Source organism: Crinia signifera, unplaced genomic scaffold (genome assembly GCF_055691185.1).
Source record: "Crinia signifera unplaced genomic scaffold, ASM5569118v1 HAP2_SCAFFOLD_611, whole genome shotgun sequence".
Classification (NCBI taxonomy): domain Eukaryota; kingdom Metazoa; phylum Chordata; class Amphibia; order Anura; family Myobatrachidae; genus Crinia; species Crinia signifera.
Window position 1 is genome coordinate 1 of NW_028142505.1, and position 57095 is coordinate 57095.

Genomic DNA, 57095 nt, shown 5'->3' on the forward strand with positions numbered 1-57095 from the left:
TGTAGATATTATTGTGGAGGATACATTCTAGGGATATCTTTGCAGGGTTTAGAGAACCTGTAATTCATGGTCATATCAGCTAGCTGCTGTATAACTAGTCATTGTTGTATTATCTTTTTGGAGCTGTACTGAACCTTTAGAAATGCACCACTGTGCTAAAGTAACTCTTACCTGCAGAGCGCAGGTAAGAGTTACTTTAGCACAGTGGTGCAGGACTGTTTATGGTTTTATCTGCAACAATTAGTAACAATATAACCCTGCAAATTATATGCTAGAGTTTGTTTCTCTGTAACAATTAATGTGGTAATTAACCACAGGAATCTCAATGCAATTCTATTAAAAAGTTGTTGCTCGAAGTGTGCAGATTCAGCTAAAATAAAAGAAACAAAGCTCTACAATTATGTATAAACGATGGGTTTCCGTGTGCACTAACATTAAATAAATCTTTTTATTTAATAAGCTTGTCAGACTATAAACCTTTGATGATTCATTATGCGGCAGTATTCATATCGTTTTTGTAAGCTGGTTGTGGCAAAAACTGATGAAGATAAAGGATGCCAAGGAACAATTTGAATAAAGTTCTGGGTCGACAAAGCACAAACCCAGTGCAATAAAACTGTAATGAATAAGATCCAGGTGGTACTAGCTGAAAGTAAATGTTTTCAGAACTACCATAGACAAACCTACACACCATCAGCAAACATATGCGGACAAAAAAAACCCATAATAATGAAATAGTCCATGTTATTGTTGAATGTCTAATTCCTGAATCATGCTGGGCAAGAATTCCTAGCTCTCAAATCATTACAATTCATCATAAAAGGTGTTCAGTGGCATTGAGGTCATCAGGACACAATGCAGCCAGTCAAATTCTTTAACAATAAACTCTGCAAACCATTTTCTGATGCATCTAGCTTAGCACATGGGTCATTGTTATGCTAAAACAGGAAAACTTTACATTACTTCAATCGACTCTTCGCTGTACCAGTGGTGAGCTGAGGTTTGGGGGATCATTCTGGTTGACCCACAAAGCTTTGCTGGTCATCTAAATGCTGCCTGCCGCCCGCATGTACACAAATTGCAGATCTGCACCCATGCTGATGGATGTTTTGCAGCAGCTTGCGCGCGAGAAATCATTCGATGGTTGCTGACCATTGAATGATTACTACAACACTCACATATTGATAACCCCTCTCTGGTGTCTTAGATCTGCAGGCTCCCTGTACGGGAAGAGGGCATGCAGCTCAAATCCGCTGAAGTTCGTCGCACGCACCCAGTTCAGGGGCGAATTTCCATAGGAACGCACAGCGTTTGGGTGCTACCCCACCCGCACTGCTGTGTGCATTTCGCCAGCGAATAATCATTTCACCGTGGCCACATGCACAATGTGGCAGCACATGCATGTAAATTATGCACATGCGCAGTCGCAAAACATCGCTCCCCTGTGCCAACTCGCAGGGGAGCGAGGGAACCTGAATGAGGGCCTTGGCTGCAGCTACTCAATCATGGAAATCCAATCTGTGAAACACCTGACTAACCGTTCTTGTGGTAAAGCTGTTTCCAAAGGCCATTAGCAATTCCATATCGAGTGTTGCAATTGCAAAATAATGATTTTATTTTTGTGAGCTATGTGCTTCAGCAGATGCAGGTCCCATTCCGTGGTCTTGTGTGGCTTTGTGGTTGCGCAGTTGTTGCTCCATTTAACAAAACTAGTAAGGAAAACATTTTACAATTGTATTTGATTAAAAGGTTGGCATCCTAGGACAGCTAATTTCACTACGGTGATTGCATGACTGTATGATTTTATGGAAAGGGTGTAGCCAAAACAACCAAACAAGCTTATAAGAAAGCAAGTTCTTGTATTTTCTTCACTGGTTTAATAAATAAGTCATCTAACCCAGATCATCGCTTTGCCACCTTCAACTTGTTTGGTTCATCCTCTACTCCACACCCACTATCTGTTGGTGTCCCACAAGGCCATGTACTCTGCAGCCTATTCTTCTTCCCAGTATACATATTACATAGCTTCTCTTTGGGGAATCAATTCACTTATTCTCCTACAGAATCAATCCTACACTGGAGACACCCAGAATTCTTGTCAACAGTGTCTCAAAGTATTCTCCCGCTTTATCACAAGCAATGCCAGTCTCACACATTGCTTTTCAATCTCTGAAAATCCATTTCTTTATTACGGCTTACCCTACTTCCACCACATTACTGTCCCCTCACAAGGGTCCCATTGTCAACTTGGAGCCAAACTTCTTGCTTCAGCTGTGCCCGCTTTCATATTGAATGCAAGCTTTCTCATAAGCAAGGCCCCCATGTATGTAACCCCACCTTTTCACTGTCGACCTAATGCATGTGTTGACCTTCAGACATGTTGACCTTCCTTTTGTCCACCCAGTGACCGTATACCGGGCAGATATCCCCTCCCTGGTATGGTAACATTATTGGGGAGCTCAAATCAATAAGAAGTGAGTAGGGCTGCAGAACTGCCTCCAACAGCAATCTAGAGTCCGGCGGTTCCATAAACGTGGCATATAGCTACACTACTGAATATGTAAATGAAGCAAGTCCTGGGCATAAGAAGAATGGATTAAGAGAATAAAGCAATACTTTTTACTTATGTTTGCATTTACTGCCTTACTTTAACAACGGTCTATGTTCGTCAACATAATAAAACTATTAAAGATTATATGTTGCCAGCAAGACTTGTAAAATTACATCTCCTCTTAAAAAAGGGTAGCCCTTGGATGTGTAGTTTCAGGAGTACTTAATAGTAACCACAATGAAGAAGCATAGCTTTGTATGCATCTGGATAGGAATGAGCAGTTAGCCAGGGATCCAAACCAAAATAGAAGGAAATGGATTGCACAGAAGTCATAAGTATATTTTTCTACATAACACCAGGCTGAGAAGACCTGCCAGACAGAAAATACTAAAAGTGCTATACAATATCCTACATACATAATGTCAAAATCGTTGTTTATTTGGAAACTTAGAAAGTCTTGAATAAGATCATATTTACCTTTGGGGTCAGCAATAATGTGAGTGACACCTAATCTCTGGCACACAACATGGAAAGCCTGGTTCCCTGGATTACACCACTGATCAACGTAATCATTAGAGCAGGTCCAGATCATGTTATTCATAGTATCATAACAAGCACCTAACCAAAGGAGAACAAAGTAACATTGTTACATATAGTATCTAAAACATACACAAACATATATACACACACACACACAGATACAAATGAATACATACATACTCACTGTAAGAGCCTGAGGGAGCACCGCCAGCCTGCCCCCTAACTCTGTTACCCCAAACCGTGGTCCGTGAACATGTGCAAATGCTAGGCTTCGCCTATAACAGCCGCGTCCGAAGGAGCTGGTTATGCCGGCTCCAACCCCGATGCTGCCAGGTCTTAATGGGAGACAACGTGTCTATGGGGGCGATCCGATCGCAAAAGGGGAACTAACTACAGAGAATGAGGTTGGCTGGGATATCCCCTAGAAGTGCTAAACAGCAGAATGGCAGGCTGTGAATGCAACAATGCACAATGGTGGTATATACAAAAATACAAACGCAACAATGTGCAGATATTGACCAATAAACAACACTGGCACAACAATGCACAGGGGTGGTATCAGAATATAAACACACTGGTGCAACAATGCACAGGGGTGGTAGCAGAATATAAACACACTGGTGCAACAATGCACAGGGGTGGTATCAGAATATAAACACAGTGGCGCAACAATGCACAGGGATGGAATAAAATATACAGAGCTAATATATAAGGGAGACCACAGAGGGAGTCCCTGACTTATCTATGTGAATGTTCAAATATACGCTCTAAAGCGCTGTGGAATATGTGTGAGCTATTTAAATAACAATAAATAATAAAAACAAAATCAACAACAACAACACACTTATTTAAAAATACTAAAGAAAGAAAAGCTACAGTGTCCACAACTCACCAAGTCCTGTCACTATTGCCCCTCGTCCAAGGGAGCTGCCAGCAGCATCAATAAGGTCAGCTCGGTTTGTGAACTGACCATCAGAAATGTTAAACACAAGGCTGGAAGCAAGAACTGAAAGAGTAAAAACATTCAATAGATTAACACTTGTGCAGCAATTAGGCTTTATACTCGAGCTGCTGAAACTAGGAAAAGTGTTCTGATGAAAGTGGGTGAACAAAAGTAAAACCATTTACGTTAACAATCTAGTTCCAAAATCAGACCTGCATTTATTTATGTTAGAAAATTCCCTTCTCCCCAGTGCACATCCATTTCTTGCTGTAGACATTAAAAAATTCCCAAGTAATGGGTCACTGAAACAATTGTTATGAAACCACCAAAATAGAGGTTACCGTTAGCACATGTTGAATTGCTTGGAGTAAGCATATACTGTAGGTCATGTTAGTTAATAGGACAAGTGGGGGGTCCAACTCACAGCAAGGGCCACTAATTAGATGAGGGTATTTGTTTTTGTTTTTTTTCCCCCTTTTGGGGCAAAATACAACAAGTATGTAACTTTGTAATTCATAGCATGGGATGTAATTTTTGTACTCAGGGTTATTCAGACCTGATAATAGTTGTGCGAATTGACAAGCCGATCGATAGCAGACATTTCATGTTTCCAGATCATAGCGCACATGCACAACGACAAACAGCGACATAAATAACCAAGTACTTTTTTTGCAATCCCCTAGCAACTTGACTGACAGGAAGCATTAGTCAAGAACAGAACAGGCGCTTTCACGGAGGGTGTGTGCCTCATTCACCCGGTCTCTGACGTAGGGTCAGTTATGAACACTTGCACAGACTGGGAAAATCTTTAGATGGTGATTGAGTTGCAAATGAAATTACAAAACAGCGATCTTTTCGCAAGCCATTCACTGACTTGTACGGAGTGTGATTTTTACTCTTACTGGGCGGTGGCTAACTGATCGCAGTCGTCTTCAAATTTGCACAGCAGCGATCAGGTCTGAATCAGGACATCAGTTTGTTAGGATTAGTGATCTACAGTATTAAGCATACTCTGACATGTGGCTTCAGTGCCATATTTAAAACAAGAACTGCTGATAAGGTGACCCTACAAAGAGAGGGAATGACCTAACCAGGTTTACCAGAATATTTATATATAGCACTAACAGGAATTGAGTTCATATTGCCTTACATCATTACATCGATTGCACAGAACACTTATTTAGATTTCAAATTGTACAGTATAGGTTAGAAAAGATGCATCAGTTTGACAACAACCTGAAGTTAGGGTGGGGGAAGGCACCCAGGCACATGCCACCATCATTTTTGGACATGTTTTTAATGCACATATTTTATTGTAATTGATGCCAGGCACCTAGCAGGTGCAGCAGCAGCACGGTCAGAGCTCCAATCGCACTATCCACTAGTATATGGGGATTAAAACCATCTCTCCCCCTTCTCTGAGCGAGCTTGCCACAGATTGGATCCTTATTATTGATCCGAACCACAGCGCTGCAGCCTTCGCTAGCACTAGACTACAGTCACACTGACAATTGTGGTCAGTGTCACAGTGGTGGCCAGACTCTGAATGGTCAGATGCGGACTGAGGCAGTGTAGAATGAGGCAGACAGTGCGGTAGGGTAAGAGAGCAGATCCCAGATTGTCCGGTGGAGAAAAAGAGGAGGACAGGGAGGGAGGAGGAGCAGCGGCACACCGGATATGGAGGAGAAATAGATCAGAACACCAAACACACTGTACTTGCTAGGGGCCCAGCAGCAATGACATTTGAAGTTACAGATGTGACTAATCAGCATGCAGTCTGCCAGGAAACAAGGGGCAGGAGGAAGAGAGAAGAACATGTACTATGCAGCCAGAGCCCTATGTGCTGGACACAATCAGCAATGGAATTTCCTGAAGACACTATTCTTTCATAAGTTCAGGTCGCAGCTCCATTAGATGTTCAAGTACTCAGATGTCTGACATTACTTAAAAGGCCAAGGCTTCCCCAAACATGGTGCCCCCTGTTATATTTTCCTGGATACGCTCCTGACCATACTTATCATTCATACATAAACTTCCTGCAATTCAACTTCGTTTCCATCACATGGGACAGTATAAAGTGAGAACAGAGAAACAAAACATAGGAGAAAAAACACATGGGCGAAAAGAAGGAGACATTTTACTGTACAACTAATAGTGACTAGGTCTATGAGAAAGGTGTAGAGAAGAGAGATGCATAGGCTTCTAAATAGAGCACAAGAGAAGATGACCAGAGTGACCAGAGCAAAGCGCAAAACAACAAGAGATAAATGGAGTAGACGGATATGGACACTTACTTTTTAGAGACGACAACCCACTAGTTCCACCAAACAGAGATCGTGTGGCTGAGCTTCCAGAACCTCCAGGGGGTGGTACAATAAGAACCAAGTATGTGCCACATGTATACATTGGGGTCTTCCTTAACATTTTCAGTGGCAGGCCACAGCTTGTATTTGCTGCTGTAACAAAGAAGTTTAAGAGATATTGGGTCAAATGTAATAGAATGAAAGTTTCAGAAAGTGAGAGATTTTGGGAGAGTGTTCCCATTTTTTTAAAGTGGCAATCATTGACAATGCAAACGCAGGTTGATTTTGCCATGTAATTGATTGCTGCTTTAAAAAAAAAAAAAAAATAGGAAAACTCTCCCAAAATCTCTCACTTTCTGAAACTCTCATCCTATTACATTTGGCCCATTGTATTTATTGATCACCGGTGAACCCTACCCGGTGAACAATAAGTAATGTGCAGTAAAAATCCAACTGCGCCATCGATGTATGGTATATATAGTTCTCCCCCATCAATAGAAAAGTATTCTGTTTTGACCATGAATCATCCATGATTTTGATCCGTTGTAGGCCATCCCTAGTCTTCAGTACTCTCATGTCCCCGGGGGGTATGCAGTACACTCTGCACACTCAGGCGCTCAATATTTGTATTTACATTTTTTATATGTACATATACAGCCCTTTGTAACAAATATTTTAATTTAAAAAAGTAAATAATTTAAAATGTATTAGAATACAGAATAACATATAATTATACTCCCCCAAAAAAGGGGCAGCCTTACCAGTTTGGTCCTCTTTCAGTGTGTTGGAAATAGTTGATCCAGTGAGGGCGGCTAGAGTTGCTGAAGGAGAAGCTCTGTATCTGGACAGTCTACTGAGCAGCATTTCATTTATACTTTTTGCAGACTCCCCCTCTTTTCTCATTAGTATGATGCGCTCATGAAGGGGGCTTGCCATGTGCACGCCATTTTCCACCTAAGCGAGATATGCATATAGAAAAACTGTGATTAAATTGAAATTCTAATATCTGGAAAGGCTGACGAAATGAAACTTCAGAAGTATTGTACAGAAACAAACAGTTACAGGGTTGAGAATAGACACCAGCACAAAATGGCACATATTTTTATTCCTGCAAGTCTTATAAACAAAGCGTACTGTAAGTCCATGTTATATAGGAACTAGTAAAAATAGAACTTAAATGTACAGTAGGACACATTATATAAAAGAAGTGAATATATAAAGGTGAAATAACACACACATCTATATTACACAGTATACCATATAAACATAAACCACAGAAATGCCTAATACACAAATAGTGGCTGCTCCTCTAAAAGGATCCTTTGTTAGTCAGAATTCAATACCAAACACCAAAAAATAAGCCTTTCAGTAGTTAATACACCCCTAGTAGGAAATTTTTCCAAAGATATAGGATATATCATTAAAATTTATCATCCTCCAGACATGAAAAAACGTATTTCAGATTTAACATAAGAACAAGATTCCTGTAGAACGAGTGCAGGATTTGTAATGATAAAAGTTCAGCATACATGTTTGCATTGAATGCTGAAAGATTAAGTAATGCTTATTTGGTTCTCCTTGAAGACCATAACTGCAGATAATCAAATTACCAGCTGAATATTTGAACAATGCACTTTTAAACCTCTGTGTTTCATTCCTTAGACTTCTTCAGGGATAAACTAATAGGTAAAACCAGCTTTTGCAGACTGTTCACACATCAGTTTGCGAATAGGCTGAAGTCTAATACAACCAAATAATGAACAGGCTTAAACCCAGTAAAATTAAATGGTGTGGTTTAACTTCCTATTCAATAGTATATGCATTGTAAATACCTCAGATGTAGGCAAAAATTGGAATCAAATGGTGGGGTAAGTGTAAAGCTCCCATGTCTGATTTCTTGTACAGCTTTAAAAGAAAACCACATGTGGGAGCTTCACACTTACCCCACCATTTGATTGTACTTGGCTTCAGTCTTGTTGTATTTTGGTTGTATTCGACTTCAGTCTATTTGCAAACTGATGCAGGAACAGTCTGTTAAAGCAGAAAAAGGATTTGTAAAAAAACCCAAAAAATCCTACTTTCTCTCTCATATAAACCACCAGAACCAAAGGAGATGGCATTTCCTGTGGCCTGCTAAAGGTGGTATGGAGACATTGTAACATTTTGTTAATGAATTAGCTAATTATTAAAGGATTACTGCACATCGGTAATAAATACTGAGAGCTGGTATAGAGATAATCATAATCCGGGGAAGAGCTTTGCTAGAACATTTTTCTAGAGCCATTTTCGAAATTAGTTAAATCTACAAATGAGAATATTTAGTATTAACGGAATTACTGTTACAATTAGGCAACTAGAAAAGGGGGGGGGGGGGTGGAAGCTGGTCATACATTTTGCCTATTCTGACACCTATCAAGCTGAGAAATCAAGCAAATCTCATGTGTTCTAAATCCGATCTGCAGTCCTGTGCACATTGGATCGGAGACCCTAGATCACAAGTGCTGTCTGTTGGATGGGACAGCCTCCGGCAGCACTTGCTGGGATCACATGCGATACAAGGTATGCAAAAGGACTGCATAAGACCCTGCAGCCCAGAAAGCTCCCAAGCAGTTCAAGGGGGTTCAGCTGCAACTTCAGTGTAGAGGAAGTGCACAGTTGAACTCCCTAAGCAGGAAATGTTCCTGCTTAGGGAGTTGAACTGTGCACTTCCTCTACACTGAACCCATATTTGATTGCTGTTTGCTGTTGGTCCCAGCTTCACCAATCCGAATGTGCTAATCTCCTTCTAAACCTTGAAGACGTACTGAAGGTTATTTTCTAAAACACCACATTGGACCACCACATCCTTCTGAGGAACACTATTTCCCCTAAAAAAAGTGGTTAATATCTTGGTACTAAAACTGATTGGACATCAGACACGCAGTGGAACAACCTGATTTTGTGCGTATTTATACACTATTTTTTATTAAATGAATTAGATCACCTAAGCGCCCATATACACTAACTCTCACTACTGTTTGACTTACTGAAATAAATGTTTTACAGTAAGGGGGGGGGGTCAGGGAGCAAAACATTTTCGGAAAAAAAAGAAATGCATCCACACTTGTCAATGGTCAAAAAGAAGGGTGTACAGATGTGTCCATATAAATCTTGGGTTTTTTTCCTCAATTTGTCACAACATGTAAAACATGGCTTAGCTTTTGTTCCAAATTTAGCAAGTAGATGGATTCTAAGTCCAAAGTGTGCCAAATTGTGCCATACATGGCACAATAAAACCAAGATAAATGTTGACACATCTGTATATTTTTTAAACTTTAGTAGGGAAACAATTGACATTTTCTCATTTAATTTTATGGTCATGTGTAAATGATGAGCAAACAAAGTACAATGTGGCCAATAACTCCCCTCCAATATTGAGAAATTGTAATGTGACCACACCTACATTATCCACCTGCCACCAGGAATGACTAAACCCTGTGCAAGTTTGCTGCAGCACACAGTGACTGAACACAAAAGGAACACCTTGTATAGCATTTATGCTTTGTATCAGAGACTCTGGAAGCTCCATATTGCAGACAACAAGATACACAACAGAATAGACTTCTGCAATCTAGCAGTGCCCCAATGTTTGCAGAAGGGCCTATCATGTGGCACTTAAGTTGCAGGAATGACATTAGCTTTTGCTACACAGCAAGTAATGATTCTAGATTGTCCCTAAACTTAGCCCATTACATTTCTCACATCAGATAATGAAAAATTGTTTATACACTACTTCCAACAAACAAGTGTACTGTGCATAACCAAAAGCTAGGTCAGAGTCTATATTTATGGCAGATATCCAGAACAAGAAAGGGGCATGGCACAAAATCCGAGATCTCTACTGATAAGCTTCCAGAAATTGGGCCTACATTGTTTCATTATAACTTAGAAATGGCAATTCAATTGTTTTACGCTGTTACTGCTATTTGATGGTGACTGACGAAGCAATTTCAATTGTTGCTCCATTAGGAAGTGAAGAGCCGTGTGAGGGGAGCACGAAATTTCAGCTCAGCGCCTCCCTGAGATGCAGAGTTGAAATGTGCAAATAGTGTCCAGTTTTTGGTTTCCATGAATGGGTTTCGCAACCAGTTTTACATGTACGTTCTATAATTTATAATACTAATTTAACCTCTTCCACCAGTTTAAAATTTACAAGCGAGGATAGCAATTAACTATACAAGGAATTGTACATTGAGTAAAATAAAATAGCAGGATATTATTTTATGCATTTAAAGTCACAATAGGCTATCCCAGTGGTTCCCAAACTGTGTGCTGTGGCAACCTTGTGTGCCTCATGAGCCTTGCAGGGGTGCCACGGATTGGTGGTCCAGGACCAATTCAAAGTATTTATGGTCAATGTAATAGACAAAACCAGTGATGGTGGCTGCCAATCAAAACAGAGGGGTAGATTTATCAAGTGACTATCAGGGGAATATGTGCTATCCCCATGCGTTATGGCAGGGGAGAGCTCTTCCCCCTGATATAGGACACCCGTGATGTGGGTTTTTAAGGTTTGGCAGTGCGGGGCAGGCGGCATAGCGCAGGGACGTTATTTAATAGTAGGATCCTGCCTCCTACCTTATTTATTAAACTGATTTGTGGGCACGCGCTCTCCGCTTATTTTTGCCATAAATTTCCTGCTTCCTGGTCTCAGACATCTTGAAATGAAAACAGAGCATGCGCCGGGTATACCTCAACCCAGGCGAACCTAATCCGGAGCATGCGCAGTTTTAATTTGAAAACGGCGGAGACCAACAAGCAGCGCTGAACAAAAGGAAAACTGCGCAGAACACACAGCCGGGGAGGAGCGCACACACGTTATGGGAGGATGCATATCCCTGATGGGAGGGGATAACGCACTCCCATAACGAACAATTATAAAATAATACATTCTGGCGATTTGCACTGCAGCTTCACCACGATAAAGTGGTGAAGCAAAAGGGGATTAATAAAGAATGTTATGAACCTGATAATAAATCTGCCTCATAATCTGGTCCTTCACCACAAAACTGACACAAAGGATGACAGATCAACGTAATCTACATAATTTCATTTTTTTGTTCTACATTATTTTTTGGCCTAGTTCTGACACTTTAGGATGCCATGATTCAAAAAAGTTTGGGAACCACTGGGCTATCCTATTGATTGGAATATATTGAAAGCATACTATATAAACACTCCAAACAGTTTTATGAGCAATTAACTTCCTTGAACACATGAAAGTCCCCTCCAACTAGCAGACTACTAACAATAAGTGTAAAGGACTGCTGCTAAAATCTAACGTCACAGCTCCATAATCAGACTTCAATACAAATGAAAGCAGAGCGTCAAAACCAATGGTGGTTTTAAATCATGAACTTTGATATTAGGAACAGTGATATTTGCAGAGTGATTACATCGTAAATGCAATTATCGACTTTGTATCCTCTCATTTCCAGAGCTCTTTCTGAGTTTAAACTGGTGCATGTTTTGAATGCACTATACTGTACCACATATTTTTCTCTAATATGATTGTATGATATGTAGTTACCCTAATCATTAATGTAACAAACAAAATAAAGATTTAAAAATGAAAAGGACTCACTTTTACACATTTTTTTTTTACATTCCTGCCATAAATGCACCCTATTTACAGAATACAACTAGTATAAGAAGACCATATTATCTTACACTTAGTTCAAAGATGTCCATGAAAACAGAGTGGCCTTTGGGAGTCTTCTCATTAAGGCTCGCTGGAGACCAGATCCAATAGAAGTATGTACCATCTGAGGATAGGTGCACTGTTGTCATATTGCTACCGACAGGAAAATGATTGGCTGGCATGGTGATTATCTGAGAGATCTACAAATAAAAGCATTAGTATAATATTGTCAAGTTTGTACATATACAAATAGTTATTGCAAGAAAATATAATTATATATATATATATATATATATATATATATATCGGATGGTTTGTTGGTGGTATAGGAGCGCTGACACTTGCAGAGCTAAAGCCCGAATATCTGGGCTTCTTGTGCCAAAATTAGTTTACTTTCTGGCACTAAAAGTTGGTTTTAGTCTGCACTTGTCCTTCAAGTAATTATTTGGACCGTCGCTCCCCTTCTGTTAGGTGCTTATCCCAAGCGCCAGGAAACTAAAAGAAATGGAAAGATAGAAGGGGGCGCCCAATAGTGCAATAAAGTTTTTTTTATTTAAAAAAAACAGAATAAAAAATACACTCATTAAAAAGGACTCGTACCGAGTTTGACCTCAGCAGTGGGCTGATTACCACTAGATATATACAATCCTCACTGGCAGTACTGCAATCTCAAAAGCAATAGTCACCGCTTCAGACGGCTTCCACGGGACCTCCTGGTTCTCCGGACAGCCGGCGTCTCTCAGAGTTCCAGGGTAGATGTTATACCGCTCGTGTCTGCTCTCTGCCAGGAGTATCAGGATGGAAACGTCACGATGGCCACGCCCCTACGCGTTTCGTCATGGACTTCGTCAGTGGGGTGACGAAGTCCATGACAAAACGCGTAGGGGCGTGGCCATCGTGACGTTTCCATCCTGATACTCCTGGCAGAGAGCAGACACGAGCGGTATAACATCTACCCTGGAACTCTGAGAGACGCCGGCTGTCCGGAGAACCAGGAGGTCCCGTGGAAGCCGTCTGAAGCGGTGACTATTGCTTTTGAGATTGCAGTACTGCCAGTGAGGATTGTATATATCTAGTGGTAATCAGCCCACTGCTGAGGTCAAACTCGGTACGAGTCCTTTTTAATGAGTGTATTTTTTTATTCTGTTTTTTTTTTAAATAAAAAAAACTTTATTGCACTATTGGGCGCCCCCTTCTATCTTTCCATTTCCATATATATATATATATATATATATATATATATATATATATATATATATATATATAGTGTAGATTATGTAGATTCAATAGGGAAACAAAAACAATAAATTTACATAATAAAATAATCATATAAATGTTTAATTAAAAAGTACTTCCAAATTTGAAAGCACAGCAACCATGCTTCCATTTCTTATTTCTCATAAAAGTCATTTTGTTCAATATCCAATAATAAGAGCTCGCCATACATTAACACTTTTGCTTACATGAACGATAAGTCTGATCTACTATACGGTGATGAGATTACGTATTGTAAATGCCTTGTACGGATGGCTATTATTATACTGAGCTGCCTAATCTAACTATACCTCAAGTAGCGCCTTAGCTGGCATATCACATTGCAACATGGTTCAGCAAAATGGGATTTTCATTTTAAACTGCTGACCTGACTGTAGACTCAGCACCCTTGGGTATAAAGGCAAATCCCAATTTAGATTCTATACTCTCCTAACAATATAGTAACAGAAGATCTCTATCTGGCCAACAATACACATCAAATTTTGATTGACAATATGTAAGTGAAAGACAAGTCTGGCACAGGAAAACGGAACGGAGAGTGTGACCAAGCTGCTAACTCCAGCTACCAGTCCTCCAGAAAGCTGGCAATGCGGAAGGTAACAGCAACTAGGGAAAGAGATGCAAGGTCTAAAAGCATGTCCAAACTGTGGCCCTCCAGCTGTTGTGAAACTACACATCCCAGCATACCTTGCCACAGTTTTAGCATTCCCTATTAGCAAACTGTGGCAAGGCATGGTGGGACTTTTAGTTTCACAACAGCTGGAGGGCCATAGTTTGGACATGCCTGGTCTAAATACTAACTTACAAAGCAACTTATTCACATCTCTTATATAGGCAAGTGATTCTAACACTGGAGCAGATTTATAAGGCTGGTGAAGTGATCAAGCGGCCAGTGATAAAGTACAAGCCTATCAGCTCTTACTGCCAAGTTACAGGCCAGGTTTGAAAAATATCAGTTAGGAGTGGATTGGCTGGCGCGTGATCACCGGCCACTTTATCACTTCACCAGGCTTAATGAATCTGCCCCACTGTCCCCTATGCTGAAAAGCACACACTCAACTGATAAACACAAGCTCAATACATTTCTCACCCTTCCTATTAACACATCAGACCCATTAATGCACTTAATGATACGATATTACTGCAAACGTCTCTGCAGAGCATTGAAAATAGGCATCACATCAGCGTTTACATCATTTTGTGAATATCATAACCAGCACACATACTCGCCTGAGCCAAGTTCTTCTAATTAAGTAAACAGAGAATGGGGTGCCTAAAAGAGCAGCAGTCAACAAATTATTTCGTTTTTGTGATTCCCCAACAACTACCATTCAAATTGCCCTAATAGCTTGCATTACCAGCTATAGCCCTCCTTGCTGACAACTTGGACAGTATCAGAACACCATTTGGGAGGGGGGATGAAGGACAAGTGGTCCCATGGAAGTGCATGCACAACTAGCTAGCTTTTCACAAATATGTACAATCACGACACTACACAAAGAACATTACAGAAGACACACCCTACCAGAAGGACAGTCCCTATTACTCTACTATAACAGGGCCTTATTGTGGTCCCCAAACTTGTTGCAGTAATATCCTGTTGGGAGACCATTGTCCTAACACTTACCTCACATTTCACAAATTAAAATATTTAACATGTACAGAGACTGGAAATATCCGTCTCCTAACCATATTCAGACCCAAAAGAAATGTTCAGTCAAATCTAAGGAGATAAACTAGTATTATAGGTTAACGGATTATTCCGTATTTCTGAATATTTTTTTATTTCAATAAGGAATCTTGCATTTATGTTGTATAAAAACATCTAACACATGAAATACACACAAATATGTTTTATTTGTGCATGAAACAAAGTTTCAAAAACATAAAACAAAGTTTGTGTACTATATCAGGTATTGAATTTGAATGCCGAGCAGTAATTTTCTTGCACATATTTAGTGCCAGTTATATATCCTATCCCCAGAAATGCCTTTAGCACAAAAAAATGTTAAAAAATTACATGACTATGGGCTTTCGGAATAATTTGGATAACGGATATTTGGATAAGGGATACTCAACCTGTATTAATCATTTTTTTTAAATATATATATACCGTATATATATATATATATATATATATATATATATATATATATATATACTGTATAAAATATATATTCCCTCACATGCAAACTACAAATAGAGATAACACATCTTATGCCCTTACGCATTGTGTGTGATAACTAAAAAGCTAATATGACTCACGAGGGAGAGAGAATTGAATGAATCATTTTTAAAATTACAGATTATGCAGAAATGGGGTGACATCAACTTATTTGGGAGTATAATTTTCATCCACAAAAGGCAGAGATAACCATTGCCTAGCACAGATGTGGGATGGGAAGAGAATAATGAAAATACAAAATATTAAATAAATGGGAACATAAAAAGTATTGGGGGTGTCTCTAAAGTGGGAAATGCAAGCAACTAACATTAACAATAATAGTGTTACATGTTAACCACAATAACGGGCAGAACAGCTTATTACCCACACATATGAATGACAATCAACAGAAACTTTCATCAAAATAAATGAGAACTCTCCAATAGCTAGGGTTTTACTCAACAGGTCAGACATAAAAATGATTTAAGCATAGCACAAAGTTCTGTGGGCAAGCATTAGCCAGGTGAGTAACGCCATGTCGAAGTAAACTTGGAAGCTGCGATCCACATAAGCGCTGGACGGTCAACATTGCTTTAGTTTTAATGTTGCACCAGGCATGTTAAGTACAATTATTTGCCATAGGCCTACACCGTCTTAATACATTTTTGAGAAGCAGTAATAACCCTTTTTGGGTTATCACTGTTCGATACATTTACACCATAATAATATCAAATACTGCAATTGAATACATTGTATGACTAGAAAACAAAGAAATGTGTTAACAGTACAGAAATGAATATAAACATTTAAAATTGTATCGTTCAAACTTTTGTATTGTAACCATACGCTTTAATCCAGCACTTCTATATTTTCTATACTTAGTACTATGTGTTCTGCAGCTTTCTGTGACTTCCGGTTTTACCTAAAGAGCCAGTTTACTTCAAACTGAATTTGGCAAGTTTTTCCTACTATACATTTGTTTATTTGGTGGAGAGATTATGCCCATGACGGCGACTGCATTCAGCCCCCAAAATGTACTCTGTCTAAATGAAACACTTGATAATTACCTGAAGGGTATGCTGATCGATTATCTGGAAAAGAAAATGAGGCTTGTTATCAAAAGATGCTGGTCGGTGAAGGAGTTTTCCATTTCCATAGGCAATCCAACCAGTTTCCAGCTCCTCATTTCGACAGTAAACAAAGCCTCTGAAAAGAAATAACTGCATTATAGTGCCATCTGTTTATGGAAGTCATAATATGAGCAATGTCTCTCTAGCTTTCTTCTCCCTCTACACAGCCTACCTTGGAGAACTTCTAAGGGCCTTAGATCTACATTACCATCTTTATGCTAAGAATACTCAAAAAAACTTACCTCTCCTCCCCTGACCTCTCCCCAGCGCTTCCTACATGTTCCAACGGTTTTGAAAGCTAAACATGCAGAATATTGACCTTAATGTCACCACCTTGCCATTCAGGACCCCTTTGCCTTCTCACATCTTACTGCTGCCATGCACAGTCTGGCCATAATACTTCAACATCTCTAAAATATGCCTCTTCCTCATCCATCGAGTCAACCAAATCTTTTCTTAATGACTTTGTCCTCTTTGGAATGGACTATATTTAACTTTCAAGATTCTTCCTTCCATTGAACTCTGCTTTCTTGCATAATACTACAGCATTGCTATACATACTGTATTGCAGATATTTCTACTGTCAGAGTGGACGCATCTGGTAGGCAAACACACGTACTAACTGGCCGCTCCATGTGTTTACACTGGACATGACAACTGGGCACAAATTTAAAGTTGCCCGCCCACTTTAGAGCTCAATACACACAAGCAGATGTGTCAATATATCTCAAGATATAGCTGCCGGGCCGGCGCAATAGTGCTGAACAACAGCTTTCACAGATAAATCTTATGTACACCCCGCTGTTCTGCAAAGCATATATTATCAATTCTATAGAATGGACAATATATTGCCCAGAGTGAACATGGCTTTATCCTGTAACCTCTCATGAGCAGGGGTTTTGCATGGTGTCCAAGGAATATCAGTTCTAGCTGTCACCCTAGGGCCAGAGAGAGTGATAAACAACCAGCCACTTAGCTCCTATCTGTCATTTTTCAAAACCCAGCCGAGCTGATTGGTTGGTTGTTTTTCACGCTCTATTTTCTCACTTTGTGAAGCTCAATACATCCGGCCCTTAGTGAGGTTTGAACGGAAAAATGCAAATTTACTCGGACTGGTTCAATGCTAGTTACTAATTGATTGCAAAATCAATTTGCAAAGCAAATTCAGAGAACGGCAACTTGCATTTAATTGAATTAACCCCTTTGCTATTCATGTACTGTAGTAATAAATTTGTTGACATCACAACTGTTAATTATAATGGTCATTTACCATGTTACTTCCCTCACTGCTTAAGCCTCTAATTCCCAAGTGAATTTGTCAAAAAGGTGTGAAAATTGCTAAGCAAACATTTTTATTCATCATAATTATCTTTAATGCTTACCTTATATAGGAAATATAATACAATTTTATAGAACTTTATTATTTAATTTGGTACTTGTGTAGTATCACAGCTCCCATGATGTGCATCGCATAAGAAAAAATCGCATCGCATGCGATGTGATGCGATGCCATTTTTCAAAGAAATCATTGACATGTGTTGAAATCATGTTAAATGCACCCCAAAGGGCATTTGTTACTGTACCACCCCCACTATGAACGCCAACCCGAAGCGTGGCGAGCGCAGCGAGCCCGCGAGGGGCGGCGGTACGTGTCCTGCGACCTTTTCATACCCCCACTATCCACGTCGGCGTGGAGTTGAGAATAGAAAGTGTGGCGAGCACAGTGAGCCCGAAGCGTGGTGAGCCCCGCGGATACCTTCACAGGTATCTGCGTCCCCTCGCTGGCTTCACAGGTATCCGTGTCCCCTCGCGGGCTTCACAGGTATCTGCTGCGCTCGCCATGCTTCGGGCTCGCTGCGCTCGCCACACTTTCTATTCTCAACTCCACGCCGACGTGGATAGTGGGGGTATGAAAAGGTCGTAGGACGCGTACCGCCGCCCCTCGCGGGTTCGCTGCGCTCGCCAAGCTTCGGGTTGGCGTTGATAGTGGGGGTTGTACAGTGTGAAAAAGACATTTGGGGTGCATTTAACATGTTTGCTACTAATTTAAATGCATTTGGATGCATTTGTGATCAATATCGCATGCCATCGTATCGTATCACATGGCATGCGATTTTTACAACATAGACATAAAAAACTCGGAAAAATCGCATCGCATGCCACTACATATGGCATGCGATGGGAGCCGTGAAGGTATACAAGTACCTTTAATTTTATATAACAAATGTGAGCGATGGTGGCATATTTAGTGGATGTTTTGCACATTTCTCACAGATGTTGGCACTCAAACAGTTAACAGAGTCTTATGGTGCCCACACACGCACCGATCCCGGCAGTGCGATGCTATGCGATGGAGTGCGCGCTCCCGCGGCACCTCATCGCACAGTACAAAAAGCATGTGCTGCACATACTTTTTGTACTAGCTTTTTATCGCATAGCATCACATCGCATGACCAAGGCATACGATGCGATGCTATGTGTGCTAGTTAAGCACAGAACACACGCCGGGATCGATGCGTCTGTGGGCACCTATAGGGGAGAATTCAGCTGCTGGCTAGTATCTCCCCTCTGCCAAATTCCCTGTTGATTGTTTTGACTATGTAACTAGAGCGTGCAGATCTATCATCCACCAAAAGATAGGTAGATAAGAGATAAGAGCTGTGGGCAGCCACATCTTGAAAGTATCAGTGCAAGTCTAAAACAGAGATAGCAAAAAGGAGGAGTAGTGTGTGCTTTAATGTAAAGTGTATTAGGCATTGATCAATATACAAGTGTGCAGTGTAGATTAGGATAAGGTGTTTTCAGGTAGCAGTCCAGGGCCCTCAGCAGAAAGGATCATTTATTTTATCATTCACATTTTGAGTTGCGGGTATGCCTTTATTTAAAGATACAGTGAGCTGGGGTGATGAAATTGTTTTCTTATTCCACACTATTGAGAAACACATGGAAAATAGGGTTGTTGTATAGGTAAATGCACTTGGGGTGAAAGCTTCTCAGGTTGCTATAATAAAATTGACCCATTGCATTCAATACACAATGCTCTGCTCCTGGACTTCCCTGGTAATGTAGGATTGCCAGCACCTGTGTGGAACTAGGTTATTGACGAGAAGGTTGTTTCAACACAGGTGATGACAATCATACATTACCAGGGACATCCAGTAACAGAGCATTGTGTACCGCACAGGTCTTCAACCTGTGGCCCTCCAGATGTTGTGAAACTACATGTCCCAGCATGCCCTGACAGTTTTGGCATGCTCTTGTAGGAAATAATGTGGCAATGCATATTGGAACATGTAGTTTCACAACATCTGGAGGGCCATAGGTTGAAAACCCATGCTGTACCGAATGCAATGGGTCATGTTGGGGGGTATGTGATTGCTTGAGCAGGGCCTGTTGTAGCACTGATGTACTGTGTAGAGAATGTAAACTATATAATAAAAGGCCAATGCTGTTCCTGACCTCTACTGGGGGGAATTCAAGTGTTGTGCACGATGGCGGCACTTGATGGAACAATTCAAATACTGCTCCATTCGGCCATGCACAGCCACTGACGTAGACATTACGGTTATGTTTTTAGAATTCAAACTAAACAGAAAAAAAAGTATTTGGTAAAGAACTGCAAAATGAATATGAATAACTTACAGCAAGTCTAATTTGTGCACTTAAATTATTCTATGTTTTTACTTTTTGTACTATCGAGTTCTGTATTTTCAATTTCTATGACGCATCCCTATTGCATGTCAACATAACCTTCCCACATCACATATACAGGCAAGTACTGCAAGGCACAGCCTAATCACTTCATTGGTCTACTTTTGTTGTTTTGCACATATACACTTGTTAACTTTCAGAGGAAAAAAGAAACATTTGAGCAATAATTTGATGGAAATAAACCATATTTAATGTGCCAGATAGCACATGGGGAACATTAGTCATTTAGGGCATGACCTTTAAATCTACAAAAGTAATTTCTTTACAACTTGTATGTAAACATAAATGACTGCTGCCCATTTCTCTACTACAAGGCATTCAGAGGAAAACGTAGATTTATTTTCACTTTAAGGTCTGTAACCTTGAAACAATACTTAATCATTAATTCAGTGGGAATGGTGTCTAGTTCAGAGATTGGCTATCCAAAACCTATGACATCAGATTGGCAATCTTCAAAATCCGAACTTGCGCTAATTTTGGTGACAAGAACCGACTAAATCAGAACTCCACATCTCTAGTCTAGCTAGGCTTTGTGCATATAGCAGTAGTATAGTATTTACCCAACATCCAATGTGTAATGCTTTTCAATAGGCTTTTTGGTCTTTTAGAAAGATTAACAACTTAAGCTCAGCAAGTAGTCACACAAAGTACTGATTTCAGAACAGCATATTCTTTTTGCCATTGTAGTAAAAATGAAGACTCACCGTAAAGTGCCGTGCAGTCCAGAGCCCAATTTGCTCAAGCCTCTGCCCACTGAGTTAGTTGTATAGAGGTAAAGCCCATCTGATGCCAAGCAGCGACCCAAGTCCACGTCTAAAATGTAAAAAAGTGAGCTCAGTCAGCAAGAGAAAAATACAAGGTATAAACCAGTACATCACAAACATTACTCTTAGGTTTCTGAAGGGACTGTAGGTTCCCATACCTACAGACACTTGGTATATTTACTAAGGGATTGGTACTAAATCCCGGCGGTCAAAATCCCGACGCCGGAATCCCGACAAGTGGGGGAGCTGTGCTCGGCACACAAATTTATTCTCCCTCTATGGGTGTCGTGAACACCCATAGAGGGAGAAATTGTCGGGATTTCGGTGGTCGGGATTCCGGCATCAGGATTTTGACCGCCGGGATACTAACTGCATCCCATTTACTAAAGTGCAAAATTTACAAAAGTGGAGTGGTTGCCTATAGCAACCAATAAGTTTTACTTATCTATCTAGCGTCTTCTAGAAGATAATAGCTAGAATCTGATTGGTTCATTTCCAGTTCTAGAAACCCACACTTTGGTAAGTATACCCTTAGGACAGTGGTTCGCAAAGCTCTTGAAGGGGGGGATTGCCTCGGGTTGGTGGACTGAAACAATTACAATTATTTATGGTCAAACGGATAAGCAAAAGCATTTTTAATGGATGGCAATAAACCATGTGGACAATCAGAAGCACAACACCATGTAACTGGCCACTAATTTTATATTTTTTTCCAGAGAACAAAATGCTGAAACAGGGTGCCATGATTTAATAAAGTTTGTGAACCAATGCCCTAGGAGAGAAATGTTATAATGCTCAAAGTCTTATAACTACATATACTATGTTTTAATTATTAGATCTAAAAAAGCCTCATATCACCTATATATTTTTTTTCTTATCTGTATATGTGTTAACAAAATTTTAAAGAAATCAGAAAGTAACATTAGTAGCCTGCTTATGAATCTACACGTCTGTACACACCGCAAGGGGAGAATTCAACTGCTGGCTAGTAACTCCCCTCTGCCAAATTCCCTGTTGATTGTTTTGACTATGTAACAAGTCCGTGCAGATCTATCATCCACCAAAAGATAGGTAGATAAGAGATAAGAACTATGGGCAGCCACATCTTGAAATCCCAAACATTTTACTTTTATTCTGATAACAAAACAATAAAATGAAACAGAGTGATATATACTGTACTACGCAGCAGCTAGTGAGCTATTTATAAAAAAAAAAGTGTTAACACATCACAACCTAAAGAAATGTAAAAAAAAAAAAAAAAAGACGAAAACAAAACAAACCCCAAAACACAATAACATGCAACGCCACACAACCTGCACTAAATCCGAGGAATACATAATCAGAGCCTGATTCTTGTTGGCTCTGTAAGCAGCGAAAATCACTGCTTGCCAAGCTCTGAGACTCCAGCCTGCCAAACACCAAATGCCACCCCCCCTCCCTGCCGAATCCCCTCGGTACCATGAGAGGGGATGTATTCGCTAACAAATCCACTCACATGTGGCTGGTAGCATGAGAAATCATTTGAATGATTTCTTCGGCCTTAGAGCATATAAGTCCTTCCCTTGCCCGCTGAAGAGGAGGCAGGCATCGGCCCGCCTGTGTTTCCATGGAAATGCCCATAAAACGCTTGGTGTTCCCATGGTCTGGGCTGATGTCTGCTTCTCTGAAGTGAACAGCTCGGAGAGTGTGAAACTCACCAAAACAGTTTGCTCCTGGGGACTACACATGTGCAAATACACGTGGACACATGCGCAGACCCCCAACCATCCAGGCAGGGCTGAATTTGCCCCGTTCAGATCACTGATGATTTAGGTCCTTAAGCCTCCTTCAGATATATTAAGCATCCTGGAATTTTGTCACAGCTCAGTCAAAGTACACGGGTCTCTCCCAACCAAGGTACCGATTCCACGATGAGTGCCCATACTATTGACCAGGGTTTTTCCCAGGACTTTTGTCCCAGGTAGGCAGCCTGGGTTATGTGCTAATAGTAAAAAGCTCCTGATTGGCATTTGGGGCTGCCTAGAGGGGGGTGGGGGGTTTACACTTCCAAGCAGAGACTCAATTAATCACCACTTTGGTATAATTGTATTAGCTTGTCAGTGGATATCTCCAGTTGCTTCACAGTTACTCCATATTTCCATTAAGTACCTACCTTAGGTTTAAGGGAGTCCCTGGGATGTAGCTTTCTAGTAGTCCCTCACTTTGCTACTACCTAATACACATTATATACCTACTCTCCACATGGCAGAACCCTATTATCCACAGTAATTTATTGAATGATAACTACCAGCTCTGATGGAGCTATCTAACTAGTCCCAATGCTGGCGCTGAGGCAGGCAAAGCCAATGCAAGATAAGTGGCCTTTTATTCTGTGAAAAGAGTGGTGAGATACATAGGTCCGCAGCTAGGTATCCTGCAGATCTAGGTATTATTGTGGGAAAAGGCAAACATTTTCATCCACAAAAATAGGGGCATAATGGATACCCCAAAATAAAAAAATTCACAGATAATAAAATTTCAGGAATAATAAAATACCAGCCCCTAAATCTTTCCATTACCAGCTATTTGTACACACCCATCCCATAAAGTCAACAAAATTATATACTGTATCTGCCACACTCCTAACATTGATAAATTGACATTAGCTAGAATAATTCTATTAGCTAGAGTCATCACAGGAACTTATGAAATTACATTTACTATATGAATATGCAATACAAAATTGTTCTCCATCAACGTTACAGCTGCACATTTTAGGTGGAATATAGGTTGTCCATATATATATATATATATATATATATATATATATATATATATATATATATATATATATATATATATATATATATATATATATATATATATATATATATATATAAAAAAAAACATATTTTGACACTTTTTAAATTACCTTTACTACAATTGTGTGGCTTTATAGCATAACAGGATATGGGTGTATTACCTACATGAATTTAATGTATTTTTGGGGCGAAAAAACTTTCATCATAATGAATAAAACTAGGATCAAGAACAGGTGATAGGGCAAGTACTCTACTTGTTTGCCAAAGCTTTTTACCTTTATTCTCATTATTTGAACCACTGGACCCATCAGGAGCTGGAAGCATATCTTCAAAACCCCAGGATACAATGTGCTTGCTTCCCAGTAAACAAGAGGGGGATCCTGGCCCTCCTTCTAGAAGCAGCAGCCTGAAGAAAAAGCAGAAATATTCCTAACAAGACTGAAATAACATCTACAGTGTGCTCTACAAGCTTAGAGATCAATAAATCAAATAGCAGTCAGATGAAGCTGAGCCGCACCAAACAGCTCAACATTCATAATTCATGAACAGGAGAGGTCACATACTGTGCAACGGCCTTTACTTGCTTCGCAAGTACCCATTTTGAATAATTGCTTTATTGTGGGAATGTATTAGCATTCTCTTTCATTCTTCATAATAAAAAATATAATAATGAATAAAGTAAGCAATTCTTGTTCCAGGCCAGAGGGATTTACAATAGTTATATCAAAGAGTGCAATATAGCTAGATGCTTCAAAAGGGCCTGTGTTCTCCTAGATGTTTGGTACAGCCTGTTCCCATTACAAGCGAGACAGTACCAGCATGCAGAAGGCTGTTACGTTATTCACTGTGATAATGACAGCAGTGCCACTATACTCAATAGATGCATTTAATACCTCCGCAGCCTAAAAATCCTGAAAGATTCTTTACGATCGGGCCTGTTTCTGGTTCACTTGCAAAAGCAAATTCTCTCTCTAATGAGCAAAAACCCCACCCAAATCTAACTCTCTCTGCACGTTACATCTGCCCCACCTGCAGTGCACATGGTTTTGTTCATTATAGAGAGAATTTGCTTTTGAAAGAGAACCAAAATCAGGCCCATAATGTAAAGTGGGCTATACATTTTTTTTTTCAAATTGAAGGTATTCATTCCACGTCAGCTAGCATATGGCATTGACAAAACCAATATTGGCTATTAACACATAACCATTAGTACAGATTAGTGTCCCATCTTTGGCCGGCGCTCGCCAGATCCCTTGCACTGGCGAGCACCGGCGATAGAGACTGGGACGCGCGTGCGTCTCACATGCACGTGCGTCCCAGTTTCCCGTCGGCGGGGGGACGGGAACCCTGTCTGTCTCCGCTTCAGGGAGACAGACAGGGTTGGGGGGGGGGGGGGGGTGCGGAAAGGCGGCGGGGACCCGGGGCGACCCTCGTCAAGACGGCGGGGACCGGGGGGGGCCCCATTGTAAGGGGACGCGCGAGCATCTTGTGCGTGCGCGTCCCATTACGGCGGCTGGTGGGGGATGGCGAATCTTCCGCCTTCCCCTGCAAAGATGGGTCAAGCTCCATCTGTATTTAAAAGATCTTAAAAGCACTGTAGGCATACTGGTAACATAGCAAAATCTGTGGGAAAAAATGGTTGTTTAACCCTTGTTTAACCCCAACGTTGCTTGGAGAGATCCACAAAATATCCTCTAAAAATGCCAGAACCACTAACAGCGACTGTTCGTTTAGTAAAAAGAAATGCAAAAACAGCCAAGTCAATTATTCAAAGATTAGTTAAATATTGCACCCAAAAAAAGAACAGTCACTGTGAGCGATGCTGGAATTTTTGGCGACTATCTGCACACCTCTTTTACAGCAACGTTTGCAATCAAAGGTTAAGATTGTATTCTGTAGTTGGCAAAGAGCATAGAAGGAATTATTTGCATATAACCAACCACAAATCCTAAATTAAATGAACCTTTCATTTTTTACATTACTTCTATAATAGAGTAAAAACCTGCAAATACTACTTTTAACTTGGCTTTCTGTATTGTATTAAAAGGGCAGGGTTTCCTGTTCTTTTTAGTTTACATTAGCAAACCTAAAAAAGATTGCAAATTCTCGAGCTCTACCACTGGTTACAATTAGGGATGTGCAGATCCTAAATTTACCCGGATCTCAAAATGGGCTCTTATTGGCTATTTGGCTGTCACATGTTTTGGAGTCAAAACATGCAAAAGCTGATAGCCAATAAGATCCCATTTTGAGATCCGGGTAAATCCAGATCTGCACATTCAGTTACAATATGATGTGGTGTTTTGTGCTAACCAGGGTAATTTCGACATTTCAGTGAAATTCACAAGAATCTATGCAGTGGGATGTAACAGACAAGTAGCGCAGAGATGCTAGTTGAACGCAGATTTTTTCGTTAACGCTGCCACCATATACAAGGCATGGTTTTGACTTGTAAAGGACTGTCTCTTTAAAGAAAATAAATAGGTCCCGTTTTGTCCAACATCCTGCAACTTTGGTGAACTCGGAATGTATTACATCCCGACGATAGTATACAAGGTCATGTAAATGCTTTCAATAAATGAAAACCAATACTGGCCAAACAGATACCCTACAGTATTGCAGCGAAATTAGGAAAATGGCCAAGATGATAGAAACCATCTGGAGAAGGAATTCCATAAGGCTGTGAATGTGGTCAGTTTTGACCATATTGTAAGGTATCAATGATGTTTGATTTTATAAGGCCACTGGGTCAGATCTTATCCAACTTTGTCATCTAGGTGAGTCTCTAGATTGGACAGTATTGGTCACAGTCACGCCAACTTGCAAAGATAAAATGAAATAAAGTTTTTGTACAGAATTTAATCCAAGATACATAAAAGGTAAATATCATGGTGCTGCTTTATGCATTCCCTTATATTATCAAAACAAACTTGTCAATGGTTTGATTTTCAAAGTCAGAAAATATCAGTTTATGTGTAACACATACAAATATGTAACACTGTGATACTACCTTGCCCACACACAATCTGTTTCCCACAGGCCATTCTCATCCAATTACAGATGCATGACTATTATACTAGGCATGTGGTACACTTAAACAAAAATAAATACAAACAATATTTTTTGGCGAAATATGGTCAACCACATTTGGCCACCAAGTATCTGAAAACAGTATTTTATCTATTTATCTATTTATTTATCTATTTATGGGCAGCAACTAATCATAAGTCAAATCAACTCCACGCCGACGTAGATAGCGGGGGTATAAAAAGGTCGGAGGACGCGTACCAACGCCGCTCGCCACGCTTCGAGTTGGCGTTTATCGTGGGGTGGCGTTAACAATGGGGGGGGGGGGGGGGGGCATTTGTCATGTCAAATACCCATAAGGGTGGCTATACAATAAAAAAAAAAAAAAAATTCGGGCCCATTTAACATTGTTCCCTATGTAAAATCACGTCCATCGCATCGGTCGCATCGCATGCCTTAACGCCATGCGATGGACGCAAATTTTTAATTGTCGGGGAAAAGGCTAAAAATAGCCCCGAAATCGCGTTGGTTGCGTCCATCGCATACCTTAAGTTAAGGTATGCGATCACCTGCGACGGGCGCTGTGCTAGGAAATAAGTACCAAAATAATTACTCCAGAAGGTCATCACATCACATGTGTAGTCAGCAGACAGGTGGCAGCATTGTGGAGGCACAAAATGATGAAAGGAGTCTAAAAGAACAGACAATTCAACAGTTTTCCTTGAATCACTGCCTTACATTAGAAAAGTCATCAGCCTGACTGTCAGCAACACGTAGTCACGACCCCATGCCGAGAAGATCAGGACCCATAGGGGGATATTCAATCACCGTGGGTTTCCTTCCACACTCCAAAAATATACTGGTAGGCTAATTGGCTCCCAACAAATTAACCCTAGAAGATCTCTGGGTGTGTGTGTGTGTGTGTGTGTGTGTGCGCATGTACATGTGGTAGGGAATATAGAGAGTGGGGCAGGGACTGATGAATGTTCAAATATTCTCTGTACAGCGCTGCGTAATATGTATGCGCTATATAAGAAACTGTTAACAAATAAATATCACCCCACAAGAACTACCATATTGGATATGCTCTGACCCAGCCGGCTAACCAACACACGGACTTGTTCACTTGCTCCCTAATGTATCCTACCCCTAGACAGACAGACAGACAGACAGACAGACCTCTAGCTACACATCTACGACCTCTTTGGGTTCCTTCTTAATGTCCTTCCAAACCAGACTACCATCCTACAGCAGAAAGCAGCTCTATAAGCTTCCCTACATGCATTATCTGTACTTTACAGAAGCCAATATAAAATGTACACTAACTCAGAGATCCAAATAGAACATTTGTACCAATATTAAACAATGTAAGCCTTTAATCCTTACTCATTATTTGATGCCATTCCTAATTACAAGATTTAGGGCCTGATTCAGACCTGATTGCTGCTGTGCAAAATTGCAGAGGTCTGCAACCTGATAGCCGCCTCCCAGACAGAGAATTCCTGCCCGAGCAAGTCTGAGAATTACTTGCTGATGGATCACTAAGTTGTAAATCAATTGGCAACTCACTCACCATCAATTTTCCAAGACTGTGCAAGTGTTTTCGTTACTCTGACCCTTCCTCAAGTCTGTGACAGAGATAGGCTGATCAAGGCTGGATCCGATGCCACACACACTCTCCCTGAAAATGCCTGGGCATACCTACGTTTTTCCTAATACTCCCAGGAAACGGACAGTTACCACTCACAAATTGCAACTTCCTGTCAAACTCTGAGGTGATTGTGAAAAGACTCAGCGCTGGTTTTTTTGTCGCTACTCCACATTGCGCAAGCGCGCTGTGGTCCAGATGCATGCAAAGTCCTTCAATAATCAATCGGCTTGCAAATGCCCACAACAGCTTTCAAGTCTGAACAACCCTTAATCTGGGAGCACACACTCTGTGGAACTCTATTGCGCTTAACAAGACTTCTTCATAACCTCCAAACCCTTTTCACCTAGTGACCACACCGGTCAAAAGCAAAAATGTCAAAATTAAAAGGTCAGAATTTTTTTTAGATATCAATAGGTTTCATCTCCATATGTATCAATTTAATGTGGCAGTAACAACTATAGATTTGAACATGCAAATTATTAAATGTGAACACCATTAAACTAGGCACGGTACGTAAAATTATTTCACTATGTAAATCTGTAAAGTGAACTAAACTGGAAAATCAGTTTGGTACACACTGCCCAATATGTGGGTACCCGCGGCCCCTGGTGACATTGGGGGTTATTCTGTTCACTCGCAAAGGCACAATCACTCTCTAATGGACAAAATCATATGCACTGCAGGTGGGGCTGATGTTACATGTGCAGAAAGAGTTAGATTTGGGGGGTTTTGTACTTCAAACTATCTGTATTGCAGTGTAAAAATAAAGCAGCTAGTATTTACTCTGCACATAAACAAAATAACACCCAAATCTAAATTGTGCCTTTGCGAATGAACCAGAATAATCCCCATTGTCAGGTTTAATGTGCTGCACATCAAACCTGATGATATCGCTTAAGAGAACATGTATGCTAATGAAGGGTGGAACCTTGATCGTTCCATCCTTCATTAACCACTCTGGCCGACAAATGGGCTGGGAACACATCGCTCCAGTGTGTACACCGCTTTAGAGGAAGACTACATTATCTGCTAAGTAGAGCATTATACCGTCCCTAAAATAATTAGTTTCCAATGAGAAACAAGCTTCATTTTGGTTATTAAAAAAATATATATACTGGATGCATTTATCACACAAAGATGGAGAAATTTGGAAGTTTGTCAGACATTTCTGGGAAACATGAGCACAGACAACATTATGACTACAACGGTGATGATTTGTTAACAATTTCAGTTCTTTCAAGAAGGTTAGAACATTGCAAGGAGTGCTCACCGACGTGCTTTCAGAATGCACTTAACCAGCAAAGCTTAGACAGTGTGACACAAACAGGCAAGTCAATATCAGACGTTTAATCAATGCACTCAAAATTGTTTTTGTTTGTTTTTTTATATCTCAGGACACCCTTGTGACGCTTGTATATAAATATTTTATTTACTATCCATAGACATAAAATCAATCACATTGCCAATGGCAGCATACAGATGGGTTGCACTTACCTATACAATACGTCTGCTACAGGCAGTGATCCTAAATCAGTCTGTTTTTGTAGCAAATGTACAGTATGAATGAAGGTCTTCAATGATCCCCTAAAACATAAAACAAAGCTATAGTATTCAAAATGGTGAAAGCAGGAAATCCGAAAACATGATAAAATCTACAAATTTAAATAGAAATTTATAAAACATAAAATAAAATTTGATTTCGGTTTACCAGAGGAAAATAAAATTATATATACACATGCAAAAATACAAATAACACTACAACTATCCTATAACTGGACCCGATACACATCAGCTAACAACGTTTTAACATACCTCTTACGTTATATGTCTACACCAACATTTATACTAAGAAATCTGTACTGAAATATAAAAATAAAGAGACGTTTGAAAGTAAAAAGACAAATTGTATGGCCAAAACACAGGTACTGTTTATACCAAACCCATAGCAAGAAAACCTTAATATGGTCTGTTAGGGACTTGCGGTGCTAGGTCAATAGTCAGTAGATGAAGACTGTAAGCTCTTAACATGTATAGTTTGGGACAGGGAGGGGAAAGGGGTACATGATAGACACTTTCAAATATATTAAGGCTTTTAACAAGGTCCAGGAGGTATACGTTCTTCAAATGTAGAGACGTATTAGAACACAAGGACATGCACTGAAATTGGGAGGTAAGTTCGGGGGAGATTTAGGGAAAAAATACTTTAGAGAAAAGGTAGTGGATAAGTGGAACAGCTATAAATTAGAAAGCAATTTAAACATGCTTGGGATAGGCATTTAAATATGCCTACAAGGTGTGAAAGCTGAAGTAATAGTACTGTAGTGAATACATAATTCTTTATCTATCTCATGTGCAAAAAGGAACAAATGTAAATGCTAAAGACAAAAAAAAAAAGTTGTCATTGTAGACTATGGGGGATATTCAATCCCGGGTCATGACTGTCAGGCTGGCTCGACAAAGAATCGGCAGGCGGATTCAATGCCCCGCCTGTCGAATGCCAAAAAGGGGGCGTGGCCGCGAGATACGGCCGTGGATCATTGAGCTGCAGCCAGGAGCTCGACAATCCAAGGCCATTCTCAGCAGAACAGGCCCGACTGTTTCTAAAGTTGGGTTCGTTTTGCCGATATCCCTGTTTAATGTTCTCAGGAAAGACAGCATTGAATAGTGCTCCGCAACTATTTTCCCTGTCGGGAATAGTGGCGGGAGATTGAATACCCCCCCTAAGTGGTACAAAACGAATGTACCATGATTTATATGGCATTTTCATAAAGGGAATCTTCGAGACAGCTGTGTGTGTGTTACATAATTTTTACCTGCTGCTAGACACATCAGAGAGATAAATCAGTACAGAACACTTACCTAGCACAGGCCAGAGCAACCAAAGCAGCAGCAGAGTTTTCCTTCTGCTTGAAAGGTACATGCTGGCCCAAACTAGACGTGTCTTCCAACCAGGAGCAAAGCAGAGACTCAATTCCATTTAAGCAGTCAGCTGGTTCTTTAGTTAGGCTCAAAGGCTGACAGTCCCGAAGGCAATTCAACAGTACCTCAGCAGTTATATTACAAAGAGAGGGGTCTGTTTTACTCTGAGATTGAATGAGGGGAAATACCAGCAAAAGTCCCATTCGGGATGTAAACGGAGCTTGTTCTGGCTGCTGTAAAAGGCCTTGTCGCTTCAGCAATGCCAGGGTTTCCTCATCTGAGCCATCCCTCTCGTGCTGTTCTTCCATAGCCAACTGGCGCTGTGCATTCCATAATCCACGCAAGGCGTTGAGGCGGTACTCAAGTAAACGTGCATAAGCATTGCTCTGATTCCCACACACTGCCCGCAAGCGTTCTGCTAACTCTGTAGGATTCTTGGTCTCAAATGTTAAAATCTAAAATGACAGGGAAGAAAGAAAAAAAACTTTCAAAATACATGCTGTGTATGAGGTGCAGTAAGTTACGCAATAATCGTGATTTTAAATGACATGTTTTCATATGTCCCTAATATGTCAGTAGGCCCCAGATGCATATAGCAGCTAGGAAACACTATTTTACACCACGTTGTTAGTGGGAAGTTTGCATAAAGGGGTGGTTTGACAAAAATCACTGTTTGAAACAGGCAAGCAACCATAAAGTCATTGCTGGACTGTTCTACATCAGGTAAAACCTGCACTATCAGGAGGGTCATAATTCAGTATTATGGTTCAATTTCTTAAACTCCAAAAAAAAAATTGTTTTTTTTAGGTTGAGTTATTCTTTAAGTGTGCAATGCAAATATACTGTATTAGCATCGCTAAAATAAAAAAAAAATGTTCTAGAAGATAATATTTTGCCATCTATAAACTAAAATTACGTGTCCTCAGTTTAGACAAAAGTATTGAAAATTCTATTAAAGCTTTGCCAAGTAAATTATCCAATATTATCCATAATATTACATTTCAGAAAGTGCACCAGTGCTTCACAGCACTTCACAGCATTGTACACACTTGACATGAGCTTAAATAATTAAAATTGAGCACATGAAACAATTAGCACCACAATTCTCAGTACACAATAAAGATGAGATGTAGGGAAGCAAAGCAGTTGTCTGCATACTAGTAGAGGCAGGCTGCCATTGGAAGAGATGACAGATTATGATTGATATGAGATGCAGGTATAGATGGTCTCAGAGTAGGAGAGCTGTATTTAAAGTGTGACAGAAGAGGGCTATGAGAACAGGAGGGAATAGGGTCCTACTCCAAGAAGCTTACAATACAGTAGGAGGGGTAAAATGAAACAAGAGGCAAAGGAAAGGTGGCCTGATGGCAGAAAGTAAGCGAGACAGGGAGGGCCAGGTCATGAGGCGAGGTAGCGTAGTCTTCAGACTAAGTTATGTGGAAGGGTGCGCTTTGATGAACAGGTGGGTTTTTAGCATCTGATTGAAGCATTTAAAAGTCAGGGAGAGTCTAATAATGATCATTGGTTGACAAGAAAGGGCACTAGGGAGTATGAAGGGAAATGTGGTTGGAGTTGTAGGAAGCATTGGAGTTCAAGAGGGCATTGTATTAAGAAGATTCTGTTGAGTATTGGGAGCCAGTGCAGATTTTGTTGCAGGGGTATGGCAGAAGTATAGCACAGGAAAGGAATACAAGTCTAGCTGCTAAGTTACAGTAAGAACAAATTGGAGGGAAGCCAGTGAGGAAAATGTAGCAATAGTAGATCCATGAGATGAATAGCGAGTAGATGATAAGTTTAGTCGCACTCTGGGAGAGTGATGGACTTGGTGTGTGCGATGTTGTGTGGCTGAACGTGGAGTTGGACATGGGAGATGGTGGTGTTGTCAATAATGATATAACTATTGGAGATGGCAGAAACAGAAGGAGTTTGGTTTTGCCAATATTGAGCTTCAGGGAGCACTCAGACATCCAGAAGGAAATGGTGGAGAGGTAGCTGGATACCAAAGATAGAGAGGAGGGAGGAGAAGAGGAAAGGTATAGTTACCTGTACAGAAGAAAAGGGGAACTAGGACAAAACCCTGTGGGACACAAACAGGGAAGAAGGAAGGGGTTAGCCAGACAATGGGCAGTATTCAATGAGATTAATCGCTATGAGCAGCAAATTCTGTTTAAGATTCGCTGCACATTCGCCGCGTTCCGGAGGGCTGGAGCATTTGCTGCCAGTACTCCCTATCACCCTATTCAACACCACAGGGGCATGCTGCCCCTGATGGCGATTTTTAACCCCCCGGCGAATGCCACAGGGAGCCCAAGCTGCCACAGTCAGCACAAGCTGCCCCCCGAGAGAGCTGGCAGGGGACGCGGTGGAGGGAGCCGCTGCGCTGGTCCCACTCATGCATATGTAATGAGTGGGACCAATGTGCAGTGAATATGTAATGAGCGGCTCCCCCTGCTGATGTCATGTGTAAAATTATATAAAACCTTTTATTTTAAAAGATCACATTCCAGTTCACCTTAAAAAGAAGATGTCAAATGCAAAACGGTGAATCATGGTGGAAATCTTGCTGAAAGCAGTTCTTCATCCTAGCATTGAATACACTCTCGGAAAATCACAGTGAAAACCCCATTGAAATACACCAGTGAATTGCAGCGAACAGGAAATGGAGAACTGGCCGGCATTCAGTTCGCTTTCGGCGAACAGTGAACATTGAATAGGGTGAATCAGATTTTCAGTGAAAAAGATTCACTGCAGGGAGTGAAAGCAGCCCGATCGCCGGAAAAAAAAACAGCTGAATCGAGAGCATTGAATACTGCCCAATGAGAAGGAGCGGTTAGAGTATGAGGTGATCCATGCCAGTACAGGACATTAAATTTACCATTTAAGAGCTGCAGTGGGAAAGGGGTATAATGGTCTGGAGGGAGAGAAGGAGGATAGGACGATCCTCAGTATCGAAGGCAGCAGAAAAGTAAAGAAGGATGAACATGGAGAAGAGATCCCTGAATTTGTCTGAAAGCAGGTTGACAAACGTGGTCCTCAAGGCACCGTAAAAGCCCAAGTTTTAAGGATATACACGGCTAAGTACAGATGGTTAAACCAAATGAATTGAGGTACAAACATGGATATACTTAAAACTTAGACTGTTATGGAGCCTTGAAGACCATGTTACGGAACCTCTAGTATAGCTATAACCCAAGTAAGAATGCGAATGCACAGAATGGAAAAGATAAATAAATAAATAAAAAACACTGCTGCCATTTAATGTCACACAAACATAGTTCCTACAGTTTACTAGATTGTAAACAAGAATGTGAAAATCAGGTGCACTGTGAGGAAAGAAAGGAGTCCTTTAAATGTGCTTTAGGGGAATCGGTACATCTGTCAGACCAGACTTAGGTCTACAGTCATTAGGTCGACCCCGGAAGGTCGACGTGGGCCAAGGTCGACGTGATTTTTTCACAGTTTTTTTTTACCCGAATGTTGACACAGTTGACATGGACACAGTTGGAGTTGAACCGCATCGCTTGCGATGCTTCGGGCACGGTGCCTCGCTGCGCTAGGCACACTATTTTATTCTCCCACCCCGCCCTAGTGGATGGTAGGGCATGAAATACCGCCTGTCGGCACATGTCGGCTCAAAAAAACAGTGAAAAACTCATGTCGACCTAGAGCCATGTCGACCTTGAGGACAGTCGACCTTCCGGGGTCAACCTAATCACTGTCAACCTAAGTCTGGTCTGACAGATGACCGTTTCCCATTTTAGGAAATGTTTGAAAAACGATACATTCTATAAATTCTGAATTAGATGCATGTATATTAAAGCCCCAAACAAAATAGATTATATAGTACAGAATTTAGAGACAGTGATGAGATCTTATGTTGATCACACTGGTCATTACCATACTAATGCAGTCACTTTCTGCCTTTTCATATGAATTGATAATCATTTAAATTATTTGTTTGGGGGAGGGGAATTTTTGCCTATGCACAAGATACACTGAATGTCAAATTAAAATAGCTGTCTAGGTGGGATGCAGTCATAATACCGATTGGGACAAAATTCCCGACAAGGACAAAAATCCCGACATTTAAAATCGACATATACAATGTACAGGTGAAACTGTCAACATTACTTTGGGTCGACATGGGTTTTTTCACTGTTTTTTGACCCGACAGGCGGTATTTCACTAGGGCGTGGTGGGAGGATAAAATAGTGTGCCGAGCGCAGCGAGGCACCATGCCCGAAGGGGCTGCGGTTCACCTCCAACTGTGTCCATGTCAACTGTGTCGACATTCGGGTAAAAAAACAACAAAAAAAAACAAAAAATAAAAAACAACAAAGAAAAAACAGTGAAACGTTTCACCTGCACATTCTATGTGTCTGTATTTTGACCATGTCTGTATTTTGACCATGTCTGTATTTTAAATGTCGGGATTTTGTCCCTGTCGAGATTTTGACCCTGTCGAGATTTTGACCCTGTCGAAATTTCATACCGAATTAGTCTAGGTATATTGATATCCACAATATGAAAAATAGATACTACTGTATCGGTTTTTTGAGTGGAGGTGCTCCCTAGAGTGTGAAAGTATATAGTGGGAAGGAAAGAAAGAACTCGCTTTCTTTGAGGCATAACTTTTGAATTATTGATTTTTTTAAATATAAATTTTTTATTTTGCTGGTACTTGTGTATTTGCAGGGCGCCCAATTTCCATACGTATGGCACCGTAGGAAAATCGCATTGCATGCATTTTTTCTGTGCAATGTGATGCGATTTTTCATTGTATAAGCAAGCACACCCATGCCATGAGATATGATGGTACTTCATTTTAAGAGCACCCATGCACACCCCCCACTATCCACGTCACCCCGAAGCATGGAGAGCGCAGCGAGCCCCGCGAGGGGAAGCGGTTACGCATCCTCCCGACCTTTTCATACCCCCACTTATCCACGTCGGCGTGGAGTTGATTTGTATAGTGTGGCGAGCGCAGCGATGGGATGAAGATTACTTTACATGTACAGTAGGAGCAAGTTTCATCTTTGCTCCATTGTCCATGGCGTCCACTCGCCACACTTTATAAAATCAACTCCACGCCGACGTGGATAGTGGGGGTATGAAAAGGTCGGCAGGATGCTTAACCGTGGGCTCGCTGTGCTCGCCACACTTCGGGGTGATGTGGATAGTGAGGGTGTGTATGGGTGCTTTTAAAATACAATGAAAAATCACATCGCATCGCATAGAAAAATTGCATGCAATGCAATTTCACTACGCAGAATAGCCCACTAAGCAAATAGCTTAGTGGGCGCCCTCTAATACACAAGTACCAGTTTGCTTATAAATTTAAGTGGAGCCAACTGTCATGACAAAGACATATTTACATACATGTACGACAAAACAATAAACATTCAAAATGTCAAAATTATGACAAAAGATAAAGGAAGCCCTTGCTCTAGATATCAGCTGATGAAGCGACAGCGAAATGGGCGTCAGAATAGTTCTTTCCTACCTACTATAATCATTTAAATTAGCATGACGCAATATGAGCTTAGCTTCCCGATATAACTAAATATAGCTATACAGCCCCACCAAAAAGAAGAAAAGAAATCAATAGGTTTTATACACTGGGATGTGCCTGCACACAAATGTGTTATGATCTGGTATGACAAATTGTCATTGGGGATTATTTTTATAATGCTAAATCTTGTTTTGTACTAGCAGATAACATTCCAAGCATTATTTGCATGCTAATTATAATAACACATTTAAATAACAAAGTAATTAGAACCTAAAAGATTAAATAATTAACCATACACATTTAAAAAAGTATAGATTAATTAAGAATAGATGCCAGACATCAGTGGCATAGGTGGATTTAGCAGTTTGGCCTCCTCTAGGCATATATATATATATATATATATATATATATATATATATATATATTATATATATATATATATATATATATATATAATATATATATATATATATATATATATATATATATATATCTGGGTAAATCTTGCATTACACATAGTACAAGAATACAGCTTCTGTGAAGCCTTTGTATTGGATCTGCTAGTCATGGTTCCAGCACAGGCCCGGCCCTGCTGCAGATATTAACAGTAGCACACACACACACACACACACACACACACACACACACACACACACACACACACACACACTACACTACAGTGTAACCTGGGGCCTCTGGGTCCTAGAGGCAAAAAAAAAACAAAAGCCTATTTGCACTGCTTTGTCCCCAAGGACAGTTGAAATCACCCCACACTACTGTACTCTATAGCCCAACGCTGCTGAACACCTGTAATAGGGAAAAGCAGTCATTAGCAGGCTGTAGCAACTCATAGTCAGTGTGTGCTGCACAAATTACAGTGATAATCTATGTGCTATGTGGCCGTGCCATGCCCGCCTCATAAATGTAGCCCACAGGCTTACCTTATCAGCCTGCACCCTCACCCAAAATGGCAGCTTCCCGCGCTCCATCCAGCACGCTGAGCTCCGATGCTTTGAGCTGCGCACCCGTCCCCTGCCTCCGACAAGCACTGACAGCGTGCACCGCCGGGAACAGGGAGAATGCGGCTCAGGCTTTTCAGTCACACGCGCCTGTATAGAGGTAGTGCGTGTTCGCGTGGTGCAGTGAATGGTGAGATTACTCACCCGAGGCTGCTCTGTGTATGACGGTCCCTTCTGTTAGGCGGCCGCAGGAACACCCAAGTCTGGCAGATGCCTTTTAATGAGGCTCTGACTGACTGCTTGGTTAAACCAAGGGCGCAGGATACCTGGACCCACGCTTTTGATGAAGCAGGGAAGGGTTCCTATTTCTGTAGAACTATTGTAGAACTAATCTGCAGGAGCAGTTTAAAACTGTGACCAGCTCCCGTGGCACAATTTTCTAACTGGGGGTCTGATGGGTCTTAGAGGGGAGGAGCCAGCCTGCCCTGAAACAAATTAGTAGTGCCTAGCTCCCAGCATTCCCAGCTCTAAACCCTATGTAACTCCAGTGTCTCCTGCTGCATGGTAGAGAAAATTTGTCTATTGCTGCAAGGAAAATAAGTTGGTTGCCTGGATTTGCTGGAAGAGTTGTTGTAAAAAACCGGTATTCCAGACTGTAACCTCGGTTGAGAATACTCCGAATCCAGGTATTGTTGCAAGTCAATAACCATTGTTTTTGAAATTCCAAAAGATGAGCGCCTACTCTGGTGGTCACCCAGGTAGGATGGGAGCACGTCATGCCACAGGTTTGTTGGTAGGTTTGGTATCTGTGCGGCGGGCTGCAGCTGTGGAAGACAGGGAGGCGGTAGGAGTACGTTTACTTCTACCGCTTGAGGAGGCAAAGGATCCTGTGGACGATCCTCTAAACTTAGAGGAGCCACGAAATGACCAAAAGGACGGCCCTGTAAAGGTACACTTTGGAAGGAGGAGAGAAGGAGAAGGAGAGGAGGAGAAGGAGAAGAACGACGAGAAGGAGAAGGAGGAGAACGACGAGAAGGAGGAGAGGAGAACGACGAGAAGGAGAAGGAGGAGAACGACGAGAAGGAGAACGAGGAGAACGACGAGAGGAGAACGACGAGAGGAGAACGACGAGAGGAGAAGGAGGAGAGGAGAACGAGGAGAAGAGGAGAAGGAGGAGAGGAGAACGAGGAGAACGAGGAGAAGGAGGAGAGGAGAACGAGGAGAAGGAGGAGAGGAGAGAGGAGAACGAGGAGAAGGAGGAGAGGAGAACGAGGAGAAGGAGGAGAGGAGAACGAGGAGAAGGAGGAGAGGAGAACGACGAGAAGGAGGAGAGGAGAACGACGAGAAGGAGGAGAGGAGAACGACGAGAAGGAGGAGAGGAGAACGACGAGAAGGAGGAGAGGAGAACGACGAGAAGGAGGAGAGGAGAACGACGAGAAGGAGGAGAGGAGAACGACGAGAAGGAGGAGAGGAGAACGACGAGAAGGAGGAGAGGAGAACGACGAGAAGGAGGAGAGGAGAACGACGAGAAGGAGGAGAGGAGAACGACGAGAAGGAGGAGAGGAGAACGACGAGAAGGAGGAGAGGAGAACGACGAGAAGGAGGAGAGGAGAACGACGAGAAGGAGGAGAGGAGAACGACGAGAAGGAGGACGAGGAGCTGGAGCTGAGGGTAAAAAAATGGGGATTTACACCCAGTTGCCTGTGCAATGAGCTTATCGAGCTCCTGACCAAAGAGAGAGTCCTTTGAGTATGGGGAAGGACTTGACTGCCTTTTTAATCTAGGTTTCCGCCTGCCATGACCTAAGCCACAGGGTCTAGCAGTAATAGCGGCAAAAACATCTGCTTCTAATTCAGAAGCCTCTAGTGAGACCTCACCTAAATAGGCTGCAGATTCCCGTATATGTTCGGCTAAAACAAGCATTTCTGATCTAGACTGGTTTTCCTGAATAGCTGCAATGAGCTTCTCCGCTGCCATCGCCTTGTTGTTAACCAAGGATGCCAAAAGGGTAGGGTGTAAAAGAATGCCTGCGGAAACGTAGAGGTTTTTCAGTGAGGTTTCCAACCTAAGATCTGAAGAATCTTTTAAAGCCACAGCCCCCGGTCATGGGAGTGTAGACTTTTTTGATAAGCGGGACACAGAAATGTCCGCTGTGGGAGGAGTTTCCCATTTAGTACGGGAATCTGGAGGAAAGGGATAATACTGTTTTAGCCGTTTTGAAAGTTGGAATTTTTTGTCTGGAGTTTTCCAGGTTTTTAGTAATGGAGATTCTAGTTCTTCCGAAACAGGGAAATTGGCAGAAGTTTTCTTCTCTCTGCTAAACAGAGAAACTTGCACCGGAGCCTCTGTGTCAACCATGTTTAGGGTAACCCGTACAGCTTTTATGAGGGCCTCTATCCCCTAAGAATCTCCTGAGGGATCCCCTCTGGGTCCTGGGCATGCGTTTGTTCTTCTTGAACAAACTCCCCTTCCTCCTGTTCAGGTTCCTCTCCTGCTGATTCATCAGAATGTAATAAAAGAGGCATGGTCCTCTTTTTTGGAAGGAGGAACCCATGGGAAGGAGGGTTAACAGCCTGAGCTAAAGAATCCACAGAGGTAACCAGAGCCCTGGCCCAAGGAGGTTTTACTGTATTAAGTGAAGTGAGCTGAGCTGCGAACAATTCTCTGTCCCTGCGTGATCGAGTTAATTCAGCAGCCAGAGCTGACATAACAGAAAACAAGTTATCCCCTTCTGCAGAGGCAGGTGCTGGGGTGCGCACGAGGTACACTATCATAGCGCTCCCTTTATATGGGGAGTAAAAGACTACCCACATTTTTTGCTAAATAATTGCTTTTTAGATGCCTTTACCAGCCATGCTGCACACCACACTTACAAGGTTAAATAGAAGTTAAGCAGAGGAGAGGAGTGCCCAATCCCCAGATTAACCCACCCACCGACTCACTAGTCGTAAAAACCTCCACCTGCAATGAAAGAGCACTTAGTGTTTGAGAGCGGTGAGGTGAAGCGCTGGAGCTGTCTGCTGCGGCTAAACAGGCCCGGAGACGTCCGCGGAGAAACCTCGTGGGCAACATGCACTTCCTGATTCAGAAGCCACGTGGGAGTCAAATGAGGTTTCTTCAGCCGGTCTGCACACTGACTGACCAGCGCCACATTAGCGCCTCTAAGCGCTTCCACTCTGTTCCCCTGCTCTGCATGTGGCATGTGCCGCGGACCCGGAAGTGAACCGCATGCAGTTGCGGCAGGTCCCCAGTGCGGGTGACCCATCAGGGACATCCCACGGCACAGGCAGATAATGGCAATTGTCTGCCTGTGCCTAGCTATAACAAAATATTAAACTAAACTCAGCCTCCTTGAAGAGACCAAGTACCAGGGATCAGACTCCTCTGGCACGTTTTCTAAGACTGAGGTCTGGGGGGAAGTAGAGGGGAGGCATCATGTCAATTAAAAATCTAAAGTGAAGACTCCTAGCTAGCACTCTCTATTCCCCAATGTAAAAGCAGATGTCAGTGTCCCCTGTTAAGTTAGAAGAAATTAATTTTATTGAAAAACGTCAAATACATATACAATCATCGTCTGGAAAGACCAGGTAATTTCAATCTCAAATGTTTTAAAAGCCCAGACTTATCTGACCTTTCCCCAACAATCAGCACCATGGGTTCCTCTAAGCAGTTGTGTAGAACACTGAAACGGAGAATAGTTGACGTTCATAAAGCAGGAGAAGGCTATAAGAAGATAGCAAAGAGTTATCAGATGCCCATATCCTCTGTTCGGAGCGTAATTAAGAAATGGCATCAGGAACAGTGGAAGTTAAAGCAAGATCTGGAAGACCAAGAAAAATATCAGAAAGAACAGCTCGCAGGATTGTAAGAAAAGCAAGTCAAAATCCACGTTTTTCCCTCCAGGAAGATCTGGCAGACTTTGGAATTGTGGTACACTATTCCACTATAAAGAGATACTGTACAAATATGGTCTTTATGGAAGAGTCATCAGAATAAAACCTCTTCTACGTCCTCACCACAAAAATCAGTGTTGATGAAGTTTGCAAATGAACATATAGACAAGCCTGATGCATTTTGAAATCAAGTTCTGTGGACCGATGAGGTTAAACTAGAACTTTTTGGCCGGAATGAGCAAAGGTACGTTTGGAGAAGGAAGGGCACAGAATTTAATGAAAAGAACCTCTGTCAAACTGTTAAGCATGGGGGTGGATCAATCATGCTTTGGGGTTGTATTGCAGCCAGTGGCTTGGGAACATTTCACGAGTAGAAGGAAAAATGGATTCAACAAGATTCCAGCAAATTTTGGATGCTAACTTAACCCCATCTGTGAAAAAGCTGAAGTTAAAGAGAGGTTGGCTTCTACAAATGGATAATGATCCTAACCACACCTCAAAATCCACGGTGGATTACATCAAGAGGCATAAACTGAAGGTTTTGCCATGGCCTTTACAATCTCCTGACCTTAACATAATTGAAAATCTATGGATAGACCTTAAAAGAGCAGTGCATCACAGACAGCCCATGAATCTCTAAGAACTGGAAGACTTTTGTAAGGAAGAATGGGCGAAGATACCTCAAACAAGAATTGAAAGACTCTTGGCTGGCTACAAAAAGCGATTACGAGCTGTGATACTTGCCAAAGGGGGCAGTACAAGGTATTAACTCTGCAGGGTGCCCAAACTTTTGCAGACTCCATTTTTTGTTTTCTGCAATTTTGAAAGTGTAAATGATGGAAATAAAATCAAACTTTGTGACTTTATAAGAATGCCTAATCTGTAATTTGATGCCTTTTGGGGAGGTTTTTCCATCTTTCCTTGGCTTCTATTTGCACATTAAAATGAATTTTTGCCTGGGGTGCCCAAACTTTCCATCCCCACGGTGATAAACAGCAAAAACTGTTAGCGTAAATAAAGTGGGAACAAAGAAAAAGATTATAAAAGGAAAGGAATATAAGAGTAAGAGAAAGCAGGAATATCAGAAAAGTAGGGAAAAGAAACAAGAAAGGGGAAAAGGCACTCTCCCCCTGGCACCCCAGGGATCAGTTAATACTGTAAGCATACCAAAGTAGGGGTACACATGGGGGGTGACCTTAGTTAAATGATCTATAATGATCCAATTCTTTAAAAACAGAATGGGGTACCAGGTGGCCGTGAAGGATTGAGTTTTTCGTTCTTGTATCGAAATGAGATCTATTGTCATATAATGATCCAAACGAGCGTACCACTCCTTCAGACAGGGGATTACAGTTGATTTCCAATGAACAGGAATAAGTGCTTATGATGTGGTGGAGTAATGTATTCTTGAGTTTGGTGTGTAAGATTTAAAAGCCAGAAACTGGGGCAGAAAGGCATGTCCTCACTAATAATAATGCTAGCCACTTCTACAACTTTACAGCAATTAGGTTGATGGAGAGGACAATCCCACCAGATCTGTAATGGGGTGTCTACATCCCTCTCACATCTCTAATGTGTATTGGGGACCCCCGGGTAGATTTTAGCCAATAAATTAGGGCAGAGGATGAGACTGTATTCCTGAAAATGTATTCCCAATCGTCTACCTTTAAAAAGGTCCAATTCCCAATCAACCACAAATTTGGGTTGAGAAGAGAATCTCTGTTCTATTGCCAATGGCAATTTATTAAGAGTAAATGTGAGATTATCTGAAACGCTTCTTGAGGTAATCTTATTTGCCATTTCCTTAACCGATAAAAAAAATCTCTACCTATGAAAGGGATTATACTTTCCTTTGAGCACCTTTCTATTAGCTAGAACACAAAACTCATTAGGTTTACATTTTTAGAAGATGAAAGTAAAAGCTTAACATTTTACCACACTATACGATATTGAAAGCACAATTTGCATGGGCACAATAGCATTGATAAAATGCAGCAGGTAGGATATTGTGTTAGCCTTATCCCTATAGTAAGAAGGAATTAAAAAAGGTTCTCTGTATTCTAGCTACGGTCAGCCGTACACACTGTTAAACAATGTCCAGCTGCTCACTTGTTTTGCTTCAACAGCTACAATTGCAGTCTCCATTGTAATTGAATTCATGTGACTGTGTGCATCTGATAACACAGTTCCGTACTGTACAATAACACGGTTCTATGTGGGGGAGGTGCAGCTGCTGATATGTGAATATATTCATTAAAAAAATAATACTAAAAAAGGAGATGGCTGTGGTTAATGCAGGATACACTGTAGCCATAATAGATGTAGGAAGGCCACAATCATGAACATATGCAGAATGACTAAAGAGAAATGGTCTTTATCCATTAGTACAGTACACCCTTAAGCGTTGTATTTCTTAAAACAAAATTGGCGTGACAAGCCCAATATTCAAGTTTCTCTTATCTATAAAATGTTGAAAATCTAAAAAGTTACAATAGTAATGTCAGATATTGCGATTTCATAAGATGTTTAACAAATATAAGTTTAAAATTTTTTTAATTTAACCCCTTCCTGACACAGCCAGTTTTTGCCTTCCTGACAGAGCCATTTTTTTCAAATCTGACATGTTTCACTTAAGTGGGGATAACTTTTTTTTGCTTTTACTTATCCCAGTGATTTTGAGATTGTTTTCTCGTGACACATTGTACTTCAAGTTAGTGGTAAATTTGGGTCGATACAGTCTGTGTTTTTTTGTGAAAAATACCAAAATGTCGTGAAAAAATGGAAAATTTTGCAATTTGCAAAATGTCACATTTTCTGCTTGAGAGACAAATAAACATACCACTCAAAATAGTTAATAACTAACAAAGACCATATGTCTACTTTATGTTGCCATCATTATTTCAACCTCCTTTTCATTTTTTTGGACACTAGGAGGCTTCAAATATGAATAGCAAATTCTCAAATTTTCAAGAAAATTTCAAACACTGATTTTTTTAGGGACCAGTTCAGTTCTGATGTGACTTTGAGGGACTTGTATGTGAGACACCCCCATAAATGATGCCATTTCAAAAACTGCACCCCTCACAGTATTCAAAACAGCATTTTGGAAGTTTGTTAACCCTTTAGGTGTTTCACAGGAATTAAAACAAAGTGTAGGTGAAATTTCAAAATTTCTTTTTTTTTGCAGAGTTTCAATTTTAATACATTTTTCTAACGAATACAGTAGATTTTACTAGAGAAATGTGACTAAAAATTGATTCCCCCAATTCTTTTGTTTTCATAAATATCCTATATGTGGCCCTAGTGTGCACGTTGACCAAACCACAGGCTTCATAATAGAAGGAGCACCTACTTGATTTTGGAGCCTCCTTTTTATGAGATTTTTTTTTAGGCACCATGTAGGTTTCTAGGCACCATAAGTGCTAAAAGTTAGGAACCTCCCCCACAAGTCACCCCATTTTGCAAACTACACCTTTCAGGGAATTCATTTAGGGGTATAGTGTACATTTCAAACCCCCAGGGGTTTCACCAATTTTGATACAACTGGGCTGTGAAAATGAAAAAATTTAATTTTTCATTTTCACAGCTCAGTTGTATCAAAATTGGTGAAACCCCTGGGGGTTTGAAATGTACACTATACCCCCTGATGAATTCCCTGAAGGGTGTAGTTTGCAAAATGGGGTCACTTGTGGGGGGGTTCCACTGTATGGGTGCTTCAGGGGTCATTCAACCAGAATCTGTGCTGCAAAATCCCAAAATCACTCCTTCCCTTCTGAGTCCTGCCATGCACCCAACTGGTATTTTTTGGTCACATGTGAGGCATTGCCATACTCAGGAGAAATTGGGGCACAGATTTTGGGGTGCTTTGTCTCCTTCATTCCTTGTGAAAATGAAAAATTTTGAGCCAGATCTGCATTTTTGTGTAAAAAAACTTTATTTTTTACACAAAAATGCAGTTCTGGCTCAATTTTTCATTTTCGCAAGGAATGAAGGAGACAAAGCACCCCAAAATCTGTGCCCCAATTTCTCCCGAGTACGGCAATGCCTCATATGTGACCCAAAAATACCATTTGGGTGCATGGCAGGACTCAGAAGGGAAGGAGTGATTTTTGGAGGTGGAATGAAAGGTGGGTGCTATGTCGCATTAGCAAGACCCCCGAAGCACCAATACAGTGGAACCCCCCCACATGTGACCCCATTTTGCTCACCAGCTTTGGGAGGGGGGCTGGCGCTGCGGCTGGTGGGGGGGTGGGAGGGGTGCTGGCGCTGCGGCAGCCGGGTGGGTGGGAGGGGGGGCTGCCGGGTGGGAGGGGGGCTGGCGATCGGTGCAGTACTTAACAGCACCGATCACTGTATATATATATATATATATATATATATATACATATACATATAGAAGAAAGAAACGGCGTCACTCCAGGGGGCTTAATAGAGATAATAACTTTTTATATACAAAATATCAAATGAGTAACATGCCAATTCAATAGTCGACGTTTCAATGCTATGGCAGCATTTTCATCAAGACATGACATGCGATATAACAGCTACCCATACATATACATATATATATATATATATATATATATATATATATATATATCTCTCACTGTATATATATATATATATATATATGAATTTAACCCAAAATCAAATATTTAACTGTGCTGCTGCTGGCGGGGGGGTGGGAGGGGGGCTGGCGCTGCGGCTGCTGGCTGGGTGGGAGGGAGGGCTGGAGGGAGGCTGCCGGGAGGGAGGGCGGGCTGCCGGGCGGGTGGGAGGGCGGTTTGCCGCTCGGTCGTGATCGGTGCTGTACTTAACAGCACCGATCACCACCGATCTCTGTGTTACCGAGCGGCTTAGCCGCCAGTAACACAGAAAACGCTGCAATTGGCTGTTCACTTTTGAACAGCCAATCGCAGCGATCGCCGACCGGGGGGGGCACCCCTGCCCCCCCTGGGCGGCGAGGGGGGATGTCTGCTGTCAGGGACAGCAGACATCTCCAAACTGACACCGCGTCTATAGACGCGGTGACAGTTTAAAGCCATGACGTATACAGTATATACGTCATGTGTCGGGAAGTACTTCCCGACCATGACGTATATATACGTCAAATGTCGGGAAGGGGTTAAAGAACACAAAAAATATAATTTTAGTTATGGGATGAGTTTTAGCTTTAGTTTACATTTCATGAATGCAACATTCAAATCACGGATGGTTTGGCCAAAACCAGAAAAAATTGCAGATTAAAATTTTCCAAAAAGGGTAAAAATGGGGTAGAGAGACTATAGGGGGTATTCAATGTTTGTCGACCTCCCGCAGCCATCTCCCGACGGGGGAGATGGCTGCGGGGCCCTATTCAATGCTGTCTTTCCCGACAGCATTGAACAGGGGTTCTCCGCAGAACGAGCCCGACATCACAAGCTGTCGGGCTCGTTCTGCCGAGAAAAGCCGGAAATAGGCGAGCTCCCTGCCGGAGCTCGTCTATTTCCGTACTCAACTCGCGGCCACGCCCCCTTCTCGCCGCTTGGCGGGCAGGACATTGAAACCCGAACACCGAGCTCACGTCGAGCAAAGCGAGAACGGGACAGGGGCACGGCTGTCGTATCTTTGTTTAAATAATAAAATAAATAAAAAAGGAGACTATTCACTATTGGTTGTCAACTTTGCTAATCCATCTGCAGAGTTCACCAGATAGGATTAAAATAGGTTTGTTTAACACAGATTCATAATGTCATTTTAAAAGTACCAGTGAAAGATGCCGATGACAAAAACACCCAACAACAAATATACACCAAACATTGAAACAGACCTGACTTTCAATAAAGAAGCTTAACATTTTTTTTTTTTACCTTATGGTTTCAGAAGATGGTTCCATGAATAAATTTGTACAGCCAATTATAAGCTCCTTTCTCTGTGTAAATGCATACTGAAAGCTAGCACTAAAGACTGCCATAAATTAGCTGTCATAATATATAGCTGCAGTATGATGTTAGGCACAGTATGTTCGGCTTTGCTCATGCTAGAAGCTTCTTTGAGATAATGACAGCTAAAATAGCAATCTCTTTCAAATCAATTTTTAGCTCTTGGATCTAGAAGAGTAGTGGGGATTGTTATTCAGATATTTAAACATAACTGTATTATATGTAAATCAAGGCAATGCATCTATACAGAACCTGAAAATGTTTGTTTGTTTTTTTTTAACGTGAATGTCCTTGCATTGTTATCATGGTATCTTTAAGTGTCAATTGCAGAATGCATTCATAAGAAAAAAAGTCAATAAAATCTAAAAAAAGATTACCCATGGTTAGTTCCTCAGAATTGAAAATAATAAAATGAGTAGAGTAAACATATGGGGCCTACACATTTAGTGATGTAGGGGCATTTTGTGAGCGAACTCACTAGATTGCTTACAAAATGTCCCAACATCGCTCCGTGTGTGTAGGGTAAGCATGTCCAAAGTCCGGCCTGGGGGCAAATTGCGGCCCATGCTGTCATTTCAAGCGGCCCGCAGCCTCTAGCCAGAAGCAGGTGGAGCTTCAGATGCGGGACACACAGCACTAAAGGTGGGGCCCCGGCGAGCGTGCCTTTACCTTGCTGTCTGCAGCAGTTAGGAGGTGCCAGCCACCACAGTGAGATGTGTTTGGTGTATTTTGGGTGAGTATGCATCCAACCCCTGCAGCTGCAATTGTATAATCACCCTCCTCCGCAATCACAGTGACAGCAGTGTGGGGGGAGGGGGTGCAGCACGGGGGTAACTTGCTCCCGTAACATGCAGAGTGGAGGAGGGCGGCAGCGGGAGCCCAAGCATCTCCTGCTTTGCCTCTCCTTCCTCTGGCTCACACAAGGGGCTGGGAAACATACAGAGAAGGGAGGGTCAGGCTGGGGGACATATAGTGAATATAGGCAGTGATGGCCATTCAGAGAAGGGGGAGAAGGGGCAGGCTGTGGGACATACAGTGAATGGGGGCAGAGTGGGGTACATAGTGAATGGGAGTTATACAGTGAAGGGGGGTCAGGCTTGGGGGACATACAATGAATGGAGGCACTGATTGACATTAAGAGAAGGGGGGCAGGCTGGAGGACAGAGTGAATGGGTGCAGAGTGGGGAACATACAGTGAAGGAGAAGCAGGCTGGGGGACATACAGCGAATGGGGGCAGGCTGGGGGAGATACAGTGAAGGGGCAGGCTGGGGGACATAGTGAATGGGAGTCATACAGTGAATGGAGGCAGTGATGGACATTCAGAGAAGGGGGACAGAGTGAATGGGTGCAGAGTGGGGAACATACAGTGAGTGGGGAACATACAGCAAAGGAGGGGCAGGCTGGGGGACAGAGTGAATGGGGGTTGAGTGGGGGACCATTTTGATGTGATTAAGGATTCAAAGAATGTCAGGCTGAATGGTCGGCCCCCACACATTTACACTTCACAAAATCTGGCCCTCGTCGCAAAATGTTTGGACACCCCTGGTTTAAGGTAACCAGGTGTCTAATGTGAAACCTCTTTCTCAAGTAATTGTGATAGGTTTAAGGCAGGCATGTCCAAAGTCAGGCCCAGGGGCCAATTGCGGCCCGTGCTGTCATTTCAAGCGGCCCGCAGCCTCCAGCTGGAAGCGGGGAGAGCATCAGATGTGGGAAGCACAGCACAGGACACTAAAGGTGGGGCCCCGGCGAGCACGCCTTTACCTTGCTGTCTACTTCAGTGAGGAGGTGCCGGCTGCCACAGTGAGATGTGTTTGGCGTCCTACCCCTGCTGCTGCAATCGTATATATCACCCTACTCCACAATCACAGTGACAGCAGTGTGTGGGGAGGGGGGCAGCCAGGGGGAAGCTTGCTCCCGTAACATGCAGAGTGGAGGAGGGCAGCAGCGGGAGCCCAAGCATCTCCTGTCCTTGCAGTTACTGCTTTGCCTCTCTGTCCTCTGGCTCACACGAGGAGCTGGGAAACATACAGAGAAGGGAGGGGGCAGGCAGGGGGACATACAGTCAATGGGGGTAAAGTGGGGGCCATACAGTGAAGGAGGGTCAGGCTGGGGGACATTCAGTGAATGGAGGCAGTGATGGACATTCAGAGAAGGGGGGCAGGCTGTGGGACATAGTGAATGGGAGTCATACAGTGAATGGGGGGCAGATTGGGGGACATACATTGAATGGAGGGTCAGGCTTTGGGACATGCGGTGATGGACATTCAGAGAAGGGGGGACAGGCTGGGGGACAGAGTGAATGGGTGCAGAGTGGGGAACATACACTGAATGGTGGACATACAGAGAAGGATGATCAGGCAGGGGAATATACAGTGAAGGAGGAAGAGTGGGGGACACACAGTAAATTGGGGCAGGCTGGAGGAAATATAGAGAAGGGGGGCAGTCTAGGGAATATACAGTGAAGGGGCAGAGTGGGGGACCCTGATGCGATTAATGATTCAAAGAATGTCAGGCTGAATAGTTGGCCCCCCACATTTTCACCTCACCAAAACTGACCCTCATTGCAAAAAGTTTGGACACCCCTGGTGTAGGGGCATAGTGACGAGCTATGCCCTACACAAAGAAATCCCAAGATTTCTTTGTGAACATAGATCAGATAACCTAATGTATGTTGCTGGCAGAGATACCGGCGGCCTCTCCCCAATACAAGGTAACCAAGGAATGAGGCTGGAGATCTGTCGGTTTCTTGTTTAAAGGACGCAATCAAGCCAGGCCTAGTAAGGCCCCCTTCCGGTACGTGGTTATATTGTATTTGGGTTGTTTCTATGCAAAGAACGTTTTACATTGGTATGCACCATGAGTGTGTTTTCATTTTATTTTTGGGAGAGAGACCATTGGGCCTACATAAGTAAGGAGACCTGTTAAAAAAGGTGCCCGACTAGAATCCTATCCTATAGACAAGGGATCGATCCAGGCCTAGGATAAATCCATCTCTGGACCAGGGTGAACCCAGATGTCAATACATGGGAGAGATACAACCTCATCAAGGAAACCAGGATAGTATATGTATGAAGGTAGGTAACACAGAACAGACTCCCCTTTCCATAACTGAAATGTATTTGCCCAAAGGCACCATCCGGGCATACATAGCATCAGGGTATAGAGGAGCACAGTTACAGGATAGTTATTTTTAATGATCCTACATCCCCATAAAAGGAGAAACATATAAACAATCAATCATCTGTCAGAAACCTAACCTAAGCCCGCTAACTCTACTAAAATAAAACATCCAGAAAACCCAAAGCAAACCTCCCGGATAACCCCCCACCCTGTACAACCCACCCCCAACTGAGGCGTACCTGGATCCCATTAACTGCCCCTTTACCTTCCCTAACTATACTAATCGTACCAAACTACCTCCCTCAAACTCAAAATCTAGTACTAGTACCATTAATTTAAAGGAATTCCAAATAAGGAATATAACAGTCATTACATGCTTGTTGCTCATTGCAATATTCAGCATCGGCTAGGTGAAGGTTACTATTTGCCTATGGAACCGTGACACTACATGGCTCATTTGCTTTTAGCGATGTTCACAGGGATGAGAAAACCTTTGCGATAGCACACTGGTGGCAAGAAGGAGTCGGAACTCAGGCATCGACTCTGATTTTGGAGCTTGTCTTCTGTCCACTAGTCGGGATGCTGCCGTTGTTTTTTTTAGAACATCTGTTACCTAACAAATTACACATTTGTATAACACTATTAAGCTGTGGGATTCGGTATGAAATCCCGACGGTCAAAATCCCGACATGGACAAAAGTACAAATCTTACCGGTTAATACGCTTTCCTCTACTCCACCATGGCAGCTGACCTATGGGTTTCCTCCTTATTAGGTAGATCTGGAAAGGAAAAAAAAGACACAACACTGCCCCTATATAAGGCCCGCCCCTACTAGGCTCAGTGTCTTAATTATCAAGCAAATTTTTATTTTTTTTAACATAACATAACGTGCATTTATTACTTCATATATCCCACGGAGGGAATAATGCTGCCATGGTGGAGTAGAGGAAAGCGTATTAACCGGTAAGAATCCGTACTTTCCTCTACCTCCCCATGGCAGCTGACCTATGGGTAATACCATAGCAGTACAAATTAGTTTGGGAAAGACAATTCAAGAAGAATAAGAAAAAGAAGATACCTTTTTTTTTTTTTTTAAAGGATACAGGTTAGTCTTCACCTATACAACTCCCTCTTTACCTGACTAATGCTCTTTTCCTTTTTAAAGGAGAGCCAACATATATTCTTCAAATTACTGCGCTTAGAATCTTCCTGCCCAGTTTTGCATCACTGGAGGATTCAACATCCAAGCTATAATGTTTTGAAAAGGTGTGCGCTGAGGCCCAGCATGCCGCTTTGCATAGTTCCTCCAAGGACGCTGCCCCTTTTCTTGCCCAGGAAGAGCCTACTGCTCTAGTAGAGTGCGCCTTTATGCTTTGTGGTACCTCTTTTTTATTTATCTTGTATGCTTCCGCTATGCATGTCTTAATCCATCTAGCGATGGTTGCTTTTGATGCTCCAAGGCCTCTGTTCCTACCTTCTGTAACCACAAAAAGTCTTTTTGTTTTCCTCCAATCTTCTACTCTCTGTAGATAGATTGTTAAAGCTCTTTTGACATCGAGTTTATGAAATTTTTGTTCTTTCTCGTTTACAGGTTTTGCACAGAATGATGGTAACACTATCTCTTGGTTAATGTGAAAGGCAGATACCACCTTGGGCAGGAAGTGAGGGTTTGTCCTTAAGACTACTTTAATTTTATAGAAGATCAAAAATGGTTCTTCCGCCCACAGAGCTTGCAGCTCCGATACTCTTCTTGTGGATGTCACTGCCACCAAGAATGCAACTTTGACCGTCAACCACTTGATTGGCACCTCCTCAAGGGGCTCAAACTGACTTTCCGTTAGGGCATTCAACACGAGATTTAGATCCCAGGGTGTAGTTGGACTACGGAATGTTGGTCTTATCCTCTTAGATGCCTGTATGAACCTTTGCACGTACTTATTAACTGCAATTTTTTTGTCCAGTATTGCCCCTAGCGCTGACACCTGAACCTTGAGTGAGCTGACTGAGAGCTTCTTGTCTAACCCGGCCTGCAAGAATTCCAGTACCGCTGGTATATCTTTAGGGTTTCTCCCTCTTGTTCTACAGAACTGTATATACGCTCTCCATATCCTGTAATACAGATGGGTCACGGTCCATCTTTGCTGGGGATGGCGCTGGCGTCGCCAGCCGCCATCCCCCGCCAGCGCCATGGCGATCGTGAGAAGGGGGCGCGCGCGCACGAGAGGCGCGCGCGCCCCCTTCCGACGGCGCTTCCAAACGTTTCCCCGGGTCCCCGCCGGCGGTAACCCGGGGTCCCCGCCGCCTGCCCGCATCCCCCCTAACCCCCCCCTAACCCCGTCCGTCTCCCTGAGGCGGAGACGGACAGGGTTTCCGCCACGCTAGCGACGGAGACTGAGACGCGCGTGCGCGTGAGACGCACGCGCGTCTCAGTCTCCTCGCTGGCGAGGCTGCTGGCGGGTCGCCAGCGCGTACGTTCTGGCGACCCGCCAGCAAGGATGTACAATGACCCATCTGTATGTACTTGAGGTCGAGCTCTTTCTGGCCTTAAGTAGTGTTCTTACTACTTTTGAGGAGAAGCCTCTATTCACCAGAGTTCTGGTTTCAGCAGCCATGCCGCTAGGTTTCAGTTGCTGGGCTGTGGCTGCGCGTATCTCCCCTGCCTCAGCAGGTCTTCCCGATTCGGAAGTCTCCAGGGGCCCGCTACTGCCATCCTGTCCAACTTCTGAAACCATGACCTACTTGACCACATGGGTACAATAATTATAACCGTTGCCTTTTCTCTCTGTATCTTGCTCAACAGCCTGGATATAACCGGGAATGGCGGAAAGACGTACATCAGGCCTTGGCCCCATTATGCAGTTAGTGCATCCATCTACCAGGCCTCTATCTCCCAGTGCCTTGAGATGAACTTTGGAACCTTCCTGTTGCTTCTGGTTGCCATCAAGTCTACTTCTGGGTACCCCCACATCTGTACTATTTCCCAGAATACCTCTTGGGATAGCTCCCACTCTCCTGGCTTTAGCTGCTTCCTGCTTAAGGCATCTGCAAGTTGGTTCTTCTGCCCTGCAATGAACACTGCTGAGAGGCTCTTCGTCCAAACTTCCACCCAGTTTAGTACTCTGGCCACTGCTGACATCATGGTTTTGCTCTTTGTACCTCCCTGTTTGTTGAGGTATGCCACCGCCACCAGTCTGTCCTGATCACCACATTCTTCTGGTATAGCCGAGACTGAAAGTGTAGACATGCTTTCTTCATTGCATTCATCTCCCTGACATTTGAGTGAAGCCCACTGTCTTTCCTTGACCACTTTCCTTGAGCTGCTGATCCTTGACACACTGCTCCCAACCTGACAGGCTGGCGTCGGTCGTCACAACTACTTGTTCCCCTATGGCGAATGACTTCCCTTGTCTTAACCTTCCATCGCTCGCCCACCATAGCAGGTCCTGCCTTGCTCTTTTTGACAGGAGAATCTTCTGTATTGTGTTCTTGCCGTCTCCATCCCATTGGGACAAAAAACAGTTTTGCAGACTTCTTGTATGCAGCCTTGCCCAGCCTATCGTGTCCGATGCGGCTGACATGAGACCCAGTATTCGTAAGCAGTCCGCTGACCGAACTACTCTTCTTGCTAGAAAATAGTTTATTTCTTGCTTTAGCTTGGCTCTTCTTTCCTCAGTCAGGACCACTTTCATCGACACCGAGTCTATGATGACACCCAGGTACTTCACCGTTGTTGTTGGCTGTAGCTGAATTTTCTTTATATTTATAATCCAGCCATGCTCCTGAAGGTATGCTATCACCCTTCTTGTGTGCCTTAGCGCCTGTTCTTCTGAACGCGCCATGACTAGCAGGTCGTCGAGATATGCCCATACTGTTATGCCTTCCTCTCTGAGTTTCGCCACGAGCACAATCAGGACCTTGGTGAATGTCCTTGGTGAGGTTGAAAGGCCGAACGGCAACGCCGTGAATTGGTAAGTTATACCTGCTATGCGAAAGCTTAGAAACCTTTGGTGCTCTGAATAAATCGGTATGTGCAGGTAGGCATCTTTCAAGTCTATTGTAGCCATAAAAGCGTTTCTTTTTATATCTGGAAGTATTGTCCTGAGGGATTCCATCCTGAATTTTTTTGCTGTTACGTACATATTTAGCCTTCTCAGGTCCAGTATGGTTCTGAATCCCCCTGACGGCTTCTTGACTACAAAAAACCTCGACTGCCATCCCAGCTTTTCTTGCCCTTCGGTAACCTGCACCACTACTCCTTGTGTTATCATATCTTGTAAACTTTCTTTTAAAGCCCGTCTTTCCTCTTTGTTCTTCGGTACAGGTGAGTCCTCCAGCCATACCCCCGGCGTCTGTACAAACTCTATCTTGTAACCGGACGATATGACCTCTGTTACCCACCTGTCCTTTGTAGATCGGGCCCAGACTGAACAGAATTTCATCAGCCTGCCCCCGACCCTTTCCTTGGCGTCATTGTGTTTGCCGGAATCCGAACCTTCCGTCTCTGCCTCTTTGGCCACGAAAGGAACTTCTTCCTCCAAACCAGGGTCTCCTGTACCCTCTACAAGGTCTATAAGCCCTGGCTTCTTTAAAATCCTGTGACTGGAACCTCTGTGATCTGTTAAACGGCTTCCTGGAGCCTCTATCTTGGGGAAGCCATAGTGATTTACCCCCTGAGGTTTTTGATATAATGTCGTCCAGGTTTTTCCCGAATAGATACTCCCCCTGGAATGGGAGTGACACCAGTTTGTTTTTTGACTGTGCATCAGCAGACCATGGTTTTAACCATAATGCTCTTCTGGTTACGTTAGTGCCAGCATTTGCTCTAGCAGCCCGTCTAACCGCATCAAGAGATGCATCGCATATAAATTCCACTGCTACCTGCATGTTCTGAATTATTTTGAGTAATTCTGCCCTTTTTACTCCGTCCAGCAGATCGGACTCTAGATCCTGGCACCAAGACCTCAACACCCTTGAAGTAACCGCTATTGCGGATGAGGCCTTGATAGACGCCCCTGATGTCACATGCTGTTTGCGTAGGCTCATTTCCATTTTCCGCTCCATAGCGTCTTTGAACACATTGGCGTCTTCCAAGGGTAAGGTGGTTTTCCTAGACAATCTGGCTATTGCCGAGTCTACCTTTGGTGCCACATCCCACCTTTTAGCCTGCTCCGCATCAAAGGGGTACATCTTATTAACTCTTAACGGCACTGCCACTTTTTTATCAGGGTTTGCCCATTCTTCTTCTACTATCTCCTGCAGTGTCATAGACAGAGGAAACGACTTAGGTTTCTTTTTCTTATCTTTAAATAGAAGATCCTGCAGTTTCCCCTCTTCCTGCGGGTCTTCAATGTTAAGTGACTTATTTATCAATACTAGGAGATTGTTTAGGAGATCTGGATTAAAATCCAGCTCCGCTTTTTCTTGGGTTACTTCCCCTTCTTCCAACTCCTCAGTAATATCCACGGCAGGACCTTCGCCTGGATCAGAGTCCTCCGACAAAGTGTCTCTAGGCCTTTTAAGGGACATCTTTTTTAGGTCTTCTTTTGAGACAAAAGTATCGGCTAGCGATGTTTTAAGCATTGATACTAGGTCAGCCATTTGATCCGGCCTCATAATAGGGGCTCTCTTACATTTTTCGCATACTGCACTTTTCCATTTGTCTGGTAGAGGTGCATCACACACAGAACATTTTGCTGCATGCAACTTTTTATGCTTTGGTTTAGCATCCAGCTTCTCCTTGCTTGACTCTGATCTGCAATGATACATATATAACTACTACCACTCTGCACTCCATTACAATCCAACTGCAAGCTTTCCTTTAGGCTTACCCTGACTTTGCCTGCTGCATCCTCTCTTCCTCCATTGCTACAGATCTTCTGCTATCAGAAAGAATCTGTCAATATGCATAGTGTAAAAAAACGGAAGAAAAGGTTGCTCCAGCAGCAAGCTGCCTATGGAGCCTTACCCGTTTTCCACTCTCTGGCACCCAGACGCCTGCGACAGCGTACTGGCGTCAGACGCCGCCCCGTCACACGCTGATCCCAGCGTCTTCCAAGCGCCGCCATGCCTCACCGGACCCGGCGCCCAGGGGGGAGAAAATAGCGGAATGTCCGCCCGAGCATAACGCCACAGAGGACCTCTGCTCCTGCATCGGATTAGTAGGTAATCCTACTATGATCCCATATTTCACTGCTGCTGCACTAGGCAGAGGGCTTTTTCGCCAGACAAG

The 57095-nt window shown here is 42.4% G+C and overlaps 1 protein-coding gene across 1 annotated transcript; it reads right to left on the reverse strand.

Annotated features, from left to right (window-relative positions):
• Nucleotides 1–3028: 3028 nt before the first annotated feature.
• On the reverse strand, nucleotides 3029–39907 carry LOC146055808 (uncharacterized; the record flags this gene model as incomplete). Its single annotated transcript, XM_083168319.1, has 11 exons — nucleotides 39632–39907; nucleotides 31400–31914; nucleotides 30035–30124; nucleotides 24138–24268; nucleotides 21002–21110; nucleotides 16524–16662; nucleotides 12047–12217; nucleotides 7099–7291; nucleotides 6329–6490; nucleotides 3984–4097; nucleotides 3029–3169 (listed from the first exon to the last, which is right to left on the reverse strand). Coding segments are annotated over exons 1-11 (2041 nt in total), but the record flags the coding sequence as incomplete, so codon positions are not given.
• Nucleotides 39908–57095: the final 17188 nt, after the last annotated feature.